Below are 70,823 nucleotides of genomic sequence, written 5' to 3' on the forward strand. Positions count from 1 at the left end.
ACTTAATACCTACTTTGCCTCAGTTTTTACCAGAAAGACAGGTGGCCCTCAGGACAACTGGCCTCTGGAGGTGGTTGACAGAGATAGGAAGCCAAATAGGCCCCTTGTATTCCAGGAGGAAATAGTTGGTGATTTACTGAGCCATCTGGATCCTCAGTGCCTGGTAGGGTTATGGAGCAGATCATCCTGAATGGAATCACATACACCTTCAGGATGGACAAGGGATCAGACCCAGCCAGCATGGGTTTAGGAGGGGCAGGTCCTGTCTGACCAACCTGATCTCCTTTTATGATCAGGTAACTCACCTGGTGGATGAGGGGAAAGCTGTGGATGTGGTCTATCTGGACTTCAGCAAGGCCTTTGACACTGTCTCCCATAATATACTCCTGCAAAAGCTGGCAGCCCGTGGCTTGGACAAGTGTACTCTACGCTGGGTTAAGAACTGGCTGGAGGGCTGGGCCCAGAGAGTGCTGGTGAATGGGGCTGCATGTAGCGGGCGGCCGGTCACTAGTGGCGTCCCCAGGGGTCAGTGTTGGGTCCAGTCCTGTTTAACATCTTTATTGACGATTTAGATGAGGGGATTGAGACCATCATCAGCAAATTTGCTGATGACACCAAGTTGGGAGGGAGTGTCGACCTGCTGGAAGGCAGGAGGGCTCTGCAGAGGGATCTGGACAGACTGGAAAAATGGGCTGATTCCAATGGGATGAAGCTCAACAAGGCCAAGTGCCGGGTGCTGCACTTTGGTCACAACAAACCCCTGCAGTGCTCCAGGCTGGGCACAGAGTGGCTGGAGAGCAGCCAGGCACAAAGGGACCTGGTGGTACTAATGGACAGGAAGCTCAACATGAGCCAACAGTGTGCCCAGGTGGCCAAGAAGGCCAATGGTGTCCTGTCCTGTATCAAAAATAGCGTGGTCAGCAGGACAAGGGCAGTGACACTTCCCCTGTGCTCTGCATTGGGGAGGCCACACCTGGAGTATTGTGTTCAGTTCTGGGCCCCTCAGTTCAGGAAAGAGATTGAAGTGCTGGAGCGGGTCCAGAGAAGAGCAACAAGACTGGGGAAGGGACTTGAACACAAGCCCTATGGGGAGAGGCTGAGGGAGCTGGGGTTGTTTAGTCTGGAGAAGAGGAGGCTTAGAGCTGAGCTCAGCACTCTCTAGAACTACCTGAAGGGAAGTTCTAGCCAGGTGGGGATCGGTCTCTTCTCCCAGGCAGTCAGCAATCGGACAAGGGGCCATGGGCTTAAACTCTGCCAGGGGAAATTTAGGCTGGATATTAGAAAGAAATTCTTTACAGAGAGAGTGGTCAGGCATTGGAATGGCTGCCCAGGGAGGTGCTGGACTCACCGTCCTGGAGGTTTTTAAACTGAGATTGGACATGGCACTTAGTGCCATGATCTAATAAACAGACTGGAGTTGGACCAAGGGTTGGACTTGATGATCTCTGAGGGCTTTTCCAATCCAGTCCATTCTGTGATTCTGTGTGATTCTGTGATTGTCTAAACCAGGTTTCGTACCAACTCTGCTGAGATTCATATTCCCTTTTTCGTTTTTCTATATTTTCTCGTAGCTTATTCATGGTATTTCTTACTAGACCTGTGTGGTCTGCATATACACAGCATTCCTCCTTAAAGCTGCGCAAAGGCCTCCTTCTTTGAAGAACAATAGATCTAATCCTTGCCAGTTTTGCAAGACCACTTCTGACAAGGATCTGACTGATTTTTCTAGCGCAGTAATAGATTGCTCTATTCTTAGCAGATCCTCGTCGACGGCTACTCTCAATGCCGCAAATTCTTGGTTTTGTTTGACTATTGAGGCAATTCCTGTTCCTGCACCTGCCAAGCTGAGGGCCATTATCATACCTAAGGTCAGAGCAGTGATTGGTTCCCTTTTCATTAATCGGTGTGTAAAGACAGTTTCTAGCTGATATTCATATTCTTTCGGGTGATAAGTAATTTTAGGGATTACGACCACTTGTATACAAAATTCTTTCATGGTTTTTAGATAATTCATAGAAACACAAGGTGTAAGTCCGGCTTTTTAACATATCCACTTAGAATTATTGGCAGGTACTACCCAATCACCAGGCCTATTTGCTTTAAGGGTGCCATTTATACATAGATACCGTTTTCCAGGGGGTATTTGACCTATACATATTCCTTGCCCCTGGACTTGTTGCAACGATATTCCTTGAGTATTATTTTCCCACCTACAAGACCCAGGATTTGATCCATTAGTGAGCTTTGGCATATTTCTTAGTCCAATAGCTTCAAAATATGGTGGTTTGGTGTTTAAGCATAACCAGCATTCTGCTGTTAAATTTGGGTGTGTTTTGTTAATCACCTGATAGCTCGCATTTATTAGAGTCCAAAGTGGGTTTACTTCTTCCGGTTGTGTAAATGCATCTATATCAGAGCTATCTGTCATTGTTATATTAAGTATCTTAGGAGTTTTATTTATCTCTAATTTCCCCGTTATTATCACATTAGGGCTTATTGATTGGGATTTCCCTTCTGGGGCAGGTTCTTTTTGTATCTTGATAAGTGTCCCTCGATCAGTCCTAGTCTCCCAGATCCTTACACCCCAAGTTTTGCCAATTGACCACCCCTGGTCTGGCAGTTGCAAGACTGTAATTTCTAATGTTTTGCAATTCCCTGGGCCAGAACTACCATAAAGCGATGGGAGAGATTGTCGACAATCTCTAGGCCACCAGTTGACTTGGAGGTATTTATCCGGATTGGCAATGCTCCACGCTGTGGCTATTGTCTCACAACCCCAATAAGCACAATAATACTGGTTAGGATAGTTGCAATATCCCTTTCCTGGATTGGAGCTAGGGCACCAATAAGTTGATACTGCAATTCCCCTTTTATGTGGAGGTTTGCAGCGACCAAAATTCCAGTCTTCCCCAGAACCTAAATGTCCTAATAAATCACAAATGGTTACGTTAAATGAGGGTGCACCTACGGTTATATTTTCTTCAATCACATGACTTTCCTCTGCTTGAATTAAAGTCCACTTATACGGTCTACGTGCTGTTTTTCCATAGCTCAGCAATAATAGCAACATCAACATCGTGTACTAGATTGGGATGCACTGACTCTGGCTCATTCCTCCTTGCTTTTTAGTTAGTGCCTGGGTGTGCCGCTTAACATTGGGGTAGCTCGGCCAATATTTTGGCATAGTTCCACTCAGGCTCTTGTTTCCACCGTTTCTTATTCCTCTGCCTCGCCCGTCGACTCGATTGCTTCGAGCCACAGGGTAAACCATCTTCTCGGCAGCAAGAATATTCTTCAGGAAACCCTGAATACTTTTGCTCTCCATGCCTTTGCTTATGCGCTTCCCAGTTATAGTCTTTGACTATAGGAGAGTGGCACGGTATTTTCTTTATGGTAGTTCTACAGTACACCCTTGTTATTTGTATTTTAGAGTGGGTTGGTTCATTAGGGTGAGAGCAAAACCGCTCAGGCTATATTTCGTGGGTGTATATACACCACCAGTCAGGACTGTCAGGTTGGATCTCTTTTTCGTGCGACTTTTGATTTCAATGCCAAATCTGTAATTTCTAATTCTATATTATAACATTGACTGCATATTCCTCTAGGGGAATACCATCTGTACAATGCAACCACCAATTGTTTCGGCACACTATGCACCTAAAGCATATAAAAAGGATAACAATTACAACTTATATTAATACATCTAACTCTATGATTTTTACAAATGGGATATTCATAAACAACTTTATCGTTTTTCTGTACTTGCACGATATGATTCAACAAGCCCAAGTCCATTTATTGTTTCCGTAGTTCGGGTCGTCTGTGGGCTCTGCAGTCCAGGCGTTAGTCTTGACTGGACCTTTAACTTGGCTGGCATGTGTCCACCCCTTTTCGGCAGTTCGGATGGCTGTTTCTGTAGTGAGTAAAACAACATAAGGTCCCTCCCATCGAGGGGTTAATGATGTTTTTATGAGTACCTTATTTCCAGGTTCTAGGGTATGTATTTTTATGTCCAGCCCATTCTTGTGCCAAGACCTCGTATGCAGTCCCTGCATCTATATTAGTGAACAAATAAAATGGTTTCTGTATATCTGGCAAGCTCAACACAGGGGCACTTATCAGCTCTTTCTTTATCCAATCAAATTGTTCCTCATCTTGTTCCGTCCATTGTACCAGTTTTTCCTGTGTTAATTTTTCATACAAAAATTTTACCTTCTTTGTATAATTTTCGATCCATTGTCTACAGTATCCAGTTAGTCCTAATATTTGTCTTATCTGTCGTTTAGACTTTGGGGCTGGCAATGACAAGATCCCATTTACTCTTTCTGGGTCCAAATGTTTGGTCCCCCTGCTTAAATAGTGTCCTAGATATTTCACTTCTTGCTCAACAAACTGGAGTTTGGTCTTTGACACTTTGAGCCCCTGTAGACTAAGGAAATTTAATAATTTAATACTTTCTTGTTTAACCACTTCTTCGTCTTGCCCTGCTAACAAGAGATCATCTACATATTGCACTAGTACCACTTCTGGACTGCGCTCATATTCCTGCAGAATTTGTTCTAAAGCTTGCCCGAACAAGTTAGGTGACTCTGTAAACCCCTGGGGAAGCACAGTCCATCCCAGTTGTTGTTTCCTATGCGTATCTGGGTCCTCCCACTCAAGGGCAAAATAGCCTCGGCTTTCTTCATCAAGCAGGCAAGCCCAGAAGGCATCCTTTAAATCTATAACACTATACCACTGATCATTCGGACCTAATTGACTCAGGAGGGTATATGGGTTGGCCACTACAGGGAATCGACTCACGGTTCTTTTGTTCACCTCCCTCAGGTCATGTACTAGTCTCCATTTTCCATCTTTCTTTCTTACGGGTAAAATGGGGGTATTAAAGGGAGACATGCAGGGCTCGAGTAGGCCTTTTTCTAGTAATCTTCCTATTTCTGGTTTTAATCCCCTTCGGCCTTCTTTGGATACTGGATATTGTTTTACACGAATGGGTATTTCTGGACTAGAAATTTTAACTTTAAAGGGTGTTATGTCCAGCTTCCCTACTGAGTCTTCTGTATACCATACTTCAGGATTAATTTTATTTTCATCTTCCACCCTGAGAGGACATAATCTTATCTGAATTTCTTTCCCCGTTACTTCTAAATTAACACCCAATTCAATTATTAAATCTCGTCCCAAGAGATTATATTCAGCTTCAGGAACTAAAAGTAAATTTCCCACTCCTATTTTGGAATCGGTTTCAATAACTACTCCTTTTATAACAGGGACCCGAAATGGCTCTCCCTCTGCCCCAATTACTTGCATAGTGTCAGAAGATATCTCACATCCCTTGGGTAAAGTTTGTATGGTAGATCGTTCTGCTCCAGAATCTACGAGAAATTCAATTTCTTGCTGCTGGGGACCCACTTTTAGTTTTATCAAGGGCTCCGTTCCTTTTTGGGTTCCCAGCAAAAAGAGCCCCTGACACCCCTATTCCGCTTTAAACATTTTCTCATCTGCCATTTTCTTCCTACGGTTCCGCTTCATGTGCCCTTTCTTTCCACAGTAAAAGCATTCTATCGGCTCACCCCGTTCCATTGCAGTCTCGTCATTAAGGGGTCTTGCCTTAGGACTGGCCCCTTACACTGTGCCCTTCGGTCTCTGGATTTCCATCGCTGTTGGGCTGTACCTTCTCTGACTGCTGCAACCATCACTCGTACAGTCCTCCGCTCTTTCTCATCCTGTCTCCTAACATACACTTTCTGAGCTTCTCTCAATAGTTCATCTAACCCACGATTTTGCCAATCTCCTAATTTTTCTAGCTTTTTTCTAATATCTATCCAAGATCTAGCTACAAATTGTGGTTTTAACAGCGCCCCTCCTACAGGGTCTAACTCCGAATACAATTTAAGTTTTTTCTGAGCCGTTCCAACCACTCTGTAGGTGTTTCATCTTTCTTTTGGTGTTCACTAAATACCTTGCCAATGTTCTGACCCCTTGGAACAGACTCTCTAATGCCTTGGACTAATATAGTCCGTAGGTCTTGCATATGACCCCTATGGGCATATGACCCCTATGTAATGGATCCTGATTGTCCCAGTCAGGTCTTTGCACTGGCCATTTTGTGTCGGCTGCAGGACCTTGCTGGTGCTGTTCATCCCAAATCCACATACCAGCCCTACGAATCATTCCCCTCTCTTCTGCAGTGACCAATATTCCTATTATCGACTGCAGCTCGTCCCACGTGTATACGTTGGGCCCTAAAAATTGGTCAACCCGCTCCGCTACTCCCAACGGGTCTTCTAGCAAACTCCCCATTTCCTTTTTAAAATCTCTAACATCCCCGGAATTAAGAGGTACCGCCACATATCCCATTCCCACCTGAGGCCCCCCCATTGCGATCTCTCCCCTCTCCCTCCCTCTTCTCATGGTTTTTTACTTACGAGATGGGGTCGGACATGAGTGTTTTCAGTCGTGGTCCTAAGAAATCGGCATTGGGAGGTGTTTTAGAACATAGGAAAGCACTTAGAATGAGGAAAGAGGATTTTGTTAAACATTGAAATCAGTGGAGGCTGCTGTATAAGTTAAATGAATGGGAAAAATGGCTGGAGGATAGAACCTTGAAGTGTAATACTCTGTTGCAATTAATGTCATTTTTAAAGCAAGAAGAGCAGGACAAAATAAATCTCTACAAGAGATCACTGGCTGAGCAGTAAGCAATTCAAAGGTGCAACGTTAAAACTGAGATATTGTCTTGAATAAGTATAACTATGATCCATCTGCATATTTGAACTTGGTATTTGGTCTTCATATCTGAGCTCAGTATTTTAGTTCGCACATATATATATATATATTTGGTACCAAAAGAATTTTGTTTGGGGAGATAATTACAAAATAGGAACTGGTTCCACTGCTAAAATACCACCTTGAAAAACAAAAAACAACAAAAAACCCCAACCAACCAAACAAAACAACAACAACAAAACAAAGCTAAATGCTATGATGGATGTGAACTTGGTATTGTATGAGGTTGTATTTAAGTTGCTAGAGTATGAACTGATTTGGATCTAGGAAAATGGAATAACGGATTGATGTTTAATATGCTGGTTTTTTGACATCTGTAAATTGTAAAAGGCAAATGGAGCTAAGGAATGTAGCTATTGCTGAGCTAACTGGAACTGCATATAAAGTGTATTATGGTTGGAATGAAATGGGAAAACAAAAAAGCACAATATCCCAGGCTTGTGCTGTATATAGCTTGAGCATAAATTTCACGCCTGTGTCAAGCTGCCACATCAACTCAGCTCTTTGTAATCAAGGAATCTGCCAGGGCCAACTCCCACTTCGTACCAGCGATTCCGCCACCCGCGTGGCCTCGGTTATATCTAAACTGCAGCAAGAAGAGAAAGAAAAATTAAAAACGGAAAAACCTGGTTGCCCGCTGCTAAGTGGAGAAAGGGGGGCCTTTTTTCCTGGAGTGGTGTCATCCATCCTTGTTGTGGCACTGCGTTGCTTCTCGGCTTTGAATCGGGGGTTGTTGGTGCTGTTTCTTTTTGCTTCAGTCTTGTTTCTCGGGTTCTGGCACATCTGGGTCAGACCTCATCATTTCACCTCCTTGCTGAAGTCGGTCTTTTCACACTGGTCAGCTTTGGGGGCTCAGAATGCTCAGTGCTTCTCTGGGTCAGACTGGTGCCAATTTGGGTGTGGAGTGCAGCCAGGTTGGTTTGATGTGGAGTTCGAACTGATGTGTTTTCACGCTGGGATGGAGTTCTTGCCATCTCAGATGGGGGCGAGAGGGAGGTTTTATTCCCCCCCCAGCAATATTACTGCTAGAGAACTGTAATACTGCATAAAGGAGTCTGAGGGTGAGATTTAAAGGCATCACCAGTGGATCCTACATATATGACCCATAAGTAACCCCACAGCAGCAACAAAAAACACACGGACAGAAGACAAGAAAGTGTGGAAAACACAGAAGCAAAAACAAAAGCCAGAGCTGTTCCACAAACTAAGGAGCATAAGAAATTAATCTAAGTTAAGCTGCTACAGCAGACGGTAGAACTAATGTGCAAGTGTTTGATGCACACCAGAGAACCCTGCACGAGAAAGGGAATGTGAGTAAAATATGACTCAATAAAATAATTCATGCTGAAATGACAGGATTTTAATTACGCACAACCTCAGCCCTGTGAATATGAAGCAGGAAGCACCTCAGATATTCATGGCCCTGATGACAGAAGTTACAAATTTAGTCAGTGACTTACTTTATGAAACATTATTTTGGATGCAGTATTTGGTAAAAGAACAACCAAACTAAACAAAACAAACAACAATCCAACCAAAATCCACAAAGACCACAAATCTAGATGAACTGCAAAGGTGTGGGTGAGGTAAACGGGAATATGTGGAAGCGCACATGTGGATTGCAACCCAGTCTTGTTCAGGACCAACCTGGGAACACGGAGAGCTGGCACGCTTGGGGAGCGATGGATATATGGATGAGAGCTCCGAAATAGCTCCCAGATCATTCAGGAAGAAAGCAAGAAAGGTAAAACAATTACATATGGTGCTGTTCATAAAGAAAACAGGAAATAACATCCACCAGGGAGAAATAGAGAAGAACACTAAAACAGGCGGCCTGTGGTGAATGCAAATAAGAATTTTTTGAGAGAGATGAGAAAATGATTCGAAACTCCCCACAACAGCTCTCGCAAACCACAAAGTCCAGCAAACTAGCTAAGAAGCATGCCAGCAACGCTACTTATCTAATATAATGCTTTTAAAACTCATTTCAGGCAGCTGCCCATCCAAGGCAGACCTCTTTATTACTTAATTTCCACCCCAATCAAGCCAGCAGTGATTAGATGGTCACCTGTTTAATGGTCAGTGCCTTGCATGACACAGGTTACCCGCTACACAAATTCATTTACACTAGATTGCTCTTCGCTTTACGCTGCAGTCTCTCAACATTGTTCCCTCTGAAAGTATACACAAAAATCCCCCAAAACATTATTTATGGTTTATAAAAATTATAAACATTTATATAGTAGAAATATTTATATTTTCGATAATAGATACTATATTAAAATATTATAAATTTATATTTATCAGTTCTCCCAGGTCCTTGAGGCAAAGGGCTGCATCCTTGGTGAAATGCCATCTCCTCTGCCAGGCACAACAGTGGAAAATAGGGGATGGAAGATTTCCAACACCAAAAAGGCAGGCTTGTCCATGTGGACAATCCTCCCCTAACAGCCTGACGCTACCATGATCTGACCTTCCTTACCTGTGCGCTTTGCTTTGCTTGCCCTGCTCCTTTCCCTCATTTTCTAGACCCTGAGTACCACAGCACCAAGCTCACTATCACATCTTGTTCTGTCGCAACGGAGCAAGGAGGAAATGATACACGAGAGAAACTAGATCATGCCTGATTTTAGCTCATCTCCAACAGAATAATCACAAAGACAACAAAAAAGCTGCATTCGGTCCGCTACCATTAAGACCCATGAGTTTTCCCATCAACTTAAAATAGGAGGACTTTACCTTAGGAAAAGTGTACATCACTGAATTCAGCTTAAGAGACAGAGCTGTGACAAAGGGGGCACTTCCAGCAGCGCTGCAGGTGTTGTACTCAAACTCCAGCCTGTTTGGCAGGGCTGTAAAACCCCCAAGGAATCGCACATAAAAAATAGAAAATAAAAAAGGCAAAAGACAAGGAGGCAAACCCCCGTGATTTCTTGTGGTCAGTGCTCACTGTGCATGTCCATCTGGCCCAGACGCCTTTCTCTGAGGAGAACAAAAGCACAGCTATGTCAGCAACACTCGCATTTCTAACAGCCAAGTGCATGGTCCAGAGCTTAGAGACCATCCCATCCTCACATGAGGGAAGGATGAAGTGGAAACACCTCCCGTTACACACACTTGTGTTCCATCTCACCTCACCTGGGAGCCAGCAGGTGCCTGCAGCCTGTGAGGAGCCTCAACGGCCCCCACCCACAGCCAGAACAGTTCAACCACACCACACCACGAGAAAGAGCAGCACAGGCCCTGTGAGGTTCTGAAGAGGTATGATCACTACTGTGACGAACAGTAGGACTTCTACTAATAAACAGCCTTCCAGACATAAGATCCGAAAATAATTAACAAAATAATATAATAAAAATAATAAAAATATGTAAAGGGTGAGTGTCAGGAGGATGGAGCCAGGCTCTTCTGGGTGACAACCAGTGATAGGACAAGGGGCAATGGGTGCAAACTGGAACACAGAAGGTTCCACTTAAATCTGAGAAGAAACTTGTTCCTGGTGAGGGTGGCAGAGCCTGGCCCAGGCTGCCCAGGGGGGTTGTGGAGTCTCCTTCTCTGCAGACATTCCAACCCGCCTGGACACCTTCCTGTGTAACCTCATCTGGGTGTTCCTGCTCCATGGGGGGATTGCACTGGATGAGCTTTCCAGGGCCCTTCCAACCCCTGACATTCTGGGATTCTGTGAAATACAACCTGAAGCCAACGTAAGATCAAGTTTGAACATGCCCCAAAACCTGGAGAAAGTTGAATGTGGCCCCTGAATTAATCAGAGAGTACTGGGACAGGAGGGAAAGAAACCACAATTGACACGATAAACATACTTTAAAACACAAATACAGAGCTAACGTTAGCTACTGTCAGCCACTGAGGCACCTGTGTGAATTCACTTGTCCAGCTCATCTTTCCCCTAGTAAGAACATTGATAAATTGCAATTTTAAAATGAGTAGGCACTGCAGAGAACACAAGACACTATCTTGATTTAATGAAAGCTAGTAAGAATATCAAGAATCTCTAATAGGACAAGTTTAAATCATTTAAGTAGCATTTAAATGAGAATCAACGCCTCTGCCACTCTATCATTTACTCTCTTATGCTCAATTAACGCCAGTCACTCCCCAGCCACGACACACTTTGTGACCAAGGCCATCTACTGGTGAGTGGGCTGTGCAAATTAATGGGGCTCTTGTCAGCCACATCTAATTAGCGCTTGTCAAGATTTAGCCACATGCATTGAAATTGTGCCAAGCAGGTGTTTTCCGCCAAGCACTGTCACTAATTAGTAAACACGACCACAGTTTTGCATGAACAAATAAATAAATAAAGCCTTCCCAAACTCTACATGAAGAAACACAATTTCACCCAGGAGGAAAGAATAAGAAATGTGGTACTTTGCATCTCTATCCCCAGTCCAGACACCTTGTGACCCCCACGTTCTACGTAACATGAATCGGAAATAACAGCATTGCTAATAGAGATACGAATTTTACCCTAAAAACCACTAAAATCGCTACCAAACCTGGTAACATTGTTTTCAAGACTTACTGGGGTTTGAATGAAGAAGTTTGCAGGTTAAAACTGCAAATATTTTAGACAGGTATGTACGGGGATGAACAGGCCATATTACAATTGTCATTATTCCCCCGATTTACAGCTATAGAAATGGAAGCCAGGCAAGGAGATGGGAGGGAAATAAAGCACATCCAAACCCTACAAGCCGTGATTTCTAAGGTGATTTCTGGGACAAATAAGCAAGAGAATTTGGGAGCACTAGTGTGGTACGACACAGAGATCCCCACATCATTCTAGTGTTCCCTGTTCAGCATCATTACCCCTAAAACACGAAGGCACTTCTAACAAAACACCTCCTCTTTTAAATTCAGTAGCACTTAAATCAGTATTATGATTTTTAAAGTGTTTGAATGGCAGCACTGGAAATCTTCAAATTACACAACAATACTCTCCTCCATCTTTGTCTTCATCAGGATGAAGCAAACTTAACCCTTTACTCATCCTTTTTGCCATGAGAATTGGAGTCAACCTTTATAGTATATAGAAATGTATTCATTAGGAGCTAGCTTGAAGAATGGCACAGAATTTATGGATAGCAGGTAAAAAAGGAGGCAAAGCTTCCTGTAAGTATCAACATCCTCTTCTTGAAGATGCACATCGGTCCCCTCCTTCCAAGCTGGGTGTGCATTTGTCTTGTGGGTTTTTCTGGGGGGAGTGAGGTGGTAGAGTTTGCTTCTGAAGCCAATATTAGACTGTAAATCCAGTTTAATTACACCACTTTTATTCACTGCGAAAGCAAAACACTTTCTAGCACAGTAAGCTTAGTGATTTATGTGCCTTTCCGATTTGTTTTTGGTGCAATAAGGCCATGGGTGCCTCTGCATCTGATGGAGGTTTGCAGTCTCCAAACCAACAAGACAAAGACAACTTGGAAAGAGCAAATAATGCATGTAAATTTCCAATGATATATGTTATCACCAATTTGGAGCTTGTTTACATCAAGACACAATTTTATAGCAAACAAAGCAAAAAAACCTTATTTTAAATACAGAATCTTGCTTCTCCCCTGAAGACAAGAGGCTCTGTGTCACCACTGAACTTTCCCCAGAGGACAAAGCACAAATTCTCCATTATAAGGGCAGGCCGCTACGGATCAAAATACCGGCATTATTTTGCCAAGGTTTGACATAAAAACTTGTTGATAAGCTTTAAACATTCTCCTCATTAAATCACTGCACCAAAACAGCTGAACTATGGAAAATGTAATTTATACTTTTCAATCACAACTACTGTGAATTGCAGTAATTATACTTATTTTACACTTTCAAAAACATCGTATGAATCGCTACAACACACTTGAGTAGATAGTTAAATTTGAAATAGGGGATTAAAAAAACGTGTTATGATGATGTGTTGATCTCCATATAAAAATCTCAAGCTACTTACACCAGGGATCTCATGTTCCAGAAATAATCTGAGGACTGGGAAATTGTTATACTGCAACATCTAATTTTAATGATTTGCTCACTTCTTCAACAAGCATTTCAAAAAGAGGCCTTAATTTAGTTTCACTGTCAGGTCCTCTTCTAATTTTTTTCTTACGCAAAAACTGTACCAAATAATCGTAATGGCTCTAAATTTCTTAATGTCAAATATATTCAAAAGCAAGTTTACCTCAAAGTGAACTGCTGAGGCTAGACAATCTAGGAAGTCTATCTACGTCTCTCTCATCTTGCATATTATTCAGTTATATATTGTACAGTCCCTAGGGAAAAAAGAAGCATATGAAAATAACTCAGAAGGGCCACCAGCCATTCAAGTGTTGTTTTCTACAAGTTGTACCATTTCTTCTCAGAATCGAAGAAACCGACACACCCGTAATGCCGGCCTGCGTGAAACTGCACCACGTAAATGCCTTAATTAGTACCAATTAAACTTGTCCTTGCCTGTTCCAGGGAAAAGGCTTTATTGTGATGCTGCCACACAGTGTGAGTTTCAGAAACAGTTCTGGGAAATCACACATACAAAGTTTATCCCTCTTTTGGAGGAGAAGGCAGGAAGGGAAAAAAAGAGACTCAAAAAAAGCCTGGTATTTGTTATATCAGAACATTTACAACAGTACATAAAGATACTAGAAGGCCTTTATTCTAATAGCCTCGGATGTTCAATTCGTGTAATTGTCCAGTCTGGTTTTGCTCCTTCTGTAAATTCCCTTTGGAACCTGGAAAAGGAAAGACAGTAGGTGAAGAGTTGTTAGAATGTATTTGATCCTTGAAGAGCTGCTAACACCAACAAGACATCATGAAGTATTTTATTTCCAAGTTATTCCTGTAAAAGCTCCTTTGATGCTTTATGCCCCCAAAATGGAAGATCCAGTTTAATTCAGTAAGTAAGAAACAAAGATAACTGATTTCCGAGGGTTTGGGTTCAGATCCACCAGACAGGCTCAGGCAGCAACAGTAAAGACCTTGATATGAGGGAAGCACTTGGTTTTCATAGCAGTAACTATGGGCATCACTGCATGGCAGATCTTCATCTCTAAATAAAGGGTTTAATTCAATGGCATGGTGTAACTGCATTGTAAAAGTAAATCACATGCTACGCATTCTACCTGAAAATTGCCATTTTTACTGACCTATATATTAAAAAGTATTTATCTTTTCAGAAATACACCGAAGATCAAGCTAACAGTGCTGAATCTCCCTGAAAGAAAATTCCGCAGTTGTTAGGCAAATGAAAACATCCATCCCTATTTTCAAAGAATCTTCCTTGCGTAGTCACTAATGCCCTCGTCCCTGTGCATGTTAGTTCTGACTGCTTGTCATCTAAACGCAAGGCTGAGCTTCAAGCTGAATATTCGTGCTCCCAAGTAACCTGCATATTGTGGACCAAAGGAGTATAAATAACAGTATAAACAACCTCACCGCTCTGCAATTACATGCAAATCCACCCCTGGAAACTGCCTTCTCCAGCACCCAAATACTAATAATATCAATAACTACAATACTAAGCTTCCAAGGCCTGTAGCATCTTTACCCATCTGCGTTTAGGTTAGCACTGTAAATAGCAGAAGGAATGCAACCTTGCGAAGATCTCCCTGCTGGGGGTTAGGAACAGATATTTAAGGCTTTCAGGGGAGGTTCTTGAGGTTAATGGAGCCTCAGAAGTGTCCAACTTAGAAAAACATGCACAATTGGGCTAAGGGAGGGATCCACAAAACTTCATTCCTGCAAAAAGCACTGGTGTCCTCAGAATGTTTCCTTTATTTCAGAGCTCCTCCTCCTCTAGACCCCAGAGTCTCCCCATTTCAAACGCGGGTGCAGAAGGCATTGACTATACTGCATTTCTCTCACAAAAATCCTCACTATTTCCAGCTTCTGAGAATGTCATTTTGCCAACTGTGCAGATGTTTCTGCACTGCTCTGAGATCACTGCACTAATGCGGACGCTATTTACAAGTGTAATCTCTGAAAATCCATCTTACTAACGTGTGCTTTGAGGGCTTGGATCAGAGTCGTGTGAATCATCTGAACACCAGGTCGCGCTTGGATGAGAAGGATGAGAACTAACTTAGATCAGAATCAAGGTAAATGAAAACACACCAAGCTCTGCACTGATGCAGAGTGAATGCTTTCAGTTCCCAAACTGCTTTCCACACAGCTAACCCATGCACATGGACACACACACACAAAAGACAAACTTACTCATAGTTTGCTGTTAAAAGATGTCTTTTTTCTTTCATGCTTTCATCCCCAAACACAATCTGGAAAGCTTTGGTTTCACCTGGGACTTCATCAGGTAGATTAGCGCCGTTCAGGTACCAGAAACGCATCAGGATACTAACAAACTTTCTTCCTGTTGGAAAGAAATCAAAGCATAAGGTGGATCTCGGAGGTGAAATACTCCTATTTGCTATCTAGTGTATATTCTAGCGACACCTGGAAGGGCAGCCGACTTCAGCCATAAAGAACTATGATAGAACAACGAACAGTAAAGTATTTAAAGCCATTGAAGGGTATGTCCAAGGTGTTTCAGAAACGTGGACTCAATTTGTGCTGCACCACAAGTACGGATTAGGTCCATATTTTGAAACACCCTGTATTTCACCATGAGTGTATCATGCGTAATCAGACCGTACAAAAAAAACCTGGTTATCACAAGGCTCAAAGCCAGCTATTGATATTACACAAAAGTATGTAGGGTAGTTGAAGACCAGGAGCAAGTTAGGAGAAAAAAGCACCTCCTTATGTCAATAAACAGGAGAAAAGCTCGCTGGGGCTGACAATTTGAAATGCTCGTTCAAAGACCCATGGTTAGATAATAAACCATCACGACTGTGTCTGATAGTGAACTGAGCACATGATGCTGTTGTTTTACCAAAAGAAAAACTTGTTCAAGCTCATCACTTAATCAGGAAGTTCTAGAACAACGGATATTCCACAAAACCAGAAATGAAAACAGCAAAATTTATTTCATTGTCTAGCCTTCACTATTCCTCTTGGAATATATATTTTTATTGCTGAAGTAACAGCTTTCTGCGTATAGTAGAAACATAGTTTCTGAGTGGTTTGAGATCTCGAAGGAATAAAGATATTAAAAGCTGCAATTCCGAAAGAAGAGGAATGAACAAGACCTAAACAGCACTCAAAACAGTACAAAGTCTTACTAAAAATAATCTCTCAGTTTCTGGTTTAAAAGGAAATCAGGGAATGATACACAGATGAACCACAAACTGAAGAAGAAGGAACGAGAAACAGTACTCAGAACCACACTCCTAAGGAGAATGCAAGACTGCCCGTTGCCGAAATGTTTTGGAATTCCAAACATACCGTCATCATCATAGTAAATGCGAACATCTCCCTCTGTTGTGTACATGATGGCGTCAATGTCAGCGGCCAAAGCATCCCTGTGGTTGTCGGGGAGCAAAGAAAGCTTCTCCTTCAGCACCTGGAGTACCTGCATTCACAAAAACTGTTCTCATGAGCTTTTCATTAGGAAATTGAAGTAGCAAATTAAGTTTCAGGCCTTGAAAGTAAACACTAAAAAGCTGCAGGGCAAACGAGTGCCCTGTTCCATATTGTGCTGTTTTTCGCAAGTTAAACAAAACTGACAGCATTTGTAGATAATGACACGTTGATGACCTGTTACTTCATAATGGGAAAACCAATTGTGAGAATAAGAGGTGGAAAGCACTTACTTCTGCTGACACAAGTTCATCCAGCAGGTCAAGTTTACGCTGAGATAGGAGCTTCGAAACCACAGAAAAAGCCTACCAAAAAAAAAGAGAAATACATGAACAAATAAGACTCGGTTGGCTTGTTTTCTGGACAAATCCATCATAACGTGATAAGCTACCTAAATATTCCATGACTAAAGATTTCAGCATTTGCAGAGTATATCACCACTGAAATGGAAGCTCTCCAGCGTTAAAAAAGTGATTTTGTGAGCAAATAAAAATCTAAGTTTTCTTTTCAGCCTCTCATTTAAAACACTGAACCTTTTGACAACAGGCAAGTGAATGCACAGCTTAGTAAAAACAAACAAACCATTCCAATAATCTATATAAGTTGTTTTTATTCTCTTTATGGGAATTCAAACAGTGTCTTTCCCTGTAAGTATTTTTTTCCGCTGGCCTCTTCCGACCTCATCTCCTGGTTTGGGTCAAAACAGACGCTCCAGTTTATAAAGTTTCTTTATAAATCTCTAAACTTTGGGAAACTCAACAGCTCTTTTCCCCTCAGTTTTGCAGGTGTATTTTCATACAGTAACAACTCTACATATTCAAACAGCGCACTTGTGAAATGCTGACAGAGTGTTTAGGACTCTATAGCAAGTAAAAATACCCAAACAAAACACAGGGCAGGGTAAAACAGGTGGTTCTGCGCACAGAACAACTAATGCAGCGTAGGTTTTCTTTGTGTCTCAATTTGATCTTAAGCATTTTAACATTCTGTCCCCTGTCGCCTTGTTCTGAGTTTTGTTTGTTTTGTTTTTTAGTTAAATACAATAACTGAAGTTTCACAGCAGGTAACTGTAACTTTTACACATCAGCTTTGAGATCACTACCTCTTTGACATCTTGTGTTGACCAAACTTGTTGGTTTCATAAATTCGGGGAAACATACATGCACCAGCTCTCTGCCTGCCTAAGCTTTGTTATTTTAGCAGAATCTGCTAAGAGGAGATACATTTTCCCTTAAAGTCTCTAAAATGTCTGGAAGCATCTTTCTTCATACTACTTCGGGGGACGGCTAAACCAGCTCATTTTAATTCTGGAATCTCAGAAAGGAAAACAAGACAAGTTTGAAGAAAAGTGCGCATCAGATTATTCTCAGTTCCTCCAGAACCACAGGAGGGTTTGGGTTGAAGGACCTTCCCAGCTCCCCCAGTGCCCCCCCTGCCATGAGCAGGGACATCTTCAGCAGCTCAGGGTGCTCAGAGCCCCGTCCAGCCTGGCCTGGGATATCTCCAGGGATGGTTCATCCACCACCTCTCTGGCCAACCTGGGCCAGGCTCTCACCACCCTCAGGGCAACAATTCCTTCCTCATCTCCAGCCTGAATCTCCCTCCTTCACAGAATCACAGAATGTCAGGGGTTGGAAGGGACCTGGAAAGCTCATCCAGTGCAATCCCCCCGTGGAGCAGGAACACCCAGGTGAGGTTACACAGGAAGGTGTCCAGGCGGGTTGGAATGTCTGCAGAGAAGGAGACTCCACAGCCCCCCTGGGCAGCCTGGGCCAGGCTCTGCCACCCTCACTGGGAAGAAGTTTCTTCTCAAATTTAAGTGGAACCTCCTGTGTTCCAGTTTGCACCCATTGCCCCTTGTCCTGTCACTGGTTGTCACCAGAAGAGCCTGGCTCCATCCTCCTGACACTCCCCCTTTCCATATTGATCCCCAGGAATGAGTCCCCCCTCAGTGTCCTCTTGTCCAGCTCCAGAGCCCCAGCTCCCTCAGCCTTTCCTCACACGGGAGATGCTCCACTCCCTCCAGCATCTGTCTCCATCCTTCTTATGGGCCCCTTTTAAGCCCTGAAAGGCGCACTAAGGTCTCCACGGAGCTTCTCCCCCCGAGCCGAACACCGCGGCTCGCAGCCCGTCCCCCACCTGCTTGGCGCCCCTCGTGAACTCCTCCACGCTGAACTCCTGGTCGAAGTAGAGCCGGATGAGCAGGTAGTAGAAGCGGGTGCGGAGCCAGGCGAGGGGGCTGGTGACCCGCACCACCAGCACTCGCCGCCGCGGCCCCTCTCGCTCCGGGCCGTGCCCGCCGGTGCCGGTGCAGCGGGGCCGGGCCGGGGGCAGCGCCGGCGCTGAGGCGGCGGCGCGAGGAGGCAGCGGCAGGACCCGGAGAGCGCCCGGGGCCGCCAGCGCGCGCCAGAGCCAACGGGCGGGGGCCGCCCGCAGCGCCATAGCAGGCGCGGTGCGTGTTGCGCGCCGCCCCGCTCCGTCCGGGGGAAAACGGAGCCGCCGCTGTTGGTTCCCCCGCGCCGGCGCGGACTCTGGAGGTGCGGGGGACCCCCGGCTGTGATGGCGCCGGCTCCGAGGGGCGCGCAGGGACCGGCGGGAGGAGGGAGGGACCTGCTTGTCCACGGCCGCGCCGGCGGGAGCGGGGGGAACGTTTCTGCGCTGGCGCCGCTTTCCGGGGGAGCGGCTGACGCGGCGGACGCGGGCGGAAGCGGCCATGGCGGCGGTGCCCGTGGAGCGGCTGGAGGGCGTGACGCGGGAGCGGTTCCTGAGGGACATCTACCCGCGGGTACGGGCTCTGCGTTCGGCTGCGAGCAGAGCAGCTGTGGCCCTGCGCTGGGCGCGGGGGAGGCCCAGCCGCCTGTCTGCGGTCGGGATGCGGAGCGAGTTGAGAGAAGGGAACGGAGCTGGTGAGGGGCTGGAGCACAAGTGTGATGGGAGCGGCTGAGGGACCTGGGGGTTCAGCTGGAGAACAGGAGCTGAGGGGAGACCTTCTGATCTCTGAACTGCCTGAAAGGAGCTTGGAGCCAGGGGGGTCGGGCTCTGCTCCCCAGGAACAAGCGCCAGGAGCAGAGGAAACGGCCCCAAGTTGCGCCAGGGGAGGTTGAGGTTGGATCTGGGAACAATTTCTTGCCCAAAGGGCTGTGGGGCATTGGAACAGGCTGCCCAGGGCAGTGCTGGAGTCACCATCCCTGGAGGGTTGGACAGACCTGATGAGGTTCTCAGGACACGGGTCAGTGCCGGGGGTGGGGAACGGTTGGACTCGATGAGCTTGAGGGGCTTTTCAAACCAAAATTATTCAATGACTTTGTGTAGTGGGTCCTGATACTCAACTGACTTGTTTGCCTGTATTAGTTTGAAAAAACTAAATCTATTGTGGGGGTTTTTGTGTGTTTTTTATTGTTGTTTGTTTGTTTTTCCTACTGGATGCTATGATCATTTCACCATTGTTTTTATTTTATTTTCTTTTAATCCTTAGAGAAAGCCAGTAGTGCTGAAAGGAATGGAACTGGGCACTTGCACAACCAAGTGGACAGTAGATTACTTGAGCCAAGCTGAAGGATCTAAAGAAGTCAAAATTCATGTCTCTGCGGTGCCACAGATGGATTTCCTCAGTAAGAACTTTGTGTATAGGTACTTCATCCCAAGGCCTCTTGTATTTAATGTTGTATGCTTGTACCATTCAGACATACAGCGCACCTGTTTGAAGCTGAGGGTGAGAATATGAAGATACTTTGTGAAAACTTTAAATTACGTCCCAAAGTGCTGTCCTTGATTTCCCTCTCGTATTTTAATTCCACAAATATCTCAACACCCTGAACAGATACCACAAGGGTGAAAGGAGGAGCCAAATGGGGCCTTAGAAGTGGCGGCATGAAGAAGTGTCATATTTTTGACAGAGCACCCTTGTAGGAAATTTGAGCCTGGCATTTGCTGGTGTTAATAAAAAACGAAACAAAGCCACCGTTGATACCAGATGATACGCTGGTTTATTCTCATTATGTGGTGCGTTTTCCATGTTGCTGAATAGTGCTAGTTTTGGACTCACTGTGTGTCTGAACTTCTCTAAGTGCTGGCATGTGGCAGGCGCGCCATTGCACTCCAGAGAGGTACTAATTAAAACCGAGCTCCTTTCAGAGTCAGCACATGCAGTTCTCAGGACGTTCAAACTACTGGATGTCACACGTTTCACCAGCTCTTTAATCCTGATGTGGGTCCCGTAAACTCTTGGTCTCCTCTGAAGTTTCTCTCATGTAGCTGCCAAAACATTTTTTCAGAGTTCATCCTGTCTCAGTCATGGCATTGTTCTTCAAGGGTAGAAGCCTTTATTTTGGTTGTCCTTTGTTTTCTCTAAGCGGGAACAAGATATGTTCAATATGTTAGAGTTTTAGGAAGGCAGAAACACATGCTGTGGGTGTAAACAAGCTACAGGCCTGTTGTTCAGGGGAAAAAACACCTAATAATCATGCTGTAACCTGCTCCCTGCATAATGAACTTTTGAGTCTTTGAAATGAGGTTGTACTCAAATGACTTTGCCTTATCTCCGTATTTCCTTTTCCGTGCTCTTATTTTTGTTTCTCATTAGAACACCTCTTGCTGTGAGTTCACCTCCAGCAGTTTGTAGACAGCCAGCGATGGCACGTCATTACAGCAGGTGTTGGGACTTTCAACTGCTTCACTTGAAATTCAGGAAGCTTTGGCCCTTTCCACAGTAAGCCCCTCATTCTAACACGACGGGGGAATAAGCAGAACTAGAGGAACAGGAACGCTGAGGGCTCACCGCTCAGTTCCGTGGCTGTAAACGGATGCATGTGAGCAGCACTGCCGTCCTGCTGCAAGCCGCACGCTCCTGCCCTGGCTTTGTGTTGGTTCTGGAACTCATTCAGCCGTGTGACGTGCTGCAGAAATCGGAATGTTTCTCTGCTGGTTTAGCTTTGCAAGCAGGTTCACCATGGGGTCAGATGAGCGCCGGCGCTGGCAGAAGGGCTGATGAGGGCAGACAGCAAGGGCAGGGCTGTGACAGCACCACTTTAAGCGGTTTTGGATCTGTGCTCCCACTTTCTTCAGCAGCAAATGTAAACAGGCAAGATGTAACAGTTCAGCTCAAGCCTGAGGGTTGGGTTTGCTTGTTTGTTTTTCCATTGGCTTCAGTGGTGGTTGTATTTGGCTCTTACAACCAAGCCTGAAGTGTTTAGAAAAGTGGTCTGTGTGCTGTTAGATGCAGGTCACGTTCTGGTAGGAGGGATAAGAGGCAGTTCTGGGCCCCCTCAGTTCCAGCAGGACAGGGAACTGCTGGAGAGAGTCCAGCGCAGGGCAACAAAGATGCTGAAGGGAGTGGAGCATCTCCCGTGTGAGGAAAGGCTGAGGGAGCTGGAGCTCTGGAGCTGGACAAGAGGAGACTGAGGGGGGACTCATTCATGGGGATCAATATGGAAAGGGGGAGTGTCAGGAGGATGGAGCCAGGCTCTTCTGGGTGACAACCAGTGATAGGACAAGGGGCAATGGGTACAAACTGGAACACAGGAGGTTCCACTTAAATATGAGAAGAAACTTCTTCCCGGTGAGGGTAGCAGAGCCTGGCCCAGGCTGCCCAGGGGGGTTGTGGAGTCTCCTTCTCTGCAGACATTCCAACCCGCCTGGACACCTTCCTGTGTAACCTCATCTGGGTGTTCCTGCTCCATGGGGGGACTGCACTGCATGAGCTTTCCAGGGCCCTTCCAACCCCTGACATTCTGGGATTCTGTGATCACAAAAAAAACTTTGCTCAATGATATTTTCCTCCAAACCTTGGTGGTTGCTCTGAAATTTGATATTTACATGCAATATATTCATTATCCTCTGACACTTAATATGAGATGGTGAGTTGAATGAACATAACATTGAATTAATATTTGTAACAGTGAACACACATTGTATTACTACTTGTGCTTGGTTTGCCATTCAGCTGTCAACTCATGCCAAAATCTGTCATCCTTATGAGAGGCTCCCATTGTTTAAATAAATAGGTATCACTTTTATTGACTTCAGAGGGACAGGCCTTAATGCCCAGTGATTCTTTTTGGATATTCTGGAGTTGTGTTTAATAACTTCAAGGAAAACATTAAAGAAGCACTTGAAAATACCAATATTCATGTGTTGTGCTCAGCTGAGGTAGCACATATTTTTAAAAAATCAGGTAACTGAAATAAATGTTATAGATCTACCAATGAAGATAGGTATCTGTGTTCATGCACAAATTCAAAGCAGAAAATGCATATATATATATGCACATATATATATATATGCATATATATAAACATATATAACACCTGCAGGAGTTTTCTTGATGCTGAGCTTTTCTGCAGGTGTATAAAAATGTACAGTGAACAAGCCTAAAAGTGATACAGTGTTGTTTGGATGTACATGTGAACATTTACTGAAGCAGAGAGGTTTGTAAATGTAGGATTTCTGTCTTAGTGCAGCTCTTCAAACATCCACTGCAAATGCTGATTAGGCACCATGTTAAAAAAATAAATGAAAATCAGCATATTACATTCTCAAGAGCTTGTCATTTTAAACCTGCCATTTAGAGCATGTGTTGTCACAACGGTTCATTGTATAAATGCAAATGTTTCTATTTCAGAACTCTGCCTTTTGACGCATTTGTACGAAGAGCAGCTGAAGTCAAACACAAGGAGTACTTTCTTTCGGAGGTAATTTCCTCAATGTCACAGGTTCTTCTGTTGGTTATTTTGCCACTAAATGGAGGGAAAAGTAATTAATTATAATTTTGAGTCTTACTCCGGTAAAGGGCTTGATCTTAGGTTTAACCGTTTTGTGTGGCTTGAAGCCAGGGGAAAAAATGTGGGGAGAAGATAATTTTTCTTGGAAATAGCTTTGTATGCATACAGTGTGGTTAACTTCAGTGGTCATGTTTCTGTTACCAAAAACTGCTTACATGAGCAAAAATTCCAGCATAAAATTGAGAAATCAAGCCTTGCTTTAGAATAACAGCTGTATCATTTATGTGTTTTGCAAGACAATGTCACGAAGGTATTTTAGGGTTTGATTACAGCTGCTAACAAAATGCAAATATGGATTTATTGTAATGTGGTGAGTGGCAAACATGTGGCTGCCTTCACGCATCAGTGTTCAAACGGGGGGATTTTCAGAGAGGCGTGATGAAGAAGCAGACAGCTTTGAATGCAGACGTGCTTTTCACCCTTTACACTACGTGGGGCGCTTGAAGTTTTGAAGCCAAATGCAATAGCTTCCTGTGTCAGTCTTCTGAAGAATTTAAACTATAACCTGCATTTGCTTTGAAGCCGTTCATTAACAGCAGTGCTGAAGCAGTTGACAAGTCTCCCTCCACTTTTCTAATCTCAGTGAACACATTTTTCCTGCTTCTGAAGGTGAACAGCAGGGAGCAGCAGAGTAAAGGCAGTATAACGAAGTAGCTGAGTTTGTAAATGTATTTGTACTGTATTTCATGAAGCCCTGCATTAGATTAATGAGAAAATACAGGCTCTTTGTGTTTGTAATTCTTATTTTAAAAGAAAAACCCAAACAATTCTCTTCTTGTGTTCTTTTCAGGATGAAAAGTACTATCTGCGATCAGTGGGTGAAGATGCTAGGAAGGTGAGTTACGTGTGATTACAGTTCTAATATAAAGACCTGGTTTAGGAATAATTTAAAAGTCCTCCGCTGGCTCTGTATGACAGGCATACAACTTGATTATTGTCACTTGGCCCGTGAGTCTGACCGGATTGAGGTCAGAATATTGAAACCTATGTGTCTAAAATAGTTACTGTTCCACAAGGGCTTAGCTCATCACTGAAGAGCACATTCCTCACCTCTCATTCTCCAGCTTGTGTGGTCAAAGAAAAGGATTTCTGACAATCTCTTGCTTTTTCGGTGTGGTTTCTAGCAGCCATGGTTTGAAGCAGCTCTCTGGCTCTTATTGATACCATTGACATATTCAATAAGGTGCCTGTGAGTTTCTCACAGGCCTTTTTTCTCTGAACACAGAGGTTCTACTTATCAAGCCCACAGGCTACAAACCAATTGGTGGGATATTTTTTACACCCCAGCTGCAGTCACTTGAGCATATTTAGAATTCCTCTCCTCGCCGATCTGCCGTTATATTCCTAGTTGATGCCAAAAGGCCAACCACCAAAATGATTTGCTCTTTTCAGCTCTTCGCCAGCGCCGAAGTTCTGTATGGTGGGAAACAACAGCCAAGCTCTCCCTTATTTTAATCTGCACTTACGGTTCTCTGTAAGTTCTGTCCTTTTTGTTTCAGGACATTGCAGATATCAGCAAACAGTTTCCTGTTTTGGCACAAGATGTCCAGATTCCAGAGTATTTTGAGAAGGAACAATTTTTCTCTAGCGTCTTCCGCATCAGCTCGGCTGGATTACAGTTATGGACACATTACGATGTAGGTAATAGGTGCGTTTAGCATCAAATGTGGCAGGTGGCATTATGGTGTTGAGATATTAGGGTGCAAATGTCTGACAAAGATCAGTTAATGACAAACTACACATATCTTGACATAATAAAATGAATCACGTTTCGTGGTACAGTGAATTTTAAACAGATTTATATTGTGAGCGTAACATCTTATAGGTTTTATGTCTAATTCCATACCCATAAGATTAAATGATGTTTTGATTTTTTTCGCCCTTTTTTAAACTGTTTTGAGTTTCAGTTAAAAATCTGAAACACAGTAACTTTCAATATTTTCATCTTCAAGATGAATTTTTTTCATTCTAATGGCCAGATTGTTGGTAATTGTCCAATGACTGTGGTGTTCTGCTGCTGCAATGCAGTAGATTCCACATAGATTTATCTTCTAATACTGTGTGGTGTAATTCTGAATAAATTTATTTATCAGAAAAATAGCTTTTTGCACTATAATTAGTAAAAAGAATCCTTTATTGACAGAAGGTCAGCAAAATGAGGTGGGAGTGAAATAGATCCTGTGTTATATTTTGCATGTTTACGTGTCTAAAGTACTGTATGTCTTCGTGTTTTAAGATGGAAGAACTTGATTCTTATTTAAGGAAAAACATAAAGTTGTTGGAAAGCAATATTGTGTTTCCACGTACACCATTTGTCAAGAATGTGTGGCTAGGGGATAAAGTAACTCCCATTCTTGAGTTTTTTACATTATATGTGGAAGCTCTTTTAGCTAATTCTTAGAATATGAAAGTTTTGATAATTCCCTTTTTTAAGCCGATGATATTTTGGAGGTTACACATTCATCCTCTCGTCTTGGCTGATATCTTTTCTTCCTGTGCCCATTCCAGGTGATGGATAACTTCTTGATCCAAGTAACAGGGAAAAAACGAGTTGTTTTGTATAGTCCTCGAGATGCGCCGTATTTATATTTATCAGGTACGTATGTCACATACATGTAGTTTGGAGTTTGGAGATTGTAGCTGCCTTTTCAGCTCATAAGTGTCACATTGTAGTAAAAAAAAAAAAACAGGAGAAATACAGAGAACAGGTCAGTAAATGTGGGAGCCATCAGGCTTGCCTGGTTGTTGGAAGAGTTACAGAACAATAAACCAGGATTAAATTTGATGCCAGAACGGCCATTTCCAGCAACGTGGTAATGCTTTGGTGCTGTTGGAAGAGCAGGAACGTTCAGTCATGACTTCTGGAAACTTTCCTAGGTACCAAGTCAGAGGTGGTGGATGTGGATAACCCGGACTTAGAGAAATATCCCCTGTTTGTAAAAGCCAAGCGCTATCAGTGTTTTTTGGAAGCGGGAGATATCTTATTTATTCCGGGTAAGTAACAAATAGTTGCTGAGCACGTGGTTTTGAAGTTTTGTTTGCAATGTCTCATTTCTAGGGATGGTAAGAGGTTACTAAAGCATTTCTGTGTTGTAAGTAGGAGCATCTAGAGACATCAGTAAACTTGACTATTTCTTCCAACTGTACTAATTAGCCTTATAAAAGGTATTATTATATCTACTTACAAAGCTTCTCTTCCCTCAAGATTACACTGTATGCTTCTGAACTTACGTCTTAATAGATCAGCACTATAAAATCAACTCATGACATCTGAAATCGCTTCAGTGACCTGAGTTTTCCAAGGACAGAACTGAGTGAAGAACAATTTCTGTTCTTCTGTAGCTCTGGCACCCAAGAACTGTGAGGCAGGTGATTTGATGAGAATTCTGGATGGTAGAGTTATTGGACTTTCTAGAAATCCATAATCACCTTTGAGGAATGGAAAGACAAGCCCTAATAATTTTTCCGCCTAAGCAGAAGATATAAAGCTGCTTCCTGGGCTGAGATGATGATTCTGGTGATCAGGGAAAGACATTTGAATTGCTCCTGTTGATCTATTCCCACTTATTATTAATTTTTTGTTGTAACTCATCATGAGCTTGTGGCAGATACCTATTCTGTTGCTTTTCACATTATCTGGGCAATATAAACAGGAATGCGTATCGCTGAAAAAATGAGATGTTCTTGGAGAAATGTTTGTGGTTATTATGGAGAAGGTCAAAGCAGCTTCTTTTCCTAACCTGAAAGAAACTGATTCATTTATCAGAATGAGCTTTTCTGTGTCTTCAGCACATACAAGCAACTAAGCTGCAATAAGCACGGCATTCAGTCTTTTGGCTTCAAACTGAAATAGAGTAAATACACCACATTAAACATAGTTTTGAGTATCTATACTTCAGCATTGTTGCTTTTGTGTGAAGTTGTGGGTTGACATAAATGTCTTGAAGAACTTCTTAAATTTGCTACAATTACAAATATTTAGGGCTGAATATAAAGAAACAAAAAAGACAGTATTTGAGGCTTTTCCTCATCTAGTTTTTTTCTGACACTTGTAATGAGCCCCATGGAAGTTTCAGATAGTAATTTTCATTTTTCATCTTTCTACAGCGCTGTGGTTCCACAACGTAATTTCTGAGGAATTTGGAGTGGCGCTGAATGTCTTTTGGAAGCACCTTCCTGCCGAGTCCTACGATAAGACTGACACTTATGGCAATAAAGATCCCACAGCAGCTTCTAGAGCTCTACAGATCTTGGACAGGGCCTTGAAAACACTGGAAGAGCTCCCCGAGGAATACAGGGATTTTTATGCTCGGAGAATGGTGTTACGCATCCAGCAAAAAGCCTATAGGGATGATTATGGATAAAACAACACATTGTAATTCAGCAAGCTCCTGGGAAAGTACAAAATCACATGTTAATACAGAAGCTGCGTGTATGTACATACACCTTCTGTAAAGTTAATAAAAATTATGCGGATAGGCTTTGTTATAGATGAATGTTTATCCGGTGGGTTTTTTCTTGTTTTTCTTCACATGAAGTGAGTGCACAGTTTGTTGCACAGTCTGTTAAGCACCTGCCGCTTAAATGTCCACAAACCCATCCAGCCGCAGTCCTGCTGTCTGACACCACGTTCCTCGTAGGTGCAGAATCTGCTGGGAGCGGCGTTTGAGCACTAGATAAAAGCTTTGTCCTGAAGGGCAGGATCTGGCACCTCGGTGCAGATTATTGGTCTGAACCTGCTCTTGGCAGCTTGAGCGGTGCAAGCAGCTTGCGGCCATGTGAACGGGCACCCGGCCACCGCCGTGAATGGTGTGAATGGAGCCAGCCGAGCGGCTCTGATGGCACCATTGTGCGCTCTGAGGGCAGCATTTCAATGCGGGAGCACAAATAGGTCTCCCAAAATTTTTGTTCGAAAAGGAACAAGGATAGCTTGTGTGTGCCACTGAGACAACCTCACTCTGTTCGGCTGGGGAAGCGTCAAGGCTGTGTTGGACTGGTAATTAATGCCATTTGGGATATTTTCCAATCCCCCTTTTTTATTTTGTAAGGGAGGCTATTAAACTATAACACCTCAGGCCAAACGAAAGCTATCCCTCAGTCGCAGTTATTAGTGCTGAGGCAGCCCGGCAGGAATGCTGCAATAATTCACCCATTTAGGCCAGCCTAACTAGTGATAAAAATCTTGAAGTTACTGCGTTTAAAATTAAAAAAAAAACAAAAATGACTTGGTGCTTTCTAACCACTGTGCTACATGATTTGAAACAGGCCATAAAGTGCTGAATGGTGAAAGCACTGAAGGAATAACTTCCAGCTAACATAGCGAGAGAAGGTATGTGGCCACAGTTAAAAATCTGGTACTGAAATAACACAAAAATTAGAGCCATGACATTTTGTGGGAGCTTGTCCTCTAGAGACCTAAAGCAAAATGGGATCATGCCACAATAAACCAGGTGAAGTTGTGGTATTAGAAAAATAAACACTGACCATCCCAAGCATTCGAAACAGCCACTGCACAGAGTGTATTCAACAGAGGTTTGGTGACGCAGAATGCCCAGGACTAAACACTTAAAACCAGAGACACGTCCACGTTTCCCTGCAGACAACACAGGTGTTGAAGATGGACGTTCTCAGTTGGGGAGTTTTACAATGTTTACATGTTAAGATTTCCTGGTTTGGTTTGGGTCAGACTCGAGGAGTGGGGATGGATTCTGAGCTCTGTACGCGGGAATTCCTGAGAGAAAGCAGAGCAGATTATTTCCCTTCCAATTGTTTGGATCTCTTCCTACTCAACATTTCTAAGAGCAGGCTGAAAACATTAAAAGAACTGCTCGACCATGTAAAACACGCAGCTTCACTGACTTGCCAGTCTTATTTAAAATAATTCCATGACTATTTAAATACATAGCACTCCTGTTGGTTACCTCGATCAGCAATAATGTTAATTTAGCAGGATAGAACAGCTCGCCATAAAGTGTTTGTGCCCACTACAAGGGAGGCAGCAGGATGTGATTGATGGGAAGACAGAGAAGATTTCTCCTTTCAGCAACTCTTGGACCCTAAACTGGGGTCAATGCTGATTTAAAACGCAGTAGCATTTACAGTGGTGTGACAGGAAGGTTACTAAAGTTTCACATATTTAAGACACATGCAAAATAAAATCACTTTAAGCCATATAGAATCTGGATGATTTCACAGAATCAAGCCCTGTTTTAAAGGAACTTAGCAGGCACGGCCTAAAACATTCTATCATTTCTCAGAATCCGAATAACATCTTGCCTATTGTACAAGAAACAAGTGTGTAATATAATGAACCTCAGCTATTACACGCCGGGTTGTACGAAAGGACTGTGTCATGTTGCTCACTGCATTCAAAACCAGAAACATCTTGACCTAAACCGCTGTAAGGAAGCGTGAGAATCGCTTAACTTCAGGCATTTACATCTAAGCTTATTAAAATCCGACTTTACAGTCGATATGAAAAACCAGGCATATACAAACCAGGACCATTGCATCCTCCCACACAAATGTTCTCTCACAGCCTTTGGTCCCTCACACCAGCTCTCCCATGTTTGGGAGCCTCCAGAAGGCTGTTTGGGACACAGATGCTGACTGCACAAACACTAAGCCTGCCTTGAAGTTACCAAATAAATGTTGGGTTTTTTTTTAAAACTAGGTCTCCACAAATTCCTGATAAAGCTTCATCCACCAAACAATGCACATTCCATGCTTAATGGCTTTACATTCACAACAAAGTGGTTTCACCCATTAGAAATAGTTTCTTTCCTACTTTGTTCGCAAGATTTATTTTAGCATGCCTTGTAGGGAATGACAGAGGCACATTCCAACAGGCTATTACAACTTCTCAGAGAATGAAAACCTACCAGTCCATTTTCCCTCCAAAACATGAAGTCCCAAAACAAGATCAGTTTTACAACAAAGTGCTTGCTCTTCAAATCAATACATGAACACTTAAGCCTATTTTATTTAACAGCTACTGTAGGCAGCCTCCATCAAACAGGTTAAAATTATTAATATCCCTGTAGGGCAGCCACTCAGGAGCTTCTGAAGACAATGTCAATATATTAATATCAGTTTCCAAAAGCTTGCAGCAACCTACTCCTGCTGGTTGGGCTGGCACAGAACTGGTTAGAAATGGGTCTGTGATCTGCACTGTTACTGGATACGGCAAGTTGTAGCATCCTCAGGGGGGTGATCAAAGATATTTCAAGCAGTTTGTAGGCTTTCTATCCAAACCACTTTGTCAGGTAACCCATATTTCCAGAAAAAAAGACCTCACAGTATGCTGCAAGTGTTAGCAAAGGGGCCAAAAAAGGAAATAGCCTATGTTGGAACACATAAACAAGATGTGATAAGCCGATTAAAAGGTAAGCAATAAATAGGGCTGAACAAAGTCTCCAAGAAAGAGCTTTAGGAAAAAAAAGCTGATGGAACTAGATTTCATATTCTTTTATAAAATGTTAGAATTAGTTGGCATGTTGCACTCTTCTCCATCAATTAAAATAGGTTCTTCCCCTTTTGATCAGCTAGGGCTATTAGTCTCACTATCCGCGACAGAGCTCACATTGTCAGGTGCACACTGTAGGCACAATCCTTCTGCCTTAAGAAAATGTTCTTAAGAGTTCACCACACTCTTATTATGCTTCGGTGGTCACTAAGATGTGCACAACCTCTGCAGGACTTGTGAAAATCCTGTCTCCAGTAAACCCTGGAAGCTTTAATGATGCCAATCGAAGAAGTTTCCAGACTTTGCTTCCACAGTGTGAGAGTCACAGGAAGGAAGAAGCAGGAGAAGGATGTTGCTAAGCCACCAAACGTAGAAACAAAGTGCAATAAAATGCTTTTTTTCAGAACTGAGCCACATTTGTTTAATCTTTGCAGTGTTTTGCTAACTTGCTTTTGTATTCCTATACTTCCAGGAAATCCAAAATAATCTTAAGCTACTTGTTCATTGTTAATAGCTGCAGTTGTCTTTAGGAGTGATTCTAAGATGTATTTATAATTAAATGGAAAAAGTTACTTACAACAGTGGAAAAGATCTGCCAATACCCTCATTTGTCCATCTTTCAGGAGTTCTTCTTTCAGGAGAACATTCAGGTTTGGGGCCTCAACTATTGTATCCAATTTGTCTGGCTTTGTATTTAGACAGAGGGGTTTTCCTTCTGTATGAAAAATTAGGCTCTGAAAATAGGGTTTTGGGTGGCTCTAGAAGCAGCTACTGCAATACATTTAAAGGAGATAATAGTTCTAAAAACACAAGCATTTTGAAACAGCTACAGTCAAGACAGTCTAAAAATTTGTATGCAACTTGTAATATATTATGTATTTACGGCTCGGTTTAGATCAACATCAGCACAGCGATTGTCAAGAAAACCCTCCCCAGTCCAAGACAGGGATGAAGACACCTCTTTACTTGAAAATACACATATTACTGCTGGTCCTTATAGAAGTCAGAGTAATAGCAAGGTGTGCGAAACAGCAATAAGCTCCATCCTCATCAACGTTCTTGGTCACTGAACACAGCTATCACAAAATGTTCAAGCCTCAGGTGAAATGGCTACTCACCGGCAACGTCACACAACGAATTGACGACACTTCACAGCAACAGGAAAGGTGCACGTAAGGAAGAAAAATGGATTGGCACTATTATTCCAAAGGTAAATATTTGTGACTTTGTTTCGATAGGAGAAATGTTACGAAATGGGAAGATTTAATTAACTAATTAAAATAATTTTCACCAAAATATATAACTAAGACTCTTCTAACAATCACCACTTTCCTTAAGCTGAAAAACTAATGTTACATCTGTTATTGACAAGAAACAATATTTTTAGTCCTGGAAGCTACTAAATCGAAGTATCCAAACATTTGAAAGTGTCAAGTACTTTAAACTCCCATCAAAGGCAGTATACAATGTTAGACAACCAGGGCTAAAACTTTTGCCAACAGTTTTGAGAATAAACATTCACATTTAAAAAAAAAAAAAAACAAACCAAAACACAAAACCCTGTATAGGAGAGTTCTTCATAACACTTTTTTTTCCAGGAATCAAATGACAACACCTGTTGTAGGTGTGGGGTCCCAATCCTCCTTTGTAAGCTACTGAAATGTACGTATAGCATCTATCAGCAACGCAGGACTGGATGAGTACGCTCTGCAGAAAGCATCCGCTCCAACTTGTAAACTAGCTGACAACACTGACAGAGCCAAAAGTGTTTTTACAATGAACATACTACTCAGATATATACAGTCTCAAAATACTTCATGAACTCTGAAATGGTTATCTAAGGAGGGGACATCATCGGCAAAATGGAGTTGATCGTTTATTTCCACACCCAATTGTTCAAGTGTCTGTACGAATTTCTGGTGCTCTCTCCCAATCCACGACCTCATTGTGTCAAACACTTGGTACGGGGTCACGTGGGCATGAATTTCAATTCCTGTCTGCGCAAGTTCTTTCAGCACATCAGGGTACGTCACCCAAGTGTTGCTTCCTCCCGAGTGGCCGCCGTCCAGCCAGTAAATTGCTTTTATGTTTTTCAAGAAGCCATCAGTATTCTTGTCTTTTTTAGCTTCCTTCAGCTCGTAAAGCAGCTGGTTCAAAACCACACAACCTTTACTGAAGCCAATCAAAGTAAATGACGCGGCACCTACAGCAGACGGTATAATGAAGTTCATAGCAGAATTATTAGAGCATTCACAACCTCTCGCTCCTTCTGTGGCTGAGCAGCCATTTGTTGCAGGAGCAGACTGCAGCTGTGGTTTACAAGCAGCTATTTTCGCATCCTTGCTGACACCATGCACACTTTTCTGTGGCAGCAGAATATTCTGAGAGAGTCTGAATGCATTAACTAGCAGCGCATGGAGATGCCTGAAAGCTCCAAAGTCAGGGCTGTGCTCTGGTGCTCCAAACATGTTGCTCACCACAAAGTTGTCGTAACAGCTGAACTTGTGCAGGTGCATTCGAGAACACTTTACAACCCAAATAAAGCTATTAGGGAACCGGCGAGCGAGTATGGTAGCAATGTTTTCAAAACTCCACTGCTTCCACTGGAAGTTTTCTGGGTGGCAAGACATGATGTCGTGATAGTTCTGAAAAATAAAAAATATATGTATATGTAAGAGATGAATTACTACATCATAAAAATACTTCAGGTCTATCTAGTGTACCTGTATTCATAAGAGAGGACCGTAACTAACAGAGAAACATGCGTTAAAGAGGTGCTCACTTGCTACGACTCCAGAACAAGAAACACATTAAAGAAACTCCCATATTTGGATTTACTTATTCTACTTGAATATTTTTACCACACATTTTTAGCGCATCGAAGTATTCATGATTTTTGTTGACTTCACTCCAAGAGAAAATTAAAATATTATTCAACTTAGTATGACACAGAATACATCATTTTAATGTATTATCTCCATCAGCAGAAATACTGATTGTCTTATTAGACACAAAAAACAGACTTAAAATTTTGTAAAAGTCCTCTATTTTTCATACAGAAAAAAAATTCCCTCTCATTCAGCTGTATGGAGTCTTTATTCCCCTTGTTCACATCCATATGGGGCACAGATTAACCCCCAAGTCATGAATGATCCTCACCTCCAAATTCATAATGGCAGAGAACAGTAATTAGCTTATTTTATTAAGGAGTAATAAAGCCATACCCAGGAACAGTAATCAAAAAGGTTTCTTGGGCCATCCCAATCCTTAAAATGAAAATCCACAAAGTTCCACACCTTTTCGCAGAACAACAAGGTGCTGCCTCTGCTTTTGGGAAGTGGTGGCTTTTGAGAAAACCTGACTACACAGGGTATCACGGGTACAAACTGGAACACAGGAGGTTCCACTTAAATCTGAGAAGAAACTTCTTCCTGGTGAGGGTGGCAGAGCCTGGTCCAGGCTGCCCAGGGGGGTTGTGGAGTCTCCTTCTGTGCAGACATTCCAACCCGCCTGGACACCTTCCTGTGTAACCTCATCTGGGTGTTCCTGCTCCATGGGGGAATTGCACTGGATGAGCTTTCCAGGTCCCTTCCAATCCCTCACATTCTGAGATTCGGTGGTATGTCACAGAGGTTGGCCATACGCTTAAGGATAGCACTTCACATTCTCTCTTTTCAATTCCTTGTCTGCTCAGAGACTGAATGTGTCTCCTCCAAGACATGCTGGGAAAGCCTCAGTGCCCATGCCTGACCCACGGGACGGTGTCCGGGGTGTTTGTACTACTGCACAGGGATGCGGTGCTGAGCCGGCCGGGGAATACTCAACACCGCAGGTTTAGAATCATTTTGTTTGGAAGAGACCCTCAAATCATTGAGTCCACCCCCGGCACTGCCCCATGGCCCTGAGAACCTCATCTCTGTCTGTCCAACCCTCCAGGGATGGTGACTCCAGCACTGCCCTGGGCAGCCTGTTCCAATGCCCAACAGCCCTTTGGGCAAGAAATTGTTCCCAGAGCCAACCTCAACCTCCCCTGGCGCAACTTGTGGCCGTTTCCTCTGCTCCTGGCGCTTGTTCCTGGGGAGCAGAGCCCGACCCCCCTGGCTCCAAGCTCCTTTCAGGCACTTCAGAGATCAGAAGGTCTCCCCTCAGCTCCTGTTCTCCAGCTGAACTCCCAGGTCCCTCAGCCGCTCCATCACACTTGTGCTCCAGCCCCTCACCAGCTCCGTTCCCTTCCCGCGTCTCGTCTCCCCTCAGAGCCTCTGACACGATGCCAGTCGCTGCCGTCTCCTCCAGAAACGCCCCCCCAGGCAGCGCTGTGGCACAAGCCGCCCCCCCCGCGCTGCTCCACTGCGGGTTTCAGGAACGGCCCGTTCGCTGCGTTCACCCGCCGGGCAGGGGCAGGAGACGCTGTCCCAGGGCACAGCGGGCCCGGCACTGCCGCTCCCCCGGCCCTGCCGCCGCCCCGCGCCGCCCGCCGTACCTGCACGTCCCCCGGGAAGTACACGACATGATGCTGCGGCCGGGCCGGGCCGCGCGGGGCCGGCGGCAGCAGCAGCAACAGCTCGTTGACCCGCTGCGGCTCCGCGCCCGCCACCTCAGGCAGCCGCAGCCAGGGCGGGCTCAGCCGCGCTGAGGAGAATCCCGCGCCGCCGCTCGCAGGCCCCGCGGCGCAGGCGGCCGGCGCCCCGCACAGGCTCATGCTCCCGCCCAAGCGGAGCGCGGCAAGGCCGGCGAGCCCCCGCAGCAGCGAGGCACCGAGCGGCGGGCAACGCCGGCTCATGGAAGCGCCGGCCCCGGCAGCCGCGGCCCGGCCGCGCACTGCGCCTGCGCACCGCCCCCGCCCCGCCCCTCCGGCCTCCGCCTCGACACGCCCGGCAGGGGGCGTCGCACGTGCGCGGTGACGTCACCAGAGCCTTTAAAAGGCGGGTGGCGGGAAGCCGGGAACGTTGTTCCTCGGCGTCTCCCCAGGCGAGCGTGGGTCCTCGGGTGCTTTCCTCAGCGCGGCTTGGGCTCCGGCACCGCATCCTGCCCTCGCTGGGACAAGGTTGAGGCCCGGCTGGTGTCCCAAATGGGACTGGGCTGGTGAATCCTGAGATGACGTGGGTGTCCCTGCTCTGGGCAGTGTGGCCCAGAAGGGCACCCAGCAGTGTGGTAAAACCCCAGAGTGCTGCTAGAGAAGTCACAGCACTATGGGGTGTCCCATACTCCACACGGAGCAGTTAGTTTCAAAACAAAGAGGTATGTGGATGTGTTTATTTCTGAAGGGTGTTGTGTTTAAAGTAAGAAAAAAAGGGGAGCTTAAACATGCTTACTTTGGTTGTACTAGTGAATCACATGCAGTGGAAGCCTTTGTATCTATAATTGTGAGAAACTCAGCATTTTACATGGCAAATAAAGCAAGGAAACAGCCTTTCCTTTATTCCTAAGTATTCGTACTTGTTTTTTCTAGAATTTTCTTATTTCATGTGTTTGTTCCTTTTTTTTTTTTTTTTTGTTTGTTCTCACAGTCTAGTTAGAAGTGCTTGTAGATAAACCTGGGAAGGCTCCAGATACCAAGTCTGGCTCTTACTAATTGAGTCAGTTGTGCAAGAAAGCGGAGTTAATTGATTGCATAATGGAGGAACTTGCAGCAAACTATTGGCTCCTTATCTTGAGGGAAAATTCAACAAATAGAAAGGAGCTATGGAGTTATTAAGGTTATTTGTCAGTGTGGCAAACTAGTAACAAGTAGAGTGCTTTAAAGTAGCTTATTTCCCAAGTATAAATTCAGGCCTACATCTTTTTGTGCAGCCTACTCATGGAAGACCCAGTTTAAGCAATGGTGTGTTCACGGTCTCCTCGGCACACTTGTGTTTTTCACGGGTTTGTCTTTGGGCTTGTCCCAGAGCAAGCTCAACTGTTCTTACTTCCCATGTTCTAAAGCTCCTCCAGAAGGCAGACCTTGTGATTGTGGTCCACATGCAAGCTCAGAAGAACATTGCGTTGTGATGTATGCTTTGGGATGTAATTGTTTATTGTGTGAGTAATATATATTTTTCTTTATTTGCAGAAATCAGAACAAGGTTGATGCCTGGTCCCCTTGATGAAGAGGGTAAGACCTTTTAAAGGGTATTTTTTCACTTTGTGTGTTTCTAGGGGTAACAGGGATTAATAAAAAACAAGTGAATTCTGTGTTTTATAGATTTTTATTTTAAATTGCTTATTTTGAAATTCAACATTACTATTTCTTGTATGAAAATTATCTTTGATATGGTTAGAGCTTTTTTTCAGAAAGCCTGAAAGAACAACAAAAAAATCCAACTATTTTCTCACCAGCAGATGGTGCTGTGCAGTGTGGTTTGAAAAATCTGCATCAGAACAGCCATCTGATGATAATTGCTTTCGTGTTTTGGGAGCCTGCTGTTAGAGGTGCATTTCAGCAATGCTTTCTTTCATTTAGCAACTGCTATAGGCAGTATTTCTAATACCATTACAGTAGAGTTAGTGTTCAGTTCCAAAGTGTGTCTTTGGAACTGGAATTCCTCTGAGAATTCCTGCCTATGCTGCCAGGAGTTTAAAGCTCTGAGCAGTTTAGAAGCATGGAGTGGCTAAGGCTGCAAGATGTATATTAGACTCTTATTGCATATTTACCATTTTCCTGTGGCATACATCATCTAGGAAATGTCAATGTTTAAGCTGTTCACGCAGCCATCAGGATAACAAGCTCCAAATATTCACTTTGAAGAGCTGCAGAATAAGTCAGGTGTAAGAACTTAAAACGCTTTTTGATGAAATTTCAGGCTGTGTTTGGAAAAAAAGTAAGAATGGTTGCATGAATTAGCTCCTGAGCTGATGCACATAAACCAGTAGTTTGATTTTTCTGGAAAGATTTAATTGAGGTATTTAGCCTGCCACCTGTATGTATCAGCAATCAAATTATGAAGATCCTAAACTGTCTGTTGCATAATCAGAAAGATACTTAGCTGTCTGGAGGAGTAGTAGTAAACTCAGACAATAAAATATATCAAATAAATGTTTGCAGGTGTGGGGCCCTGTTTCACCCTTGCTTCTGTCCAGGCAGGAAGGCGGGGCTGTGCTGCAGTTAGTGGGCTCTGTATGGAAGGAAGATTAATTTAGGAAAAAGAGTTAAGGTTCCTAAAATTCTTGTGAGGCACCTGCACTTGCCTGGAGTGCAACTTACTGTGCAGGGGCCAGCTAGAAATAGTCAGGTGTTCGCTTTGGAATCTCCCCAGGCAAATCCTCCTTCTGGTTTGAGTTTTTGGGGTATTCCACACCTGTGCTTTCTAGATTTTTTCTCTATGAGTGTGCCCTAAGGCTGAAATCTCAGTGGAAGCTTCCACAATGCTTCTGCTAATGAAGCAAAATTATTAAGGAAAAAAAAATCTCTAACTCCTTCCATATAACTGTTTATTTCATTTTTTTTCTTAAGCCAATCTTGAGTGGTTTGGTCTATGCTGACACTAAAACTTTTAATTAGAAGGGCTAATGAAACCTAGTCACTTCTGTTCCCCATTAGGTACTGTGCTAAGAAAATACTAGGTAGGAGCTGCTAAATGTATAAGTTTAAGAAAAAACACAAGTGGTCTGCTTTTCTCATATGAAGCAGGTATTAAAAAAAAATGCCCACAAAAGCCATTCTGTGGTTCTGTGAAAAGTGTAGAAACAATATAATGCCCGTACTCTGAAAATGTAGTTACTTGGACCTTGATTGCTAAGGCTTGCTCATACAAACAGAGCTCTGTTAGCATTAATGTTATCTGATAAAGTTGTCAGGATCCAGCTGAGAGAAGTGGCTAGGAGAATGAAAGCTTCCATTTTAGTAGTTATTTTTGAGAAATGTGAATAATTACTATCTGTATCTTGAAAAAATAAAAATCTGTGTTCTTGTCCTCTTGTTGCCTTCCTCTGGTTTCTCCAGGTGAGAGGTTAGCCTGTCCAAAAGGTTTTACTGACCTTATTTATATTCTAGTGATGTTTATGGTAACCAAAGGTACTTCTGCCCAGAAATCCTTATATAGTGTGTTCGTGATTCAACTGTTAACATACAATTAAAGCTAATCTACAAAATGGTACATAGACTTTCATCTTCTTCCCAAATACCATGTCCTGTGTGCCCGCACTGGGCAGTTCACTGCCTACTACAGGTTGGACAGGGAGGTAGAGCGCGAAGTGTTTTTTTCATTACTCTGCACAAGTCTACCCATTTATTTCAGGGAATTTGGCAGAAAGCACGTGTATCACAGTTGATTAGCAGTGATGAAAGCCGCTCGTATCAAAATTAATTCCTCTGGAGAGAGCTAATGGCTTATTCACCACTTCAGTGTCTCTGAGCTCCCATACAGACCTCTGTGGCTGCCTGCGGAGTGGTTAATTAGTTTCATCTATCAGAGGCGACTGTATCCACAGCTTATAAGTAGAAAGAGTACCACTGCAAGAGTAATCTGTGCTACAATCAAAGCACTTTTTCTGGAATCAGCTACATTTGCATATGTTCTTTCATTCAGAACACATGCAAACTGCACAGAATATAATTCTGATTGCATGTGTTTTCTCAGACCAAGAAAATATGCTGTAGCTTGTTTTAATCATACCATTTAAATTAAAGCATTTTGATAGATGCTTCACCAAAATTCTAGGTGAAGAACAACTGTCAGGTGATGTGACAGTAATATCTAATATATATGAATTTCTATCTGTCCATATGTAGCAACTGTAATATTTCATGGTACTTCAGAAAAAACATACTTCCTGCCCAACGAATTTGCAATGTGCATATGTACATATGTACATATTTGCATGCCTTTGTATTATATTTCATGTTGAAATTTCCTTTTAAACTTTTTTTTTCGAGCTGCATATGCATTCAAATTGCTAGTTTGCATTTTGGCAGGGGATTGGAATAGCTGTGCAAACACCTGTTAAATACTGATGGAGAACTCCTTTGCAGTTGTTGTGCAGCTGCGTCTTTCAGTGCAGGCAGAATTTGCCAGGCCTGGCTCCTCATTCTTCCAGGTACAGAACATTTTAAAGGACCAAGTTACCTGTCTCTGTGCTGAACTGCGCACAGAGAAATTCCCAGCGGCTACATGGTGATGAATGGCTGGGTCGTGACTCGTAGTTTTATTAGCTTATTAGTGGAAACAGTTCAAATGAAATTACAGCTATTATGCTCCATTATAAGTACTAAACAATTTACTTCTGCTGAAATTCCTACTGACAGCTCTGCCTGCCAGCATCCATCTTTTGTGTGTGTATGGATATTCAGGAGAGCATAGGGGAGAATAAATTACTCTCTTGGCAATTTACTGAGTTGCATGAAAGTGAGAATAAAAGCTTTTCAGCATGAAAAATAAATCCTTGTTCTTTTTCTGTCAGCTATGTGGAGAAGCCACTAAAATAACAGGATATGTGATCTTATTTCTGTTTTTTTCATTGCTGAAAAAAATAGGGCATATAAAGAACTAAGAGCCACTGCTACTGTTTGAAACATCTTTGTCTCTTGTGCTGTTTTTCCTGTGGAAACTGGTTTTGTTTAATCATGCAGTCTGTCTACCTGTCAGTCCTTCCCAATGGCCTTATTGCCCACTTCACATGAAGAGTAGGAGTTGTAGAGCAAATCATCTGGGAGTACTGGGGAAACTGCTGAGTGAATAGCTGAGGATGACTCAAACTAATGCCTCTACTGAAGGAAAATTGGGGAGAATTTCACCTTTGTACAGTGTGATTGAAAGCAGTAGGCTGAAAATTCAGTATGTGTTGGCTCTGCATACCGGAGTCAGCATGTACTGTCTCTGTCCTTGTCCAGTTCACAGAAGGTGCGATGGATGGGAAGGGCAGGAATTACTTCGATAGAAAAGTTGAAAACAAAGGGCATGAGTCCATAAAACAAGTTTAAGTAGTTCTGCTGGTCATGGAACATGTAGTTAAATGACAAAGTTCCTGTGCTTTGTGTTTTGTCAGACAAAGTATATGAGAAACTTGTGGCATAAGGAAGCTGTATGCTGTCTGGTATAAATCAATATAAATTGGGAAATCCTGCCTGGGATATAAAAGAATGCACAATGGCCCAGGGAGAGGAGTAGGAGAGGATTTTCTTGCTTTAAAAAAAATGGACCCAAGCTCAGCTCAACTACCTCTGAAGTTGGAGGTTTGTCTGGCAGTGAAATCGGGAAATTTTTGGCTTGTGCATGCTCATATCTCAATTTCCCTTCTCTCTTTTCCTTAGAATATTCTGACTTTGTGGGTGGGTACTACGATGTATTCAACATGAGACTAACTTCCGCCATGCCTTTTATGAACTTTGCTGCATGCACAAAAATGAGGTCAGAATTTGGCCTCAGACAGTATCTTTGCATCCCGGGTTTCTGGAATGTATACCATGTCCTCTGCTCTAGTTTTTCTTTCCAGAATTCTGTTGGTACACTGCTTGTGTGGTACATTACACAAGTAGGGAGAAAATAGGTGCTCAACTTGAAATTAGATCTTCATCAGAGACAAAATTTGCGTAGGTGAAGCACTGCAAAAGCTCAGGACTCCGGTTCATTTGTTTATGGGATGCTGGTCTATAAAGGTGTTATTTGAGTGGAGTAAGGTTATATGAAATAAGGAACCAAGTCAGCTGTCTGATTTCCAGTGGATAGAGATTCTTCAGTAATATTTTGCCATAGTTACTGATGATGGAAAGTATGCAGCAGGCAACATTTGTGCATTTGCAGTATCAAGCCTCTAAAGGCAATTCTTCATTCCTCTTAATGCAAATCATCCTGTTGCAATCAGTGCATAGCTTGGGAGACTTCAGCACATGTACTCTAAATACTGTAAAAATAGGTATCTCAAAGAACTGAAATAATTGATCATTCAAAGTATTTAAGCACATGCTTCTGTTCAGATTTATATAGACCCAAAAGGTCGTCTCAATGTTGAGAACCATTGACATTCAGTAGGGCTGGTTTTATATAGCATTAGCAAATACCACAGAATGTCTCAGGGAGGAACAAGCAAGGAAACAAAATCGTGTTGTCCTACTTTAGCCCCTTGTAATAGGCAGCTCAACTCCACGGCTGGTCAGTGAAAGGATGCACCTCCAGATTTTGGGTTAGAGCCAGAGAGCCATTTAGGAGACTGTCCAGCAAAGGGATGCCTCGTGTTGGTTTGGTGTGAACTGCCAGCAACTTCCATTGCAGCCCTTATGGAAATGGAGAAGGCCCAATTCTGTGATCTATTTTTGAAGAGGTCTTAGTAAATTCTTAAACCCGAGTTAATAAATGAAGCCATTAATGCAGCTAGACTCCTCTGCCCGTTTAGTAAAATGAGCAAAAATGGTACCAAGCTATCTTTCTGCCTTTAAATAAAACAAGGATTTGCATATACTTTAAAAATATATCCTCTCAGAAACTTAGATTTTATTGAGAATGGCAGCGTTTGGATCCATTTTAAGAAAAGTTATATACGAATAACTTTCTGGGAGAAGAATACATGATTTTCTTCTGCAATGACTGCTTTTAATTTTCTTAATGCACTTTTCACTGTTGTTTTGTCTGAATACGTTTTTATTTCTGTTCCTCCAGACAGGATCCTGCCACAAGCATTTTTAAATCAGACATTAATAGCGTAGTTCACAGTTGTTATTGCCAGTGCTCAAACACAAATACTGCATTTGTGTTCGGAGGAAAAAGCAAACATCCGATCTTAATTATGTGCATTTGTGCTTTCTTCTGTGCTTAAACAATCTGCCATAAGGAGTTTCCATCACTAGCAGTTAGCTGTAGGTCCAACTCAGAATCACCAGCTGGATGGTTTGCATTGCTGGGGGATTTGTCCCATTTTTTGCTTGTTGTTTTTAAATGGCAGAATTGCCAGGGAAACTTGGAGCTTTGTACGATTCCTTTATCCATAAGTAAAAATACTAGGAGAGACTTTGTGTCGAATGCATTCTCATGATACGCTTTAAAACTTGAAAATCCTACATAGGTCGTTCAGGCTTGAGTTGCTGGTCAACTGTTGAAAGATGCTGTTGTGATTCATTGTTCTCTGGTGGATTGCTAAAATCACGTCATAATTATTCCTTCTTCCATTTTGTAAGGTAGGGGAGGTGCTGGACTTCAGTGTGAGTAAACTCCTATAAAGACATTCATACTTTGCAAAGAACTATCAACAAAAATTCCAAGTATGTTAAAGAAGATAAGAAAATTCTGTTAGTTGTTGGGGAGCTTGGTCAGATTTCATTTGTGGAAACAAGGGTGGAAACAGGGGTCTTATGAGCTAAGTGCCAGGGGGTGCTTGGAGGACATCCAGCAAGGACTCTGGTCAAATCCCTGCTCAGAATAAAAGACATATCAGCCACACCTGAGAAGGATTGGCTGCCATGGAGAGCCCTGGGCCTTCATCAATGGAGTTGTGGCAAGTAAACCAGGAACAGTGTTATCTGAGATTCCAAGTATTTGCAAATTGTACCACTGAACAAAGTAAAATTTCAGCATATTATTTTTGGCTCTATATAAAGCCACTTACACTTTTTTCTCATTTTAAAATCTGGTCTTCTAACATTTTGGTTTGGATTGGTATTGTAAACAGTTGCAATTGTTTTTAATTATTTTGTAATATATTTAACCGAATATGAATCTGATATAGCTGGCAGTGAATGGCAGAAAATTTAGATTTGATTGACTTGTCCTGCTTCTCATGTAGCATTTATTCTCTCATTTAGAAGCTTGATTATAATCTAGAGACTCTTGTTAGTGCTGGCTAAAAGGAGTGTTACAAGCAAGATGTTTTCATTTTGTTTGCAGCTGGGAAAGTTTTGTTAAATGAGCTGTTGTGCCAAAGCCATAGAAATAGTTGGGTTTTTTTCTGTGGTGTGACACTGAGTCCAGCAGACTGAATATTAAGATCTTTCTTGAGCAACAAACATTGGTGGCTTGGAGAGATAAGTGCTCATTAATGATATTTTAAAGTTTTGGAATCCATGTTCAAGATTTGTTCTAAATCACAGTGATACATTAATTTATTGTTGATCTTGACCATAGAAAAGTATATCCCAATTATTACTGCCCTCTGAAAGGAATTTGGGTAGATACATCTTGTGCTCTATTTTTAAGTAGTGGAAAGAAGTTTAGTATTTATGAAATGAGCTCATTTGTTTTTGAGCTCTTTGATGCAGAACACTCAACAGGAAGACCAGGAGGCCTGTCTTTGGAAAATGAGTTATTATTTAGGTGTTACTTTATAATATGGATAATGAAGCTGATGTAGGTAGACAAAAGCAGATGAATTAAATACATCTTGTCTGTTTACAATAAATGCCTTTCTCTGTCTGTGCAGAAGACCTTTATTTTTAGCACACTGAAATAGAGGAACTGAAACGACATCAAACCAAGTTAAACTGAGAGTGTACATATTGGATATTTGTGATTAAGTCAGTTGGAGATTATGAACTTTGAGAAATGAAGATAAACCGAACTTAAATACTAATGGGACAAGGGGAGGCAGTGTCAGTCCAGAACTCTTACCTGATTCAGCCGGGTGCCAATGACAGAGGGAATTAACAAACACTTTAAGGGTGCCTAGTTTAGAGCTTTATGTAACCAATTATAGTAAGAAGAACAGGGCCTCATTGAATGCAAAGATAAGTCTTACAGCACCCGGCTGTATTCTTGGGGAGATGAGATAATGAGGATTTTCAGCAAAAGGGGGGCACCAATCTGGTTTCAACCAACTTGGCAGTTTGGGTGCCAGCCAATTAAGCATAATGAGCCAAAGGTAAAATGTTCACTGTGACGAAGCTGAAGGAGCCTTCATCCAAAGACCCCTCCTCAAGACCACCAGGTGGCACCATGCAGGTGCAACAGGGAGGGGTCAAGGAGGGGACTGGAAATTATTACCTGGGACTCATTCTAATAAGAAGCGGGGAAAGGTCGTGAATATGTGTAGGTGTTCCTGGGGTTATTATGAATATGTAACATCTTACTGTATTTGAACACACCTCTTATTGTTAGAAGTTGCACATGAATGGTGGCTTGATCCCCTTTGTGCCCGATGTCGAATAAACATACCTCTTTGCAACCTTGTGAGTTGTAAAGTGTTATGAATTTATAGGTTGTAAAGTTGTTTCCACGTGTCATTAGCAGATTGGCTTCTGGCTTTTCCAAACCTATCTTATTTTGTTAATAAATATGAAATAACATGTAGAAGGAAAAGTGAGGCTTTTGTTCTGACAAATCTGTTTTTCTAATGCTTACAGGTATTGGAGGCAGCTCCTGTGTGGGCACACACGGACAAACAGCAGGTGCTACCCGAGGCAGCAGCGCACGGGGGCTGGAGGTCACCATTCCTCACAGTGAGAAAACTGAATTAACTTGGGTTGTGGAAATCTTTAAAGATAAGATGGCAACACACTGTCTTTGTATGAAGACCGGATATAAGTAATCGTGTATTCTGGAGCGTGTTTCTTGTCCATCTGTCCTTGGGCAGCAGAGGTGTGCTGTGAAGAGTTGGCCCATGACCATGGGAAGGTGCTGGAATCGCTCCAGAGCACTGTAAGCATTGCACATCATGTGTGTTACTGAAAGACACTGGGTAATTTTGGAAAAGGGGAAGCAATTTCCATATTAAAAAAATGTATCTATGTATAATGTGTCTTAAATGTATTTTAAATCTCAGCATAGAAGAGCTTTGTATTGAATTGTTGAAGCACATGAACTTAAATAATCCTAAGAGACTGTGTTTGGGGAAGCACAAATGAGCAGTGTGAATCTGGATTCACTCCATGTTAATGACTGTGCTTAGTTCCAATGGTTTAATTAGGGAATGGTGTCACACATTGCTGTAGAATATTGGATTTATCTGTCCCTATCTCATAATCTTTTGTCTTTAGTAACAAAAAAGAGCATAGTCCTCTTTGGAATGGTTTTGAAGGCATGAGATGAAAATATTATTCAGAGATGGATAAAATTAATATATCATTTTAGAAATACTAGCAGTGACATTACCTGACCTACTCAAGATAAATTAGCGAAGAATGTCAGTAGTCAAGAGCATTTACAGTTCCTGTCTCCCAATTTTTCTTTTTACATCTTTTCCAGACCAGTCTACAAAACGGTGCAGTCAACAGAGCTGAAATATTGTGTATATATTTTTCCTACGATGAACCTTCTTGTAAGTAACTTACCTCTTTAGGATTTTTTTGGCTTAGGTTTTTTTAGATGAGAGGAAAAGGAGTGAAGGAGATATATAGTAAGGCAAGTTAAATGTGAAACAATACTTGGACAGTTCATATTGATACTTGAGAAGGAAATGGGCATCACCGTAAATTAACAAAATGAAAAGTATGTATATTGAAAGAAGATTTTTATTTTTCCTGCTGTGAATAGAATGCCTTGACTAACAATAATTGTGGTTTCATGTCTTGGAGCTGGGGTCAGTGGCCAGGAAGAGTTCATATAACAGATTTGTAAGAAATGTAGAATTTCCTCTGGCTACCTAAAGCAAGAGTTCACATGGTACACCTACTTCACATATGCTCATTTGATTATTGATTTTGTGGGATGTAAGATGGTCAGCCAGTGCACTAAATTAATACTTGTGGTAGATGTTTTTGATCCTCCTTTTAGAGTTCATGCAGTAATGGAATCTCAAGTGAATGGGTTCCAAATTTGTGGAGAGAAGTAAAATCTTCTCAGGACAAATAAACCTCTTAGTGAAATGGTGCTTTTATAGAAAAACACTGCCTTTTAATGATGTCATGCAGCTCTATGTACTTTGAGGGTTTTGTCTCCATGTGTTTAATAGTTTTCACCTGCCAGACAAGCTGCCACAGATGAACAAAGGCTGATCTGCGCTTTTGGACAGGTTTGCATGAAGTGAGTGAAAAGCAGCGTAATCTGTATGAACAGCTCACAGGGAGACTAAGTGTTGTCAGAACTCTTAGCGCTCAGCTGGTCTCTGGAGTTTTATCACTGGAACTTCAAGGTCTGGATGCATTTTGTGTCAGACCTCCTTATTCTAGATGTCAGATACAGGGTAGTTGAGTTCTCAAAAGAAACTAAATGAAGGTGGGAGCTGGGGAAGATGAGAGGAGCTTTTTTGGTATATTAAATTTGTGATGCATGACTCTTAAATTTCTAATAATACGTTTTGTTCAAGTGCTGGTCCTTTCAGAAAGTGCTGGGTTTTCTGAAGCTTTATTTTGTGCATAAAAATTAACCTGTTTGCAGGTCACATTAGTTTCAGTAATGTTAATACTTGCAGCATGGATATCTGTATTTGCTATTAACCCAGTCTTGAAAAGCTACCCTGACCAGGAGCACAGTTCTTTTCCTGGGATCTCCTGAACACTTGAGCTTTTTTTAACCTCTTCATAAGAGAAGCAGAGCCCAGCTTTCAGCCTCCTATTCCCTAGCTGAGTCAAATATACTGTGACTTAAATTAGTTATACCTTGCGGAACAACACTGATAGCAGAGGTCTTGGAGTTGGTTGTTTGGTCCCACACATTGTGTTCTGGGAAGTGAGGGAATAGGTGGGGAGATGGCCCACTTGACCAGACACTTTGTAGTACAGAATTTAATGCCCCCAATTATTCTTAATGGAAAATATTTTTAAAATTTCCAGTAATGAGGTTTTTTTTCTTTTAAAAAAGACAGTCTCCTCTACAATTACAATGAATCCTTTCTTGTGTGTCACTTAAAACTGGAGCCCATCTCACCCCATGGATGTGGGTTTCATATCAGATTTTACATTTAAGAGTAAGCATTTAGAATTAGAGAAGCTCAGCAAAGACTCACTAGTGATTTTTTTTCTTGATGTTGAACTTTGAAACTTTGACTTTTGTTTTGTCCCTTCTCTTTCCATTTATCTTTCCTCACATTTCACTTGTGTAATTGAATCGACTTCAGTGCCTCCTTAGTTATCTCTGTGCAAATGAGCGTTGGCTCAGACTTTGGGTTCTTTTAAAGTATGTCAGACTTCACAGAGATCATGAAAATCAGGCTTTGCTCCTTTTCATTTTGCTCATTTGTTGTGTTTGTTTTTTTTTTTCTGGAATTAATTAGTACTTCCCAGGGCGTGCAGGAAGGCGGAGTAGCATGGAACTTCAGTTGCAACATGGGCTGCAATACAAGACCATCGCCTGGTTTGTCAGTCACTTTATAAATGGGTTTATAGAGCAATGTGGAACCCTAATTACTTTCAGCTTCGCGACATTTTGCAAATCCAGAAAATTGCAGTGTGTCGTTACTGTGGAATTTCAGCATTTCAGGAGCTATTGCTTTTTCCTGGCCGTGTTAGAGAGCGACAGCTGGGTACTGGTTTGTGAATCCAGGGACTTTGCCTTGTCCCTTTTGCTGTCATCTTGCCACCTGGTGGCAATATGGGGAAGGCTGCAGCATGTGAAAAGCAAACAGTTCTGCTTTCAGGGAAAGCCTCTCTTCTGCTTACACTGAACACAGTGGAGCAAATCCTACCAGTTTCCCAAAAAATCTAGGCGTTTTGTGTCTCCAAGTGAATCATTTTAAACTGCCACGAGAATTTTCAGAGGGTCCAAGGTATTAAGCATTCAGCTTGAAATAAAAGAACTTTCCTAGCTCAGCTTGATGGTTCTGTGCTCTGTGTTCCAGCGAGCCGAGTCTAACTCTGCTTGTGCTGAACAATAGAACTTACATGCAACTTGCACAAAACCAAAAGACAATATATTAGAAGGAAATATGAAATTTCCTTCTGTCTAACAACTTCAATGTTGTGTTATAAAGTGGTCACATTAAACCTTTTCTGTTACTTTTGTTTAAACAGCTCCCACACAGTAGTGGCTGAAACACTGCAAGTTTCGCCAAATTGAAACAGGCAACAGCTCTTGATGTGTTGGGTAGGACATGGTGAGTTTACAAAGTTATTTTCTTTTTAATGGCAGCCACCGTAGTTTTAAAATTCTCATAACTGCTTTGAAATTACTTCTGAAATACAACCCTCAGTTCTTTAGAATATACTAGTGAATCTGTACCTTCAAAGTTAATTAATAAAAGCTGCTATGAAGTTGAGATGGGAATTCTCCAAGTCTAGGACAAGTATTCTAGAGACTCTGGTGATATTTCTTAAAAACTTAAAGTTTGTGATATTTTGTTCTTTTGCTTTTTTCCTGAGTTTTGTTATTACAGGATTCTCTTTTTTGTAATTTTTAGCTGCTATTTAACCAGGCAAATAAGATCTATTCTCAGTTTTTAATAAGCTCTTTGTTGTACTCCTTGGCTGATGCCAGCCTTAACCCTTCCCTAAGCATGCTGTTACAGCAGCAGGTATAGTATATGTTTTAATGAATACTAGTATTAAATATATGCTTATTTGATGCAAATTAAAAATAAACCCTGATACAGCTTTCCCATATTTTTGTAAGGTTGAGTTCTCTGAAATTTGTAATAAAATGAAATATATGGTGTAGGCCAAGCAGAACTTATATTTACATATACACATTAAAACAAAAAGCGTATGGGTATACATACAAACATTCAAACATACCTCCTTCAGTGAAAACTATTCACCGTATGCTCAGAAATGCCGCCTTCAGTTAATGCTGTTTTGCTGTTGGTTCTGTTATGATGCTTAATTTTTAATGAAATTAAAATGTAGCTCTTTCTTTATTCTTGGACTATTTCACATTGAATTCCTCAAGGAACTGTGCAAGGGCAATGTTAGGTTTGCATTAGTGTTATTTTTCAGATCATGCACATTATGCAGTCATTGAGAGTTCAAAGCCCATGACAGTTTAAATAAGGTGGCCATTTAAATTGTAGACCTCACAGCTTTTTAATGTTTCATGCTTGATTTCTGACGAAGAAGATGCTGGTATAGTTTAAGGTGAGTTATTGACTGGGACGCTGAACTACTCGAAGTGGCTTCACCAAGGGAACCTGGGTAGTGGGGCTGGTGGGATTCGTGCCAGTTCATCAGTCTGAGGATATGAACTGGAGTCCCCAGTTGTGTGCTGAAACCTGGACACTGGCTTTGGATAATTATTGTCAGAGATAACTGGAGAGCTATTATCAGATAAACAGGTTTTCTGTTTATCAGCAGTGAGTGCCAGAAGGGACATCCCTTCTCCTGAGGCACGTAGTCAGGGTGTTAATGGGTTGTGTTTGTTTAGGCAAGGTTATGGTGGCTTCTCAAAGTACTGAAAACATCTTCAGCTTGCAAACTTGCTTTGCCATTCCCACGCTGCTGAGGTTGCAATGCTGCTGCTCAGAGAGGTCCCATGTCCTGAGGGCAGTTCAAGAAGACTGCATCAGGTTTGAGAACTGAAAACATTCTTTGCTTCCTTCTCTATTTGTAAGGTGATTAGTGGTGAATTTTGCTATAAAATGTGTTTAATAGAAAGTCTGCTTAATCTTCTGTGTGGTAGGAAAATAATATCAGGTTTTTCCAGTAATTTACTTTGTATTAGGTACCATTTAACAGTCACCTATGAAGGGTCCATGAAACCTGAGTGGGTTGTTCAGTTTCCTATTCCACAGATTTTTCTGTTGAAAGATTATATCTTTTTAGATAAGAGCTCTAATCTCGTTTTTTAATAAGCTGCTGTGCGTTAGCTGTAGCCTGGTGTCTTCTATAAAATAAAAAATCCTTCATGTTCGGAGTTTTGATTCAAAAAGGTTTCTTTATGTGGAAGTGAGAGCCTGTCTAAGTGGCTTCCTTGTCCTTTGTCAGCTCTACATCTGTGTTTGCAATGGGTCAGGTGGCATGTCCTCTGGTTTGCTGGCTGGTCCATACCACCCTATGGACTCTGGCATGTCCACAGACCCCTTTTTGGCTGTGGAAAACTGGCTATACATTGTGCTGCGTTACTGAACCAGTCAGAAATACCTTTTTTATTATTATTACTGTTATGAATCTCGGGAGCTTGAGTTCCTTTTGGAAGGACCCTCTTGTAGGGCCTGCAGCTCAGAGGGAGGTTCTCGGAGACTAAGCTGTAGAAGCAAAAGTCTGTTTGTGAGGTCTGGTGGACCTTTGTAAGGTTAAAAATTACTGATCCTGAATGCAAAGCTCCTGTTTCTAGACATACTTGTTGCTTCTCTGGAGTTTGTGATTTTATGTGAAAGCTACTTGCAGTGCATACTTGTGGTGTTTATCTACAGATGTTGAGCGTTGTAAATATCAAAGTGATATAAAACCAAAAAATCAAGGAACAATTTCAAGAGAACTATATGTATGTTTCTCTAGCAAGGATGAGATGTATAGAATAGGTCCTGTTTTTATTGGTGACACTTAGGAGAAATAATGGGCTCCAGCTGGCAACACGCAACTGGTCATCTCAACAAGTTATGGCTTAAAATATTTACCTCACAGGCACCTGCTTTTCTTCTCCTTTTCCAGCATTAACAGTTATGGTGATCAGCACTAACAAGGGGCAATTCAAGCACAGCAGTTTTTGAAGCACAGAAGCTGCACTTTCTACCAAAATGAGGAAATGTCTCCATGGCAATGCCAGAGGGAGGAATTCCTTTTCAAAAGTGGCAGTCACTAGCTCCAAAACGGTCCTTGCAGCATGCAGCTTCCCTTTGCAAGGCCCATTCCTACCGTCCTTGGAGGGGGCTCAGCAGAGCTGATACCACAGTCCTTGCGGTGGAACTAACTGCTCTCCAAATGGGGAATGTCTAGTTACAGATGTCTTAGTTCCAGCCATGCCCAAAGTAGCATTGGCTTTTAAAGAAGTATCTCCACTGAACAGTCTCTGCATAAACTTTATTTTTGGGAGGGTCTTAGATACCTGAAGAGCCCTGATAACATTTTCCATCTGAGCACTGTCTATTGTACATGTAGAACATACTGTATGCATGCATGTTTATACATGCAGAGACTTGAATGTGTGTATATGTGCACATGCATGCACAGGAAGACACGTAGAAATTGTGTGTGTGTACTTAGGAATCTTCCCAATCTGTTTTCCCAGGCTTTTTCTGGGAAGGAGTGGGAACTGGGTTGGATTCGGAGCCTGATGGTTTGGAGGAGCCATCTGTTGGCTCCAGTCCAGTTTGTAAATGCTTTTGTATTGTTGCTGTGCCAAATGTAAAACATGTGTTAAACAAGCAGCAATCAATGCATTTAGTAAGGGCATTCTTATGCATAAACTCTGCAAACTGTTTAGTTTTGAAGCAAAAGACAATGTACCTCTGGTCATCCACTATATCTGTGTTAATCCAAGTGAGAAACCGTGTATTCCTCTGTTTATGCCAACTGTGGAGGTGCAGCTGGTGCTGTGCTACGAAGCTAATGGAACTGAGGCATTTTGTGATCCCAGAATGGTGCCATGCCAAATGCTGCAGTGGTTTGCTCACTAAATATCTTTTGTGCATAGATGCAAAGTCCAAGAAACATCTCAAATGTAATAATCTTATGTTCTGAGGTACTAATTTTTAAATTAATAAGAACCATTCAGCACTGCTTACAAGTTTACATAATTTGTATTCCAATGATAGAGTTTCTAGAGGGAGCTGGGTATGATACGCTTCTCCCTCCCCCTTCTCGGCACTCTAGGGAGAACATCAATAGCCGGTGCCTTGGAAGTGACAATGAATGCTTAATCACTTCCATAGAACTCTTCCATTGACAGGGCAGAGAGAAAAAATACTCCGGGGCTGGGGGCAAAAAGCACATTGATGCAATATTGTCCCTTTTGGAGGCAAGTGCAAATCCTGCTTTCCAAAACAAAGGTGTTGGTGGACAACAGGTAGCAGCGTCCTTGCCTGTGGCTGTACAGACCCTCGTTCAGCTGTCTGCACTTGCGTGTTTGCTCTAGTTGTTCAAAAGGACTTTGGCACTGGACTCAGTTCAAGTCTTAACTGTTTGTAAAAGAAAATAGTGAGGATATCAACAAAGAGTTGAATCTACCAATGCTTTGGCATCGGGTGTTGCTGAGTGCAGGCTGTAATCTCGTTGGACTGGACACTGTTGTGATTTCATGTGGTTGAGTTTTAGGGCCAGTGCTGTTCCATATATTCAGCAATAATCTGGTTGCAGGCATTCAATGCACCGCTAGCACATTTGCTGATGATGCCAGACTGGGAGGTGCTGTTAACTCTTCTGAGGGACAAGAGGCCTTATAGAGGTATCTATTGGAGCACTGGGCTGTGGTTAATGGGGTGGCATTTGGTGCCGTTCTTCTTGATGAGTTTCTCACATTACCCGGGCTATATGGAGGCAGAAATGAAAACTTGAGGCCCATGTCCCTCCTGGTTGGTAGTTTGCTCCTCTTATGCCACCCTGACCACTTGTCTGCTTGTTATACTGGAGCTGTCACCTACAGCAAAGAGCTGGTTAACTGGGATGAACAGCCGCTGGTGTGACATGTTGTTCAACTGTATCCTACTGGACAGCCACTCTATTTATATGTGATTAGCAAAGCTGTCGTGGCTGATTTAATAGTTTTTCTCCTGAAGCTTGTTCTGTTTTCAGTGAATAGAATCAGGTGTTCAATGATGTGGAATCCATGCATGAGTAATTTGGAAGGCAAGTGAGCTTGGATTGCAAAAACACCACAGGCCATGCTGTCTACTTACAGCATGGAAATATGAGGGGGTTTTATGGTGGTGAACTCTATGGGATTAGTTCACCTGCTTGAAAGTAGTCTTAGGATGTTTAATCTCCTGAGCAGAGCAAGGAGAGAATAGAAATTATATAAATGGTGATTACTCATGCACAGCTGTACAGAGAAGGGGCTCACTTGATGAAGTGCTCACTTGTTCTGCTACCTGCACCTAAAGAAGCCTCAATTTCTGTCACTCCACAGGAACAAAAATAATCTTCCTGTGACCTGCTTTCAGAGGGGCTTACTTAAGATTTTTAAAGGCTATATCAACAAAATTGATGGTATACTGACAGTTTGGAAGCGCTAATTTACTGAAGATATAAACAAAGGTGAACTTTTTAAAGGCTATAATTTTCAAAGCAAACAATATTATTTCCCAGTTGTTGAGGGTTTAGATTGCGGGGTGACAATCAAACCCTGGCAGATGTATTGTTAACCTCCTCTCCCCCACACTTCCCCCTTTTTTCCCCTCCCTCTCCCCCCTTCCCACTCAGGACAGGCAATCGGGAGGAAAAGGACAGAGAGAAGAGAGTTGGAAAAATTAAACATGTTTTACTAATGCTACTAATAAGAATAGAGAAAATATACAAAACCAATCTTGAAAGTCCCAGCAACTGCAGAGCCGGCACCCGAAGTCCTGGACTGGACTCTGCAGCCAACCGGAGCTGGATTCAATCTGTCACTGGCCTCAGTTGACAGGGACGACTCGCAAGGTCCTCTCCTAATGTCGGCCATAAGGAAAAGGGACGAGATCCTCGTGATCTCCCACTTCTACATGAAGTATCACGTGAATGGAATGTTACACACAATTGGTCAGTTTCTTGGTCACCTGTTTCTCGTTGCCCCTCTCACAAGATGTCCATCCATGCTTATCAATAACTTCACCTTCCATTGCTGTGTTCACCAAAACATGTGTTTGGTTCTCCAGGAAAATGCAGCTCATATGAAGGCTTTAGCTGACAGGCAAATAAATTCACTAAAAGAGAAACTTGTTTTTAACAAAACCAGGACACCAGTTCAGGTTATTAAAAAAAAAGGACACACCTGATCATTCTTCATTACAGTATTTTGTGCCAGTTTTGCGAAGCTGAAGTACTTCCAATATAAAGAATGACTGTTTCTGTGCATTCTGAAGGGTGTGGGACACTGTGGGACTCGCTGTCTATGTGATGAAGGGGAATTTCCCAAGGTGTGTGGGAGGAACACAGTGGGAACCTGTCTGCGTTGGCTGGTGTGGGGAGCACTCTCAGGACTTGCCTCCCCAGTGACCATTTGTTTGCCTTTTTTTATTTTAAAACTTTACCTTGTGACCTGCCTCTTTGCCATTCTTCTAGGAAAACTTCAGCAGGCCTGATCCTTGTACAATTGATACTCCTGCACACAAGTGCTGTAATTGTAAGTAGCTTTGTGAAGTTTAAGGTAATAATTTGGGAAGGACTGGACTTATGGCTCTCCTTCCATGCGTGTGGGGTATGTGAGGGTTAACAGGGGTCAAGACCTGGGAACTTTTCCTGTGAGTAAAGGCATTCAGCATCTAAGCATTGCATGGATGAAAGTGGCTTCAGAACTGTCAGAAACAAGTCCCTAAATAAATGTCCTTATAAGTCACTTTGATACACGTTTATTCATGTCTGATATATTATAAATAGTGCAAATTTAATGTCCATCTGGACAGCAGGATTTTGCTAACTGCCACCAGCCCAGCTGCAGAATTCAGTGCTGGCGAGCTGTGCAGCTGCCATGGGCTGTCGGTGCCAAGGAGCACAGTGCTAATCCTCTGCAAGTGCTGGGGCTGGAAATGGCTTCTCAGGGAGTGAGACATCAAGCAGGGAAAGCGGAGGCTTGTGTGTGGGCCTGGCCCTTTGTTTGAAGAAGAGAGAAGCCAGCTGAGATCTGATCACCCTTACTTGCAATGCCCTTCATTCTTGTTGTGTTGTAATGCATGTTGTTAACATATTGTCTGCACTTATGTGGCATGTTGTAGTTAGAGCTACATAAATTCATAGAATCTCTATATACCTATGATTTCGATGTCTCCTGGATGCTTTTGTTATTCCCCTTACTTAATCTTCCCTGGCTTGTAGGCTGCTTGTTGGAAGGAAGCTGTAAATGTCCTTCCCTGGAGGGGGCTCCCTGTCCACATCTTCTCAGACTGTTTTGGCCCCTATGGATTTGGATCTACTTGGCATTCTTAAACACTGGGGATATCCCCCATGTCCTGGGTCAACTGGTCTTTGTTTGTCACTCAGTGTTTTGCTGACCCTCTCCCAACCGTTCAGTGGTTTGGAATGCGTGTCCCTGTGGATCTGACAGTGCTGATGAGGAGCCTGGGGCTGATGCTCTCTAAATTGAAACGCAGAGCTCATAGCAAAGGCAATTGAAATCTGAAAATACAAGGTCTAAACTGGAGATGGATGCAAGATTATTGCGAGTTTTTTTTCATTAAGAGGGTGTTCTTTGCCTTCAGGGAGAGATCCGTGCTTTTCAACCATTGCTTGAATTGGCTAATATATTTAGATGACTCCAAACATAAAGCCTGTGCTTTGGACACCTACTCTATATCCAGTATTAGCTATATAAAGCAATGCTCAGCTGCAAAAGGAATATAACCTTCTAATAAAGAGTTCAGCTGGACAAATGCAGTTATCTTTAATTGAAGGCATCTGATAATCAGCCATGTTCTGCAGCTGCCTTAAGGTTCAGGGTGGATTTTAGGTTAATGTGAGCTGAGAAGGCAGGTGTTACTTTGGCTTAATGTGTGTCTGGGGGGGTTCTGCTGCTCTGTTCATGGTGTTCAGCACCCCTAGTGCTGCACTTGGGAGTTTTCCAGAGCAGGAGGAACAAGCATCTTGTTTCTTTTTATTCTGTTGTCTTCCAGGCCACAGTGTGTGGTGTGGTGGGAATTAGTCTTCTTTGCCACAGAAAGCGGCCTTGTGGTACCTCAGTGGGGAGATGTACAGAGACCTGTATACTTGCCTCTTCATCCAGAAACTGTTTAAAAAGTCCTGAATCTGGGAGGTTGGTATGTTATTAGTGAGTGATTTAGAGTTTTTCTTAATGTCACTTTACACTTCATAAAAAGGGTCTGGGGTTTTTTTATGAAGGTAAATCATTATTTTGTGCCATTCATTTTTTTTCTAAAAGAAAGAAATATGAATAGTGGTTTTAAGTTGCTTTTTCTGCAAGTGTTCCTACAGACAAGAGAATTCTACCAGCTGAGGAATCAGCTTGAGCTGCTGAAATTGTTAGTGATGTCCCAAGCATTTCAGTCATTTCTGTGGAAGTGAATCTTTCATTAACTCCCTGCCAGCATAGGTGTGATGCTGCTTGATGTGAGCAGAAAAAAGGAAGGTGGAAAAGTTTTCTTTAGACAAGGGGAATTATACAGTTTCAGATGAGTGTTAGTTTCCTGCAATACTTTAGTATATTTACCCACTGTTGTAACACAAGTGACTCTGAGGAGCCTGAGCCCTCAGAACTGAACTTCCCCAGGTACTTTCAGCTCGGCCCCGTTGCCATTAAAATCCATTTTGCGAGAACAGGTGCTGACATCAGCTTGTTACCAGGTAAAGCAAAATGGGTTTGAGACACCCAGTGTGATGATGGGGTGGGTGGTGAAGTCCAGTAATGGATTTTGATGGCCAAAATGTGCCATTATGGCCTCTAATATGCACCCTGAAGGACTTTATTGCAGCTGTAAAATAGGACTTTTAAAATATGAAACGTATTTCTAAGAATTTACAATGAGTCCAAGATTGCTTTTGAAGAAAATACTTCAATGTAAAATAGCTAATTGAGCAATATAAGCCATAAACACCCCAGGGAAACTCTTAAGGGGCACTTTTAAAGCTGACTTTAGAAATCTACTGGGCTTTTTTTGGTTGTTTTTAAAGTATTCCTGCCTCTAGCAACACTTCTTTCAGTAGCTGGTGGGCAATGAGGAGGCTGGAAACAGAACTTTGCTTCCATGGAAGGAAGTGATAAATTGCCATTGACTCCCACTGCTGCCATAAATCAGAATGGCCCATTAATCAAAGTGGTGAGTTCTAGAGCTGCTCCAGATCACCTGTTCTTTTCCTCAGCAGAGTGGCCCTAGGCCAGGTATCAGGTGGCTTTATTATGGCAGTCTGGGTGGTCCCACATTTAACTCTGTGGATGCAGAAGTGGTGAAACCTCTGCCTTCATTTATTTTTCCTATCAGAGAGCTGAACAAACACCTTCCATGTCTCTGGCCCGTCCCTACTGCTTGGCAGATCCCTGCTGCAGAATTCCAACAAATAGGATCTTTACATATTTCTGGTGAGACATGGTTCACTATTTGCATGTGGACAATACTGTTGTTAGCAGTGAAGCAACTGTGATCATTCCATCTTCTTTATATTTTTTAATCAGTATAATAAACCCCCACAAGCAACTCAGTACTGTTTGTTTTTAGTGCCTGTTAACACTGGAATGGACTTCAAATATTGCATCAATTTGCACTATAGACCATGATGAACTTATGTCCTGAAGGAAGCTGCTAATGCCTCATCTTAAAATAATATTTAATTAGGAAAAATAGCAAAAATTAGAAGTGTTATTTCATTTTTAGAATGCAGAAGAGCAGCAAGTGCTGAACTATTTGACTGCATTGCCCAAGAACCAATTGTGTGATGTGGGGCATACAGGGGATATAGAAACATTTAACATGATGATAGTTTAGTACTAATAAAATGAGTTGTTGTTTTCTCTTTACCCAGAGACTTGCATGAGAATCTCATTTGTCCTTAAGAGTCTAGTTCTCAGAGTAAACTAAATTCATCTTGAAAATGCACATAGAAGGTGCAAAACGAGAAGATTGATAAAACTGACTTATTATTTTTATGAATCTCTTGATTCAGGGAGCCTGGTTCACCATCTAATTTTCAGTGTCAGCAGAGCAGGACTCCCTGGTGCTTTATATCTTTCTCGAGCTGTACATGCACTGTTAACTCACACCAGACCCTGGAAGAAAAAGATCAGAGAGAAGCGAAATGATTTGTCGAAGTGCTTATGCCTGAAAGGAGCAGAGATGGTGTTCTGCTCAGAATTTGAATTCTCCCAGCCCGAGGTTCTTGTTTCTGAGTAGATCAACTTGCACCTTGGTGTTATCTAAACACAACCTCCTAATTCAGTTCTGCAAGATACACAGCTTCAAAGATAACTTGGGCTGTGTATTAAAAGGCATTAGTATTTTGTCAGCACAATAGCTGATTTCCAGATGATCGTAATTAGTAGTTTACTTACACAAGTTTCATAGCTTTACATTGTTGTTTTTCCTTGATTACCAGTAATGAACTTCAATGTTGCCACAAGTGCTGACTGGTCTGGGCAGGCGTTTGGTCTTGGCTGGGTTTGCGCTGCCCTGACAATAGTTTTCTGATGCTGAAAGTGCTCACTGGGAAGAGATTATTAAGTGCTGGGTTTGCGAGGCTGAGCCCTTCAAACAGCAAACTGTGGTGTGCTTTAGGAATACCTCCCATGCTAATACAGCCCAGGGCATAACAGGCTTGGTGGTTTTGGCAGATTATCAGTTTGTTTGAGTGTGAAACTCAAAGCAAACCTTGGAGGGTGTGAACACAGTTGTGAATCAAAACCAGAAGAAAAGTAAGTACAACCCCATGAGAATTGAAACTAAGTTTTTATACTGTTCTTGTCTGAAAGGGAAATATATCACAAAGTGAAACCTTTGTAGTACCATCTGAATGGTACAGACATTACAAATTACTTCTAAAAATGTGATCATCTGCTTTGAGTGGTCAGCAGGACCACTGAGGTGGGAATGGGGGAAGCCTCACAGCTCAGACTGAGGCACACTTGGATTAGCCTTCAGATTCACACTCAAATTGTCCTTCAGATCCATACAAGACTGCTGCAGTTCCATTTCTGGCAGTGAGTGAATGAGAAACTCAGGTTCTGGATGTTTCCAAGGTTGACACCCCAACCAGAAACTGGATTTACTCTTCTACTGTAGGTTTCTTGATTAACTAAGAGTACATTTCCATCAAATGACCCCAATTTTTTTCTTTTTTAAAGAAGGGAATGTTATGTTTTCCTCTTTGTTCTTCACTCATTTCCCTTATTCATTAGTAATTTGCACTTATCAAATATTCAGACACATTTAGGACCAGATTGCAAGCTCCAAAGGAGATGGATGTCAACTAGGTGCATGAAGAATCAATAAGCTCACTCATGTGGGTTCATAATCCACAGCACAAATGTTGCTAATACACCCATAGTGACCTAATTGTGAAAAATAGTATTAATCAATTATTGGCTTCATCACCTTCTGAGACAAGTTTATGCACTGAGGCAACAGAAAAGAGCTCCAGCAAAGATTGTGCTGTACTAAATGCCCAAGGAGTCTTTTCTGGGAGTGTAACAAGTGAGTAATGAGCGCTTGCATTGCAAACTGGGGTGCAGAAAGTTATCCTAACAGAAGATGAGATGATAAAAGTAGAGTAAGACTTGTCCTCAAAGGCCTTGAAATGCAGATAGTGTCTCGTCCAAGGCCTTTCTAATAAAAGCTTAAAGTTGGAGAGCTATGTGAAGTTGAAAAGAATTGGTGTTTTGCTGTGTATTTGGTGACTGCTTTGTAACTAATTGCCTGGTTTTAGAGTGTCCTGAAATTCCTGGGAAGTGGATGTCATAATCCAGTATATTCAGAAGAGGGCAGCATCAACCTAAACAAAAGCAGGGAACCCGTTTAAGTGAAGGATTTCAGCCTAAATGGGAGAGACTCCAGAACTTAACATAAATACAACTGTTAAGTTTGTTAAAACCAGGTTCTAGTTTGTATTCTGACAGTAAGACAAAGTCCATAATCCAGAATTACAGGAGCATTATAGTGGTTCTGCAATGACATAATATTTTTAACTTCCTATAGTTACATGTAACTTACTTCCTATAGTTACATGTAACTTACTTCCTATAGTTACATGTAACTTACTTCCTATAGTTACATGTAACTTACTTCCTATAGTTACATGTAACTTACTTCCTATAGTTACATGTAACTTACTTCCTATAGTTACATGTAACTTACTTCCTATAGTTACATGTAACTTACTTCCTATAGTTACATGTAACTTACTTCCTATAGTTACATGTAACTTACTTCCTATAGTTACATGTAACTTACTTCCTATAGTTACATGTAACTTACTTCCTATAGTTACATGTAACTTACTTCCTATAGTTACATATAGTTACATATTCATCAGTGGTTCCTTAGTTATGGTTATGGCACCTACAGCCCTCTAATCACAGGTTTTGAAACAAAAATAGGTGATGTAGGAAAAACAAGTGTAGAAGCTTTTTGTTGGAGTTAACTGTATCCTGAAGCAATGCATGAGATCAAAATCTATATTGCAAACACTGTTGTTCTGCTGACTGTATCTTGTTAAGTATTTAGGTAATTGCAGCTTTTTTTCTGGGTGTATGTAGAGTTCTTTGGCCGAGGAAGGCACATTATATTTCACTTGATTCTTTCCTTAAAAGCGAAAGGAGCTGGAACATGTGAGCTGTTCTGTTTTGTGAATCTCAAGGTGGGCTATTTAACTTTGAATTATATGTCAAAATCCTGGTTCAGCATAAAGGCTGCACGTATATAGGCTTAATGAATACGACCCCAAGGGTTTGTAAAGAACTGAAGTTTATATATTCCATATAAATATGATCTTCATGGGCTAAATAGTTAGAAATTTCACCCTTGCTTATAGTATGCACCATTTTATGGTCAATAACAGTAAAATCTATGTAAACCATGCTCTTTATTAATAAGCATTATGTGCTTCTGGCTTTCAACTAAAGCGATGGATTACTTGTTTTTCTCTGGTGACTGGCCTGCTGGTGTAGTTAAATTCAAGCAATTAGCATTATGGAGAGATCAGTTCATGTGAGATAGGAAAGCTATACAGATCATTTTGTTCTCAATAAAAATAAGGACACCAGCACTGTGAGGAAAGCTTAGATCAGCAATACCCAACCTCAGACACTTCAGGGAAGGTCTTGGGTCTCTGAGGAGCAATATTGAATAGTTTGTCTTTCCCCGGTGTGTTATGGGTTATTACATTGTTTATACTGAAACAACACAGCCACTCATCCTGGTTTGCTACCTACAGTAACTGATTAATGCAGAAATGAATAGTTGGCTCCTGTGTGCTAGGGCAGTGCCTGCTTGTGAAGCCAAACTGGTTTTTCCCCAGAGTTTAGGTCAGATTAATGTCTGATCAGTTCTCAAACAGGCACCAGGTATATCCAGGTGCTGTGAATGGGACTGAAAGGGCCCTGTATGGTGGGTGGATGAATGATCTGCAGATGAAGGGTGAATATTGTGCTCCTCATCCTCTCTGTATCAGTTTTTCTGAACCAGTCTTCTTCTGATCACTCACATTTTTAGATGTATTTGTTTTCCCAGCCTCCTCTGGCTGTTCCGGACCCCTTGGTCTCACAGGTACCTGATCTGCTTTAAGTTCTTCCTTAGGCCATGAGGCACCCCAAGGTGACGCTTTCCCATCAGAACCTTCGGTTGAGGGATCTCAGGAGGTTCTTGGGGGGCACCCAGAAGGGTACAGGGTTCCAGTTGGGTGCTTGGGATGGGACATCCCAAGGTGACGCTTTCCCATCATGACTTTGGGTTGAGGGATCTCAGGAGGTTCCTGGGGGGCACCCAAAGGTCTAGGGGGCACCCAAGGGCGGGGGAAAGTTATCGTAAGTTACTGAGGTCCCACTGTATTCCATAGGCTGCCAGAGCAACCTAGTTTAGAGAATCCAGGAACACGATACAGGTGTAGGCAGAACAAGGCTTTTTTTCCAAATCAAGCTGATTATATGCCCATCGGTTTTAAAGCAAAGTGTTTCTAAAAATAAACCGCGTTTTCTCTAGAGAAGCAAAGGACAAAGTTCAGCTCACAGAGCCCAACTTCCATGTACGACAGAAATTATCTCAGTGTGCCCAAATGTAGGGGCTGTGAGTTGGAGGACCTTGTTGACGAGGAAATCTGGGCCGTGGTCTGCGAACTGGCTGAAGGGAAGAAGCCAGAGAGTTGTGGTCAATGGGGCAGAGTCCAGTTGAGGCCTGTATCCAGTGCAGTGCCTCAGGGGGCAGTGCTGGGGCCTGTATTGTTCAATATATTCATCAATGATTTGGACGAGGGAATAGAGTGACTGTCAGCAAGTTTGCTGATGACACCAAGCTGGGAGGAGTGGCTGACACTGGAAGCTGTGCTGTCATGAGAGACCTGGACAGGCTGGAGAGCTGGGTGGGGAGAAATTTAATGAAATAGAACAAGGGAAAGTGTAGAGTCTTGAATCTGGGCAGGAAAAACCCCAGGTTCCAGTATAAGTTGGGGAATGACCTATTAGAGAGCAGTGTAGGGGAAAGGGACCTGGGGGTCCAGGGGACAGCAGGGTGACCATGAGCCAGCACTGGGCCCTTGTGGCCAGGAAGCCAATGGTACCTGGGGTGGATTAGAAGGGGGTGGTCAGTGGGTCAGAGAGGTTCTCCTGCCCCTCTGCTCTGCCCTGGGGAGACCACACCTGGAATCTTGTGTCCAGTTGTGGCCCCTCAGTTCCAGCAGGACAGGGAACTGCTGGAGAGAGTCCAGCGCAGCCCCCAAGATGCTGAAGGGAGTGGAGCATCTCCCGTGTGAGGAAAGGCTGAGGGAGCTGGGACTCTGGAGCTGGACAAGAGGAGACTGGGGGGGGACTCATTCCTGGGGATCAATATGGAAAGGGGGAGTGTCAGGAGGATGGAGCCAGGCTCTTCTCGGTGACAACCAGTGACAGGACAAGGGGCAATGGGTTCAAACTGGAAGGAGGTTCCACTTAAATCTGAGAAGAAACTTCTTCCTGGTGAGGGTGGCAGAGCTTGGCCCAGGCTGCCCAGGGGGGTTGTGGAGTCTCCTTCTGTGCAGACATTCCAACCCGCCTGGACACCTTCCTGTGTAACCTCATCTGGGTGTTCCTGCTCCATGGGGGGATTGCACTGGATGAGCTTTCCAGGTCCCTTCCGACCCCTGACATTCTGGGATCCTGTGATTCTATTAGTGTGTGTGCACACTGCTGGTGGATGCCTGCTCAGCTTCTAGCAGGGACGACACAAAGAAGAAATAAGATGTGTATTGATTGAGGTAAGCAGTCTCTATTACCACAACTGTATTACTAACTTATGTTTAATTGCTCAGCATTTATGAGGTTCATAGTTTATTGTCTTTCTTTCCACACAATAGGCTGGGCAAGTTAAAAAAGCTCCAAGTTTCAAAGGCTGGAGTTTTGGGTGCCTGCCAGCACTGATCTGTTTAACAAACAGGCAGCAGGGTGCTTATTAGGAGGTTGTGGTTTGCAAACCATGAAGCCTGTGGGGCCAGATGCTCTGATCAAATAGTAAATCTATAGATCAGCAAGCCCATTAGATGAAAAAGGGGAGCACCACTGAGTATAAATATATTTTTCCTAGGCTTCAATTAGGCCACCATAAATGACTCTTGTAACTCTTTCTGTTGACCCAGCAGTCTAAATATTAAACATTAGTTTAAGCAACATTTGTTCCAGATTGCTTCTCTTAGAATTTCCCAATGACTTATAATTATATAGCACTTGGTAGTAAAAGGACAAATGCCAAATTGATCTTATTATTTCTATTTATTTCAGCGTAACAAACAGTGCCTACTTGCAACTCAAGGTGTTTATATAATATTCAGAAAAGCACAACGAAAACAGGCAGTGAATCAACGACTGCATAAGAGCAGGTGGTGGGCTGGTCTGAATGGACATGGCTCTGAGTCTGTGAGGTCCCTGAAGTCACTGCAGCCATGAGAATTTCTAGTTGTTAAGAACTCTGCAAATGACATCTCACCCCTTTAATTGTCCAGATTCAGTTGGAACAAATGAAGCAGCGGTCAATGAAATGTCAGCTATAAAGTTTCCAAGAGCAGATATTACTGTTTAAATTACTTCTCTGATGCTTGATTTTTCTTTTTCGTTTTTTTCAGCGTGTGAATTCTTTGTCACGACTACTGCTAGAAGTGGTTGATTTTCACAGAATCCCAGAATGTCAGGGGTTGGAAGGGACCTGGAAAGCTCATCCAGTGCAATCCCCCCATGGAGCAGGAACACCCAGATTACATGGGAAGGTGTCCAGGCGGGTTGGAATGTCTGCAGAGAAGGAGACTCCACAACCTCCCTCGACAGCCTGGGCCAGTGTTCTGTTACCCTCACTGAGAAGAAGTTTCTTCTCATATTTAAGTGGAACCTCTTGTGTTCTAGTTTGTACCCATTGCCCCTTGTCCTATCACTGGTTGTCACCCAGAAGAGCCTGGCTCCATCCTCCTGACGCTCCCCCTTTCCATATTGATCCCCAGGAATGAGTCCCCCCTCAGTCTCCTCTTGTCCAGCTCCAGAGTCCCAGCTCCCTCAGCCTTTCCTCACACGGGAGATGCTCCACTCCCTCCAGCATCTTGGTGGCTGCGCTGGACTCTCTCCAGCAGTTCCCTGTCCTGCTGGAACTGAGGGGCCACAACTGGACACAAGATTCCAGGTGTGGTCTCCCCAGGGCAGAGCAGAGGGGCAGGAGAACCTCTCTGACCTACTGACCACCCCCTTCTGACCCACCCCAGGTCCCATTGGCTTCCTGGCCACAAGGGCCCAGTGCTGGCTCATGGTCACCCTGCTGTCCCCAGGACCCCCAGATCCCTTTCCCCTATGCTGCTCATGCTGTTCTTCAGCATTTAAGCCACGAGGCGAGGTTCCCCCATCCCGACTGCGTACCTGCTGAACCCACGGCACTTCCAGGGTCTGAGCATTCCCTGTCCTGCTCCTTTCTTTCAGTATTCTTGTGAACATAACTTTACTTTTACAAATGTTTGCAAGGAAAAAGCTGTAACACCACTAAGCCATCACTTTTTTAATGTAAAAATCTGTGAGTTCTTTTTGTAGCAAGTACCCAATTCTGGTTCCACTTGCCTCCTCCGGAAAAGATTAGGAGAAAAGAAAAACCTGAAAAAATATTTGGAAGGCCAGTCCATGATTATTTACATAATAAAGGAGGAAAAGAAATTCATCTCTGCAGCTGAGAACCTTCTGTTGAAAATGCTCAGAGGCACAGAACAAAACCGAAGTCCTCTCGGCCTCTTTCCACTCCGTTGTCAGCATCTCCTCTTTGTTTTCCTTCTGTTGAGTAACTCAGGGCTGCCTCAAATTTTGGGTTAAAAAAAAAAAAAAAGTCCACAATAGAAAATATGATGGCAGTATTCTTTCAACAATTGTCTCGAGCTTTGCTTGGTTGACATGAATTAATTTAGCTGACCAGTACTGGTTGGTGGTAAAAAAGTCTTCGTAACCTGCACTTGCCTCGTTAAAGAAAGTGATACGCTTCGCCCCTTTGGGAAGGGGATGTTACAAAGTACATACCAGGTGTTCTGTGTTTCAGTAGTTCCATGCTGAGGAGTGTGTCCTTATATTGTTTAGGTTGGTGCAAAGTGGTGCTTTGCACTAGGGGAGCTGAGAGTGTGTTCAGTCCCCATGTCACCAGCTCAGCAACATTCTGAAGAAGTCAGGTTGGTGTTTTCAGGATGTTTGATTTACTTTGCTGTTTCGTACTCTTCAGTTACAAGCTGCATCATCTGAGGGCTACATTAGCGCATTTTAGGTAGGAAACCAGAGTCTGTTGGTCTGAGATTAAATTAGGACTAGAGGCCAGATTAATAAATAATATAACTCACTTACCAGAATTCTTAAATGTCACTAGGCAAGTATACATCTGTGAGGTTTATTAGCCTTGTTATTCCTGTGCAGAACTGACATCTAAGAGCACAAACAGGGACAAAGACTAACTGAAAAAGCGCCTACTGCTAATGCAGAAAACCCACATACTGTTGAATATAGGGCAGTCTAAAACCCAGGAATCTATATTATAAGCATCTCTATTTTTCAGGCTCTAGCACTCCAGAGAAATGCAATTACTCTGTGACCCTTCTATTAAGTTGATCCTTAAATAAAGGTATTTTGGTTCCCATTTTCTCTTTCGGAGAGCCAAGGACTACGGCCCAGCCAAAGCAGCCGCTCACTCCTCTGTGTGTGGGCACCGATCACCCTGTGCACAAGAAACCTGGTTTCAAAGCCTACGAAGTTTCAGGTGTGTTGAGCAGGAGAAGGGTAAGAGCCACCAGGCCTCGCTGTGTTGGTGCCCTTTTCTGCGGTGTTCCAGGAAGGACCAGAGGAAACAACATTCTTTATTTGCTGTCAGAGGGTGTCTGTAGCTGGAGAGAACTATCTGCATTGCTCAGACAGAAAAGTCTTACGCAGAATTTGCCATAGTGTGTGTTAGCTCAGACTGGCTAAGCCAAGGTAACTGCTGTGATTTAAAACACCAGAGCAAAAATAGTATCTCGGGTTTTAACTCGGGGGAATACTTGCTACGAACTCCAGGTTCCTCAGTGATTTGTCAATTTAACAGATACCCTCGGTTAAAATCTTTGTTGTTGTCTTGTTTTTTCTGCTATTGGTGTCTCAGGTGGGAAGTTTCAGCAACCTGAGAACTTGTTTTTGTTTGCTTGCTTTCTCTTTTTTTATTCCTCTGGCTGGTCACATTTTCAATCTGATTTGCGAAGGGGTTTTTGCTGCACTGGGGGTGCTCAGGACTTCTGCAGTTCCACCCTTTACTGATGCATGGGAAAACCAAGGAATTCTTGACGCTCCATGAATGCCACATGCTGCATGTCTGTAGAGAAAGAACAATGAAAACTGTTCTTCTACTAAACTGGTGGGTTATAGATAACGCCATGAAACCGGACCAATGTTTCCATGAAAACAAGTTGTCTTTTTTGAATTCTCGCCATCTTGCTTTGCCTCAAATGCTCCATTGGGCTGAAGTTCAGCGGGGTATTAGGAACTGCTGCTGGCTGAATGCAGAACCAACTCTCTCGGCCAGAATTAAGAACAGGGCTGTCTTCTGCAGGCTTTTTAAAACCTAATTAAAGTAAATACTTTGGAATGATTAAAAGGCACACACCATTTTAAGATAAAAGTTTATTATAGTGAAAAAAAGGAAACTCTGTAATTTAAAATGGAAAGTTTACGAAGCTGCAGGATAAACCTCAGCTAGGAAAAATAACGGGTTTCAGATGCTCCAAATATCAGACGTTAACCCCAAACGATTGCTCTGTAACACCAGTTTCCTTAGTCCACGGTGGTCAGGATTAGAACACCCACTCTGCTTAAAGGCACAATGCTCATTGCAACCAGCCGCCACTCACCCTGAATGAAAAGGAGCTGGTTGGGGATCAGCCCACCTAGAGCTGATTTAATCAGCTTTGAGCAGGAGGTTGAGCTGGAGACCTCCCGACATCCTTTCCAGCTCCAATGATCCTGGGCTTCTAAAAACCCAAATGACTGGAGCACTCTCTGCTGAGACCAAGGTTGTTAGTGTTCCAAGTAATGCCAGTGTATGAGAAAGAAAAGGAGACAATATTCAAATGTTATTTACTTAGGAGTAGCTGTTATTTAATCTACAGAGTCAGATTTATTTGGATAGTTGCTATAATTAAATTCCAACCGACTACTAGAAACATATTGAAAGTTAACAACTATGTAATAAACTTTCTAAGCAACAATTAAGTGTGTTGGGGAGACAAGTCTACAAATCTTTTAAAGGTGCTATCAGAAAGGAGACAGAAAAAATAATACCAGACAAGAAAACAGTTAAAAGTAAGGGATTAAATTTTAAAAACCAGCCTTGGTTTTGGCCTGTTGAGAGCAGCCTCCTGATAAGATTATTTAAAAGACAGCATAGGACCTGGATGGTCTTACGGTTGCCACACAGGTGGGTTTTTCTCTCACTTTCGAGGTCAGAAGTATCACCTAGCATAAGGAAATATTTTCCAGCGTTAGACTTAATGAATGACAACTATTTTTCAGCACTCAATTTTACTGCCCTTCATCATCAGGTCTGCGTAACTTAATCCTGTACCTGCTTGTGATTGAGTTTTGTGCTTGCTGTGGTGAGGCGCTCCCCACAGGAGGGAGCAGCTGCAGGTTTGGCCTTGGCCGTGCCATGTCCTCGTGTTGCAGTGTTGTTGTTTCACCTCTTGCTTCACCCACCATACTGTTTGTTGGGGAACGACCTGTTGGAGAGCGGTGTAGGGGAAAGGGACCTGGGGGTCCTGGGGACAGCAGGGTGACCATGAGCCAGCACTGGGCCCTTGTGGCCAGGAAGCCAATGGTACCTGGGGTGGGTTAGAAGGGGGTGGTCAGTAGGTCAGAGAGGTTCTCCTGCCCCTCTGCTCTGCCCTGGGGAGACCACACCTGGAATCTTGTGTCCAGTTGTGGCCCCTCAGTTCCAGTAGGACAGGGAACTGCTGGAGAGAGTCCAGCGCAGCCACCAAGATGCTGGAGGGAGTGGAGCATCTCCCGTGTGAGGAAAGGCTGAGGGAGCTGGGGCTCTGGAGCTGGACAAGAGGAGACTGAGGGAGGACTCATTCCTGGGGATCAATATGGAAAGGGGGAGTGTCAGGAGGATGGAGCCAGGCTCTTCTGGGTGACAACTGGTGATAGGACAAGGGGCAATGGGTTCAAATTGGAACACAAGAGGTTCCACTTAAATTTGAGAAGAAACTTGTTCCTGGTGAGGGTGGCAGAGCCTGGCCCAGGCTGCCCAGGGGGGTTGTGGAGTCTCCTTCTGTGCAGACATTCCAACCCGCCTGGACACCTTCCTGTGTAACCTCATCTGGGTGTTCCTGCTCCATGGGGGGATTGCACTGGATGAGCTTTCCAGGTCCCTTCCAACCCCTGACATTCTGGGATTCTGTGATTTGTGTCATTATTAAAGCACAATAAACTCGCTTGCTCTGAGGACAGTAATAGATCAGGTTTTTACAGAAGACATGTTAAATCCCCAGATCCCAATCACAACAGCCTCTTTTCTGACGTTTTCCCTTTGTTAAAAGCTTCTTCTGCTCCTGTGGAAGAGCTTTCATTCTTCCTTAGAGAATGCTTCAGTTTTAAAATCATCACAGTAGATTCATGTCACCCACATTTCATATTCTCTCCCATAAGAAAAGAGAAAAAAATGCTTCATCTGCCACACCCAGATGGTCAGTTGGTCCCTGTGCTTCTCCGCAGTCCAGCCCTGCCGTTCCTGCATGCAATATTGCGGCCGCTTGTTCTCCTGTAGCACGGAGGTGATAGTGGTGTCACAATTTGGATGGGCTTGCCAGAAGAAAAGACACTGAGGGGGTCTCTTATTTTTAAGTTGCCTGTTCTCAGTTAAAGAGGGCTCTTTGGAAAACCGCACGCTTGTCCCTCAGCTACATTTCTCAGCAGGTAAACTTCAAATAATTATCGCAACAGGAGTAAGCTCCAGTTTGAGGCTGCGCACGTGTGCGTTCAGAACAACAGGCAGGTTAGATGCGAGCTGTCCATGGCTTTCCATCTCTTCACTTTTCACAAGAACACAGGAGAAATTCACATGGAAGTACCCTTCAGCTCACAAAAACTATTGTTACTGCTCAGCACCTTCCACTACAGATATTCATAGACTGCTGAGTTTAACTCTGAAATCAGCATTTTCTTTTTTATTGGCCTCAAATGAAGTCAAGCTTCTCTGTCTCTTGAAAAGCCGCTTACAAGTGTAGGGCCTTTCAGTCTTTGCTTCATAAGGAGCTGCTTTCGTAGCACTCAAAACTAGAGACAAAAGCCTCTAGCCAGCCAGATCCTTCCCACGGCTGCTTGCTTAAATATATATATATATAGAGAGAGAGAGAGATAAAGAACTTAGCTGTATCATTGTACATCTGTAATTTAACAAAAATGTGAGGAATAGAGGTTCCTGCCCAGTTGCTTGTAGGAAGCCGGTATTGTTTGATGAAAAGTTGGCATAACCATTATAAATGTCTCTGCTCCCTGTTAATTTCCTAAACCGCTTATCTCGTTCATGGTATCTTCTGTGTCTATAGGTGATGGTGCTAGATTTTTGGCTACACCCTTTTTTCCTGTTAAAGTCTATTCATGTAGAAGTCCGTTCTAATTAGCAGATGCTGCACAAGGGTGTCACCTGTTATGATTCTCTTAAGTAATGTTAAATTTTGGTGCTTTGACACTACAATGAGTCTTTGGTAAGACAGTCTAAGGAATAAGAAACAAGCAAACAAATTGGGTATAAAAACCCGTCAACATTCATGATAACAGAATATTTCTAGGCTTATTTTAATATTGGAGGTGGGTTGGATGGGCTTTTTGGACTTTCACAACTGCAGCATTATTTAGGAATTATCTTTCTGAGCAGTTTTGCATCATTTCTGCTGAATTAACTAATGAAGTGTAATTTTCCCTGCGTGTAATTTTGTATAATCTGATAATAAGCTCCATTTACAAGAAAAACCCGCACATGCGTCGTGTTTTCAGGGGTGCAGTGTGGTCTGAACAGCGCTTCACGACCCGCTGTGAATTAGCATGTGTGTGAACAGGACTGAGGACTCTTGTGTCCGCGGGATCTCCAAACACTTGGCGCTGCAGCACATTTTTGGGAGTAACTCGATACGAACTGGGAACAGAACGCTGAGCAACAGGCTGCTGAGCGCCCAGCTTCAGCCGCTCCACTCCTGGAATCGTAGAGTCCTTTGGGTGGGAAAAGATGTCTGTGTTTATGTGGGGTAGTGTCTGCGGGATGTCTAGAGAGGAATGCCCATTTTAGTAACTTAATGAAAAAGAAACATTAGAAAAATAGAAAAATTAGAA

At 42.8% G+C, this 70,823-nt stretch overlaps 3 protein-coding genes across 5 annotated transcripts; 1 reads left to right on the forward strand and 2 right to left on the reverse strand.

Annotated features, from left to right (window-relative positions):
* Positions 1–13,241: 13,241 nt before the first annotated feature.
* On the reverse strand, positions 13,242–18,748 carry MAIP1 (matrix AAA peptidase interacting protein 1). The gene is made up of 5 exons (XM_082055831.1): positions 18,403–18,748; positions 16,497–16,568; positions 16,129–16,255; positions 15,004–15,154; positions 13,242–13,520 (listed from the first exon to the last, which is right to left on the reverse strand). The coding sequence occupies exons 1-5, from the start codon at positions 18,703–18,705 to the stop codon at positions 13,442–13,444; spliced, it is 732 nt and encodes a 243-aa protein (XP_081911957.1). The 5' UTR covers positions 18,706–18,748; the 3' UTR covers positions 13,242–13,441.
* Positions 18,695–27,534, forward strand: TYW5 (tRNA-yW synthesizing protein 5). Of its 3 annotated transcripts, none has more exons than XM_082055830.1 (8): positions 18,695–18,800; positions 19,739–19,893; positions 22,883–22,952; positions 23,833–23,877; positions 24,542–24,679; positions 25,551–25,638; positions 25,920–26,036; positions 27,150–27,534. In XM_082055830.1, exons 2-8 carry the CDS (start codon positions 19,763–19,765, stop codon positions 27,404–27,406), a joined length of 846 nt encoding a protein of 281 aa, XP_081911956.1. In that variant the 5' UTR covers positions 18,695–18,800; positions 19,739–19,762; the 3' UTR covers positions 27,407–27,534. The 3 variants fall into 3 exon arrangements, with proteins under 3 accessions (XP_081911956.1, XP_081911954.1, XP_081911955.1); XM_082055828.1 differs by lacking the exon at positions 18,695–18,800 and adding an exon at positions 18,933–19,048; XM_082055829.1 differs by lacking the exon at positions 18,695–18,800 and adding an exon at positions 19,023–19,169.
* A 4,135-nt stretch (positions 27,535–31,669) lies between these two features.
* On the reverse strand, positions 31,670–35,318 carry LOC309441255 (mitochondrial protein C2orf69 homolog). Its single transcript, XM_082055875.1, has 2 exons — positions 34,988–35,318; positions 31,670–33,152 (listed from the first exon to the last, which is right to left on the reverse strand). The coding sequence occupies exons 1-2, from the start codon at positions 35,285–35,287 to the stop codon at positions 32,313–32,315; spliced, it is 1,140 nt and encodes a 379-aa protein (XP_081912001.1). The 5' UTR covers positions 35,288–35,318; the 3' UTR covers positions 31,670–32,312.
* Positions 35,319–70,823: the final 35,505 nt, after the last annotated feature.

Source organism: Streptopelia decaocto (genome assembly GCF_964273445.1).
Source record: "Streptopelia decaocto genome assembly, chromosome: 6".
NCBI classification, from domain to species: domain Eukaryota; kingdom Metazoa; phylum Chordata; class Aves; order Columbiformes; family Columbidae; genus Streptopelia; species Streptopelia decaocto.

Excerpts from the sequence above, each read along its gene's own strand:
- LOC309441255 (XM_082055875.1), bottom strand. The coding sequence starts at position 35,287 with ATGAGCCGGCGTTGCCCGCCGCTCGGTGCCTCGCTGCTGCGGGGGCTC. Across the intron at positions 33,153-34,987 it reads ACTTCCCGGGGGACGTGCAG|AACTATCACGACATCATGTC; the intron begins GTACGGCGGGCG and ends TTTATTTTTCAG.
- MAIP1 (XM_082055831.1), bottom strand. The coding sequence starts at position 18,705 with ATGGCGCTGCGGGCGGCCCCCGCCCGTTGGCTCTGGCGCGCGCTGGCG. Across the intron at positions 16,569-18,402 it reads TCACGAGGGGCGCCAAGCAG|GCTTTTTCTGTGGTTTCGAA; the intron begins GTGGGGGACGGG and ends TTTTTTTGGTAG. Across the intron at positions 13,521-15,003 it reads CTTTTAACAGCAAACTATGA|GTTCCAAAGGGAATTTACAG; the intron begins GTAAGTTTGTCT and ends TTCCTTTTCCAG.
- TYW5 (XM_082055828.1), top strand. The coding sequence starts at position 18,977 with ATGGCGGCGGTGCCCGTGGAGCGGCTGGAGGGCGTGACGCGGGAGCGG. Across the intron at positions 19,049-19,738 it reads TGAGGGACATCTACCCGCGG|AGAAAGCCAGTAGTGCTGAA; the intron begins GTACGGGCTCTG and ends TTTAATCCTTAG. Across the intron at positions 24,680-25,550 it reads AGTTATGGACACATTACGAT|GTGATGGATAACTTCTTGAT; the intron begins GTAGGTAATAGG and ends TGCCCATTCCAG.